The 62,590-nt window shown below is 38.5% G+C and overlaps 1 long non-coding RNA gene across 1 annotated transcript; it reads right to left on the reverse strand.

Annotated features, from left to right (window-relative positions):
* Positions 1-1,474: 1,474 nt before the first annotated feature.
* Positions 1,475-24,359, reverse strand: LOC103883826. The gene is made up of 3 exons (XR_646194.4): positions 20,288-24,359; positions 6,975-7,067; positions 1,475-3,286 (listed from the first exon to the last, which is right to left on the reverse strand). It is a non-coding gene; the product is annotated as an uncharacterized LOC103883826 (long non-coding RNA).
* Positions 24,360-62,590: the final 38,231 nt, after the last annotated feature.

The following is a 62,590-nucleotide window of genomic DNA, read 5'->3' on the forward strand; positions in this document are numbered from 1 at the left end:
ATTGACTAGACCTTGATCTTGGTCTTCCCAGGACCCAGAACTATGAGAAATAAATCTCTGTGGTTTTTACGGTATTTTGTTATTGCAGCCTCACCTAAGACGTTTCCAGATCCTTCAGAGGTTTCCAGAGAGACTATCAAAAAGAGATTTCCAGCCAAGGTGCTTTGGATTAAGCTTTTGAGTCAATGGCCAGAGAATAGCACTGGCAGACCTGTTTTCCCTCCCCTTACCAAGTAACATATATTATGTCATCCCAGCATCACTACTGTCACCCTACATCTTCTCCTGGCCACTTCCTCCCCACAATACCTAAGGCCATCATACATAGCTCATTGTGGTCTATCTTGTCAACAAATTATATTTAACAACAGGAACACTGAACTTCTTCTCCTTTGAAAAAATACTGAAATGCATGTTTGTGAAAAGGGTGTTACCTTGTGAAACTTCCCAGTTAAGACACGCTTTCTCTTAAAAATGGATTATAGTATAAGATTTAAAACAAAATGGTATTTCCTAATAGTCATAGATAAAAAGTATTATGTCCTAATCCTTTGTTTTGATGTGCTGTGACCTTTCAGTACCTGCCTTCCATGCATTACTCTTGCAAAGTATGTATTAACAGAGGGTTATTTGGCATATAAGGATAAATTAGGAGATAGAGCTCTGCAGTGGGAATTTATGGGAGATTGGATCTTGCAGCTTGTTTTTCCACCAAGTTTAGAGACTTGTTAACTGCTTCGGGTGCCTCCAGGGTGACATCAATTAATTGAACTCTGGCCTTGCAGAAGTTGATTGATATGCAGGTGATGGAAGCAGTGGCTGTGTCTCAATATTAATTACCCTGTTCCTCCAAAGAAACGTAGTGGTGAGAGAAATGGAGAGCCTGCTCTTCCATAGATCATGTGTTACCTACTCATCACTTGGGAGGTGGCATTTGTCAATAACAAAATGGAAAAAGGTGTTGGAAGAAAGACATTTTAATGCTTAAGCACTGTTAGAAGACATCATTAACCCCTTTTCCCACCAAGACATTGTTTTATTTAGGACAATATTTCTCTTGTGGTTAAGCTGGAGGCTGTATGTGTGGAGGTGTTGAGGTTTAAATACAATTTGGCTTGTAACTTCTTTATAATAAAGGATCATCATGCATTAAGCACCTTCTATGTTCAGGGTACATGCATATGCAGACTTGCTGTATGTTTTCTTTATTTTATAATTATTATTATTATTATATTTTTTGAGATTGGGTCTTGCTCTGTCACCAAAGCTGGAGTGCTGTGGCATGACTTTGGCTCACTGCAACCTCCACTCCCATGCCACCCTGGGCTAAAGAGATCCTATCACCTCAGCCTCCGGAGTAGCTGGGACCACAGGTGCACACCACCACACCTGGCTTTTTTTTTTTTTTTTTTTTTTTTTGTCCTTTTAGTAGAAAGGTTTTTGCCATGTTTCCCAGGCTGGTCTCAAACTCCTAAGCTCAAGCAATTCACCCTACTGGGCCTCCTAAAGTGTTGGGATTACAGGTATGAGACACCGCACTCGGCCTATTTTCTTAAATATTCCTCCCAACAGCCCCATTTAGCAGACAAGTAAATTGAAAGTTTCCTTTGGCCTCAGAGCTAGGAAGAGCAGAGCTGTGATTCAAACTTACATCTGCCTCAGTTCAAAATCAGTGGGAAATTCTTGAAAGTTTATGTTGTTATTCCACTACCTTTCCGTTGAAATATGTATGGAAAGGGGTAAATGGAAGGGTAGAAGATAAGATATGGGCTCTCATATATTGATTTTCATAACAAGATTGTCCCAGAGGTAAATTTTATAAAATATAGAGAAAGAAGCTCAAATATGGGTCTCTGAGTGTATATATACAGTTCTCACACTTTTAAAATGCAAAACCTCTAAATACAAGGAAAAAGTTAATCTGGGGAAAATGATCATTTATTGTTTTTGATCCACTCTGTGGGATATACACAGCTATATTATGATCCAAACATGGAGAGGAGGAGGTGCTGCTAAGAAGAAAAGAGAATATTGCATTTGCTTCTTTATTTATAGGAGAAATTTTAAATCTATGATTTCAAGATTGCAAAAGTGCTGTTTTTCATTTTTAAAAAATTACATTGTGTGAGATCTTAGCTCATACCTTTTTTTCCCATGCTAAATGGCTTGTTCCCTTTAGGGATGACACACACACATTTCTTTTGTTGGGAGTGACACACACATTTCTTTTTAGGGCTCTGGAGACAACGAGCAACAACCTTCACACCTGCTATTAGCCACTTTTAGGAGCAGAGAGATGGGCTGTCTATGTAAAAGCCATTCTTTGTCTGCCTTGAACTGAGACATTAGGTCCAGCCCTAGAAGAGGGATGGTTGGATTTAGGCTGGGAGCCCATGTGCAGGGTGAATGATCTTTTGGCAGAGGACAGTAGTAGAGCATTTCTTTTAAGGAAGTTGACTTTCCTCTAAGGAACATTAAGAAAGTGGTGTGTAGTGGGGAGGGTGAGGCTGCCAGCACTCAGTGACTTGTGTGGGAGTCAAAATAAGCCATTCAATCTCTCCATGCCAGACTCCTCTTATTAATAAAAGGGAGATAATAATTAAAGGATTATTGTGATAAGTAAATAAAATATTATCTGTAAAGCATTTAAACCAGTGCCTGGCCCTCAGTAAAGGTTGGCTATTATTAATATTGATAAAGAATTCAAGGCATACCTATTTTTCCTTTCAATTTTTTCCCTTTTATTTTCCCCAAAGTTGTTCTATCTTTCTAATCTTTAATTACCACCCACCACGTCCCCATTCACCCTCATTTCCTGGATAGATGCAGTTGGCTATTATGATATTTTTCTATTTAGTCTTGGTCTCAAATTAAGAACAAATATTAATAACCACCAAAACATATAATGTAGAGTGTCACAATCTTTTTTTTAAGTCAAAGCCAGTATATTTTTTGACAAGCACATTACATTCCGCTTCTAAAGTTGGATCTATGTTATGGGTTTGAGATATTAAACTAACATTGTTTAAAGTGCATTATCCATGGATATCTTTTACAACACCCTTGTTATCTGCTTGTCCCTTGGTGCTGCTCCATATTCCAGCATCTGGCAGGACTCTGAAGGAGATGATACTGTGAGGCACACAGCCTTACCCAGGTGATGGATGGGTAGGTGGTGGGTAACTCAAAGTGGGTTTACTTTTCCAAGTTTGTAGTGTTCAGAGTAGGCATGTGTTAAGTCATTTGTCAGAAATGTGGAACGCAGTGACAGAAATAGCCAGATGCCCTGTAACAAGAAGCCACAGGGAAAACTTAGAAAAATGAAATAACAATACATTTCTCTCCTTGTTTAATAAAATATTGCTTGTAACTTGAAGTTTAACCTCCATTTGTATATGATGTATTACTTTCCAAAAACACTTAAAGAATCCTGGGAAAAAATCCCGTAATATCCTTAATGTTCACAAAAGATCTTAGTACTATTCAAGTCATTTTTTAGGGCATTTATAAAGGAAAGAAAAAATGATTGGTTAGGTAAACCTAAGAATATATATTTGAAGAAGAATAGTGCCTAGTAGCCCTGGTAGCAGATAATGTTTCCTTGCCTATCGTATTATCTGTTGGATTTATGTTGAGAATTATTTTTTCAGTCCATAACTTTATATTAACAATTACTGTTGGGCAATGAGAAGAGTGACCTGAGGAATCCAATCTGATGAAATCATAACATACAAGGGAGAATATAAAACTGAACAATAATCAAAGTGAAAAAACAACTCTTCTCTCAAAAATGACAAACTTTGGAGAGGAGGGTGGGAGGAGAGTTAGGATTGAAAAAAACTACCTATTGGGTATTACACTGATTGCCTGGATGACAAAATAATCTGGACACCAAACCCCCAATGACATGCAATTTAGCTATATAACAAACCTGCCCATGTACTCCTGAAACTAAATAAAAGTTTGAAAAGAATCCACATTTCATTTCATCCTGTATTGGGAATAAAACTCCTCTCCCTAATCTTCCCACTGTAAACTTTCTGTGACTTCAGAGTCAGTCTTCTCACAGCCTTGAGTTTTTTTACTGGAATGCCCACCCCTTGTCTTTCTTTCCTTTACCTATTATTTGATTGCTTATTCATTCAGCAAACCATTCCTGTCCTCCCGTTTATCAGCACTTACCCCTGAAAGCAACATGAAACAGCAGTTCAAATTTTATCTCTACCCTGATGTTGGGATAGTAGTCAATAACTCTAAGGCTAAGGCTTCTGTTTCCTCAATAGTTAAATGAGGATAAAAATCGTTACTATAGGAATATTATGAGAATTAAATACAATCACGTACTTTATACAATGTCTGGCACAAAATATGTTTTTCAGTAAGTGTTAGCTACCAGTATTATTACTGTGTGCTATATTCTGTCCTTAAGTTGGTAAAGAGTTCGTGCCCAACTCTTTTATGAAGGCTTTCCCGTCACTGCAGCACTCTAGATCTTCTCTTCAAAATCCCAAGCATAGAAATTGCCCCCCAGCTTTAATCACATGATAGCAATAATGATGATGAAACTAAGATCTAATTACATATTGTCTTGTGTTTCAGAATTATCTCCTCAAATAGCAGATAAGGTTCTTCAGGTCAAAAGCTCATTTTCATTACTTATTCATCTTTAATTTAAAACATATTGGCCAGGCACGGTGGCTCACGCCTGTAATCCCAGCACTTTGGGAGGCCGAGGCGGGCGAATCACGAGATTAAGAGTTCGAGACTAGCCTGGCCAACATGGTGAAATCCCGTCTCTACTAAAAATACAAAAAATTAGCTGGATATAGTGGCGGATGCCTGTAATCCCAGCTACTCAGGAGGGTGAGGCAGGAGAATTGCTTGAACCCAGGAGGCGGAGGTTGCAGTGACACGAGATCACGCCATTGCACTCCAGCCCTGGTGACAGAGAGACTCCATCTCAAAAAAACAAACAAAACCATATTATCTGCACATTAATACACTCCTGGAACTATAGAGGGTGATATACAAAGGATACAAAGATGACTGAGCCAACATATCCACCTTGGAAGCACTTAGTTTAGTAATGATACAAGACAAGTACTCAAAGATTAACAGGATAAAGCAGTGTAGGGAGACACAGGGCAGGTTACATGATCCAAAGAGAAAGGAGTCAATTCTGGGATGCCTAAGGAAAGCTTGAAGGAGGAGGTTTCCTCTTTCTATTTAAACTGAGTGTGGTAGGACGGGAAAGAAGGCTGGAAGATCTGACAAGGAGTAGAGGGTAGAGAAAATCTCCAGGCAGCCTGGGCAACAGGACAACACAATGTGGGCTTGGGGAAGACAGGGCTCTCTCACTTGCCTGGAGCCATCCAGAGTGAAGCAGTGAGAGAGGGGATGGAAAGAAAGAATAGGTTTTGAGTGGGCCAAACACACCTGCAGGCCTCATTTAAAGCCCAAATGAGGCCCAAAAGAGACCTCTGGAAAAAGATCTGTAGAGGTATTTCTGTGTCTGACATTTTTATCCTAAGTAGCACAGCAAAACTGCATTCGAAAAAGTTACAAAGTGTTATATTTGTCCCAGTGTTTCCATATATCTTCTCTGTGTTTTTCGTCAGGACACTGTAATACAGTTCCACCCCTTCCCATTAAAAGCTACTTCCTCAAATTTGTCATTCGCATTGTAGTCTAAATTTACTCCACGAAGTCCAAGAATTCTCAATTTGAACCTGGTCTTTTATGTCATCATGAAGATATACTTGTCAAGGTAGAAGGAGAGAATATATTATGTAGTTGTTTATTAGTTTTATACATTTTAAATATTTAAGCATATGGTATATGGGCCTCCATTGGTAGTTTTACCAAAACCTTGGAAATATCAGGGGTAATTATCCTTAGCAAATTAATGCATGAACAGAAAATCAAATGCCACATGTTCTTACTTATAAGTGAGAGCTAAATGATAAGAACACATGGACACATAGAGGGAAACAATACACACTGGTGCTTATTGCAGAGTGGAGGGTGGGATGAGGGAACGAGTCAGGAAAAATAACTAATGGGGACTAGGCTTAATACCTGGATGATGAAATAATCTGTACAACAAACCCCCATAACACATATTTACCTACGTAACAAACCTGCACATGTACCTTTGAACTTAAAATAAATGTTAAAAAAAATGTCAGCGCAGGTTTACCATGCTAGAAAGGTTTGCAAGTACTGATTCTGGGACAAAAGATGCCTTCCCTTTGCCTCAGTCTAATGTTCCTGGCTTGCTTCTCACAGGCCTGCTGCTGTGTTTCAGTAGCCAGAAGATAGTACAGATTCACAGTCCCTTTGGGTTGGAGCAGAAATTAGTGCTCATTCTTAGCTCTATCAGCACAATATGCCCTGAGACCTCAACAACCTCAAACTGGGTTGTAATTTTCACAGTCAAGCTGTGATGTGAGCATCACAGCCATGGTGGGTTTCTAGCAAATGTTGACATTGCTAATGCCTGTAATGGGTGGAAAGAGAAGAAGTTTCTGTGAGCCTTTTATCTACATATTTGCTGTTCTCAATATGTCTTGCACATACCTTTACTTTTATAGGAAAAGAATTATGTTGAAGCCATGAGTTTTATTGTACCCAATAAATGAAGTTTCTGGGATATCTCCCGGACAGCTACAAGGTGAAGTATAAGAATGCCAGTTCTTGGAAAATACTCGAATGAGTTTGGCAGCTTACTGTCTGAAAGATGGCCTCAAAATAAAGAAATCACTGCCTCTCCCTCCTCACTATAAGACAGCCAAATTCATGAGGGAAATAAAAAATGAAAGCACAGCTCCACTATAGGGCAGGAAATGAAGAATAGCTTTATAACAGAAATGATGTGGGGAATTCTTTATGTTGGCAGCATGCAATTCCCAAAATAGATGTGGGCCTGAACCAGTTTAACTATTTGGAAATAAATATGTGGTTTTTTAACTCACTTAGTATGGTCAGTGAAGACTTTCCAAGGCTTCAGAAAACAAATTCAAAAGAGGTCCTCTTGAGATTGTGGGATCTGTTCATCTTGTTATTATCTAGAGACAATGGAATTGACATCAGTTTGCAAAAGTCTAGTTGAAAAATATCTTTTTTCAAATTATTGAAATAATAAAAAGCATGTCTTTACAGATAAGTGTTTTACTTGAACGAATTGATTATTTCAATTGTGTTGAATTATTTGGTTTAACATTCCAAATATCTGTATGAACTTGATACATTTAATCTATTCCTTTTTCATACTTTACGACAGTCCTTTTCCTAATATTTACACTATCAATGTTAACCTAGAAGCTTATACATGCAACAGAGGACCTGTGGTAGTGATCAATCTCTTTCTTTATATTTCAATCTTTAAGTGAACCAAGTTGATTTAAAAAGTAATGTGCTGTCACTTTCTCTCAAAACAAGGCATACATTGAGTAACACAGAAAATTCAATAATTTAATTTATAAAGTTTTATACACACACACACAGCTTTCTGAATTCTCTTGTGTCTTTGAGAGTGCATTCGTAAGACCAGAGATCATGTCCCAGCAGTTTATGGATAAGCTAATTGCCCGAGAGGCATCTAATATGTGACCCAACTTCGCAGACACCTTGCTAGAACCACAGGCTTCACTCACCGCTTACTATTGAAATCAGGAGGTTTATTCATTTATTACAAAGTGAGTGCTGGTGAAGTCTAGAAACTTTAGACCCAATGAATATTCCTAACGTGATTATCAAAGCTCGTTAACTTAGGAGAAAATGAGCTCAGTGATTCAAAGAACAGGAGGGCACTAAATATTAAAAGTTAGAACTATTTTGAACATTCACCCTGAACATCGTTTTGTAAGAAGAAACCTTTTAAAAGCAAGATAACATATCAAATTATAGAAGGTCAAAATGGTGGTGTAAGTTGCCCATTATTCTGTGTTTTGCCAAAGATATAACATTCTTATTATTTTTTAAAGAGGCTTAAATTCAGTTGTTTTATAATCTGTAAATACTATTGCTAGCAAATAAAAACAATACAAGGTTTCCACGCATATCTTTTTAATTGCAAGAAACAAAAGTACGAACCTTGAGCTTGACTTTTAAGGATAATCTTACTACTGATATGCCAGCATTTACCAGCTAATTTGGAAGCCTGGGAACAAATCACCGTTTGATTTTTGGTGAAATGTTCACTCCCCAACCTGTCAACAAACTTCTCATGAGATAGTGCACTTTTACTTTCAGCCCAGGTTTGTCACAGCATGGAACATCTTGCATGGCCCAGAGAGTTTCGAGGAATCCCAGAAACTGTGAGTGTCAGGTATGTTTACGTATGATGCTGAGCATAAGAGCTTTCGGTTTAGTCTCTTGTGCAGAGATAATCGTTTGCGTTAGATTGATGATATGCAGACTGAGAAGTGTATCTTGTGCAAGAACTCTGAGGCGTGCTGAAAGATAAAAATCCCATTTACTGCATTTTATATTGGTAGTCTCTGATGTGGACAACACAGACCTGCATAGTCCTTCTAAATCACAGATATAATGAGGGCCAGATAGCAGCTCACTTAACTGTTGAATGAAGTAAGTGTTTCTTTACTTGAGATTGAAGGATGGCATATTTGTTATCTAAAACCTTATGCTATCAGGTTGAAAGAAGTATTTCATTTATATCTCTGAATGTAGAATAGATAGCGGCATAGTTATATGAACATTCCTGGTGTTATATAGCAAGGTTTTAAGAGAAGTTTTATTTATTCACTTTTATTTAATTTTTACAGTGATCTCCCTGGAGGCCCTTTAGTACTAAAGATGAGCTGCTTTCCAATTTCTTCCTCTCTTTGTTTTGCCACCAGTCCTCTGGGCAAAGAACAAAGGCAACCCCTTGGTAGCTAATCAACATAATTCTTTAACTGGAAACTGGGTTCTCAGATGGAAAAGCAATATAATTCCAGGAAGCAAGAACAAATCCAGACCCAGTAATCCTGCCTGAGTGGAACATAAGCCTCACGAGTAAAAACACCTTCGCTTCTAACATTTCATTAATCCCAGTTTTATAGGCAGCAGTTTATTTTATGTCTAATAGAGCTATTTCCCAGTGTTTTATAATATGATGCATTTCAATATCTACAAGATGAATGGTAATTCTAGTTTTATAAGTGGAAGAACAGGAGCATGGAGGGATTATGAGGACCTTGGTGTTAGTGTCACCAGCAGAGTTGTTTCCTACTTGTGCCATAAACACACACACACACACACACACACACACACACACACATACGCACATGCAGTGATACACACAGATAGATATATAGGCACTCTTATGCCCCTGTACACACATAAATTCATGCACACACATGCACACTCTCACAGGCACACATCACACATACACATTCTCACACGTACACTTTCAAGTACAAATGCACATATCCACACTCACACACTTATACACACTTGCACACATACACACACTCACAAGCATGAAGACCTAAAAAGTAAAAAGCACTCTGAATTATACTAGTTGGAAGAAAAACAATCTGACTTATGATAACTTTATAACATAATATTGTTTAAATGTTTCCTTTTGAACATATTCAGTAACTCCAACAGGCCAAAAAGAATCACTTACTTAATATATTTTTTGCTTGGCAGAAATACATAAGGAGTTTGTTTTAATGAAGCCTGAAATATATTTTCAATAATCATTGTAAGCACTAAAAATTCAAGAAGCAGCTTCTCAGCCAAGAGCTTGGCATATAGTAGGCACTGAATAAATGTTCTGAATTTTAAAAGTGTTTATTGAAAAATGTTACAGACTTCAGGTTAAACATAATAGTCTGAACACATATGTTTATCTCTAGTCTCCCCTGAAAGCCAATTAAAATGAGGCTAGAGCAAGATAAGTAAATAAATAGTAATAAAGTATAACTCAGAAAGACAAAGAAAACATTAGAGAAGATGGAAGCAAATGAAGACATCCACAAAAATTGAAGAAGGAACTTAAAAGGAAGAGTGAACATTGACTTAACAGAGTGAGGAAACCTATGTGCCTGTAGTGGAGAAGACAGAAAGACACTAAGACATAAGCAATTCATGTCACTGAACTGGAGAAAGGCCCAGGAATTGGAGTTCCAAGGTCCTATAAAAGCAAAATATTACTAATAAACCCAGTAGCCCCAAAAGATGGGATGTTCCCAATTACGTATTGCAAGATTTATTCAATGGCCAGGGAATAGAGAAGTGGGAACACGGCTTGCAAATCTCAACTAGTGAAGGATGACAAGGTTAAAATACAGAGTCTCTTTAATGAAGAGTTTGTATAGTAAAAGCAAAAGGAGCAATATTCATGTCTTTTCCAGAATAGGGTAGTAAACTTCTCTGAACCAGTAGTGCTGTCTTCCTTTTTTCCTTTTATGACTTCTTCTAGTTGTTGTCATGGTGATTATCAACTGTCATGGCACTGGTGAGAGTGTCATCTAGATGGAAATGAGATTATAATGAAGTTTAAGGTGTTTTTAAGTCATTTGATAGGCTATCTTGGTTCTCAACTGGTCTGATTACAAAGGGAACTTCTTACAGTAGGCATCCTGTTCCTTAAAGACAAGCAAATTTAGAGAAGGGCAAAAATTTGGCTATGGAACGTAGGCATTACATCAGGTAACAAAAGGTCAGGGGCAGAAGTAAAAACAGCATGATTGGTTAAAAGTTTATGTGAGGAGCAGTTAGACCTTACAAGTTCTCTTTCTTGTCCAGGAAGGTGGAAGTTTACTCCTTGGGGGAGCCTCTAACATGGAAGACAGACATCTAAACAAACAAGTAAACAGGGAATTTGACGTAACAAAGCAATGAAAAGAACTGGGACAATTCTAAAACGCTAATATTAGCATATAAGATATACTAGTCATTAAACTATAATATGTTATTAAAAAATATTAAGGGCTACTTTTTAATGGGTTCTTTCTTTTTCTTGTAAATTTAAGTTCCTAAAGGACATGAACAGACACTTCTCAAAAGAAGACATACATGTGGCCAACAATCATATAAAAAAAAAAGCTCAAATCTCAACATCACTGATCAATCATTAGAGAAAGGCAAATTAAAACCACAATGAGATACCACCTCACAATGTCCATTATTAAAAAGTCAAAAAACAACAGATGCTGGCAAGGATGTGGAGAAAAACGAATGCTTACACACTGTTCATGGGAGTGTAAATCAGTTCAGCCATTATGGAAGACAATGTGGCAATTTCTCAAAGACCTAAAGACAAAAATATCATTTGACCCAGAAATCCCATTACTGGTTACTTACCCAAAGGAATATAAATCATTCTATTATAAAGACACATGCACATGTATGTTCATTGCTGCACTATTCACAATAGCAAAGACATAGAATCAACCTAAATGCCCATTAGCAATAGACTGGATAAAGAAAATGTGGTATATATACACCATGGAATACTATGCAGTCATAAAAAAGAATGAGCTCATATCCTTTGCAGGAGCATGGATGGAGCAGAAGGCCATTATCCTTAGCACAGTAATGCAGAAACAGAAAACCAAATACTGCATGTTCTCACGTATAAGTGAGAGCTAAACATGTGGACACACAGAGGGGAACAACACACACTGGGGCCTGTCAGTGGGTGGAGGATAAGAGAAGGGAGAAGATCAGGAAAAATAACTAATGGGTACTAGGCTTAATACCTGGGTGATGAAAAAGTCTGTACAATACATCCCCATGACATACATTTACCTATGCAACAAACCTGCACATGTACCTCTAAACTGAAAGTAAAGGTATAAAAAAAAAATAATAAGGACCAGTCAGGGAAGAATAAATTTAATGAAATATGAAACATACTAAAATAAAGGTTTCAATAGAAGAGCTGCAAAGTAAAGTTGAGGAAATATTTCAAAATTAAAATGAAAAGGTAAAAAGATGAAAAACAGAAGGCAAAAGATGAGAAATCAGAGGTTTTCTTCAGGAAAGTGGATATGTTACTAATGGGAGTTCCAGAAATACCATGCAGAAAAACTAGAAAGAAGTCAATAATAATAATAATAAAAAATACAAGAACTCTCCCAACTAAAGGATGTGATCTCCAGATTTAAAAGAGCTCACCAAGTTCCCTGCACCATCATTCAGAAAGACCCATATCCAGGCATATCTTTATGAAACAGTGAAATAACTAGGTGTCAAGAGGAGATATTAAAAATTTCCAGAGAGAGAAAACAAAACGAAACAGAAAAAAATAAATAAGCAAACACAAATGAAAATGGATTACATACATGAAGACAGGACATGGAATGGTAAAAGAACCCTATGTAGCCAGAAAACAATGGAAATGTTTTCAAATTCTGAGGTGAATAAAGCGATCTTCAACCCAGATTTATACACACAGCCAAATTATTAATAAAGTGAGAGTATAAAATAAAAAGACAAGATTTTTTTAAAAAGTACCTCCCTTATATCCTTTATTGGGAGACTATAATATAAACAACCTTATCAAAAAGTGGGCAAAGGATATGAACAGACACTTCTCAAAAGAAGACATTTATGCCGCCAACAGACACATGAAAATATGGTCATCATCACTGGCCATCAGAGAAATGCGAATCAAAACCACAATGAGATACCATCTCACACCAGTTAGAATGGCGATCATTAAAAAGTCAGGAAACAACAGGTGCTGGAGAGGACATGGAGAAATAGGAACACTTTTACACTGTTGGTGGGACTGTAAACTAGTTCAACCATTGTGGAAGACAGTGTGGCGATTCCTCGAGGATCTAGAACCAGAAATAACATTTGACCCAGCCATCCCATTGCTGGGTATATACCCAAAGGATTATAAGTCATACTACTATAAAGACACATGCACATGTACATTTATTGTGGCACTATTCACAATAGCAAAGACTTAGAACCAACTCAAATGTCCATCAATGACAGACTGGATTAAGAAAATGTGGCACATGTACACCATGGAATACTATGCAGTCATAAAAAAGGACGAGTTCGTGTCCTTTGTAGGGACATGGATGCAACTAGAAACCATCATTCTCAGCAAACTATCACAAGAACAGAAGACCAAACACCACATGTTCTCACTCATAGGTGGGAATTGAACAATGAGATCACTTGGACACAGGAATGGGAGCATCACACACCGGGGCCTATTATGGGATGGGGGGAAGGGGGAGGGATAGCATTAGGAGATATACTTAATGTAAATGATGAGTTAATGCGTGCAGCACACCAACATGGCACATGTATATATATGTAACAAACCTGCACATTGTGCACATATACCCTAGAACTTAAAGTATAATTTAAAAAAATACAAAACAAACAAAACACCTTACATAAAATTTACTGTTTCCAAGCCCTGTTCTAAGTATTTTGTATATAGTAATTCATCCTAACCTTATAGAATTGTTGTGGAGCAGCCGCTATTATGAAAAAGCTGAGGCACAGAGAAGTTACAGTTCTTGCCCATGGTCATGCCAGTTAGTAATGGAGAAAATGAGATACGAGCCATGGTTCAGGGTCAGCGCTCTTATTGCCTGCTACACTGCCCCTCAGAAATGCTGAGGCAGGAAGGAGAAGTTATACATCATGTGGCTCAGCTGAGAGTAACATTCACATGGGCATAATAATGGAAAACTTGAAAACAGGTTTGACAAAAGTTATATAACTACTTTGGAAGATGTAGAGAAGTAAGAGAGAGTGGGAGAGGTGTTAAGAGTAACTAGAGTCAAATTCTCACCTTTCTTACCATCAAATGAGTAGGCACTATCTTAAGTGGGAAAAATCAAACTCTGCCTAGCACATAGAATGGACTCAATAAATGTTTGTGAGTCAATAAGCAATGTGAGTGATATTCCAGGTCTGTATCTCACATCTTCATTTGTATATTTACATGGCATTGTAATAGAAAGACTGGAAAAATCACTTAAAGTATCTCTGATGTGCTATGTATATCATGGAGAAATGTTTATGACAAATTTAAGTAAAAAATAGCAAAGCACAATACTACAATTCCTTTTTTTTTTTTTTTTTTTTTTTTTTTTTTTGAGACAGGGTATTTCTCTGTTGTCCAGGCCGGAGTGTAGTGGTCCAATCACAGCTCACTGCAGCCTCAAACTCCTGGGGTCAAAGGATCCTCCTACCTCAGCATCCCAAGTAGCTGGGAATACAGACACGTGCCACAATGCCTGGTTAATTTTTTTTTTTTTTTTTTGTAGAGACAGGGTCTCGCTATGTTGCCCAGACTGATCTCAAACTCCTGCCCTCAAGTGATCCTCCTAACTTAGCCTTTCAAATTGTTGGGATTACAGGTATGAGCCACTGCATCTGGTTCTACAATTCCTTTTTTTTGGAAATAATAGAATGTACATATGTGTATGTATTATTTACAAATACATAGGATTATATCTGTAGAATAAAATTTCTGAAGGAATAAATCCTTAAAACATCATCAGTGAGGAGTGAGGTTGGGAAGAAGGGATTGTTTTATTTGATATGCTGTTGTCATTTCTACAATTTTACAATGTGCATTTATTTTCATAATTGAAAACTAAAGATTTAAAATTTATTTAAATTGTTACCAATCATATTTTAATTAAAAAATGTTTTAAAGGTCAACATTTTTATATTTCGTACTTGTAATACCTTGAGTTTATTTTATCATTGCTTCAGTCAACTACAGAAGTTCGTCAATTCTTGACAGAATAGATTAAGGAATGGCAATTTGTTGCCATCAGGAAAACCACTCGCTTACTCTGAATTGTGGGTTGAGATGGAACTGATGGGATTCTGGGCACAAAAATTGGGAAACTTGGAAGCTGCTTTGCTGGCAGCCACTGGCCCAATAAAGTCTTGACATACTTACATTTCCCTGGCTTCCAAGCCAATAGCAGTCAGGTGGGAGCACGCCAAGCAAGAAGGGCAATAAACCCTGAATAATCTCATTGTGTGTCATTCTCTGTGCCAGTGTCTGATGTGTAAGGCAACTGAAAGGTAGCAAACAGCCTTATTTGTTCCCATCCAGAAACTTTACCAAAGATTCCTAGACACACACTCCCATTGTATTGTCTAAAGTCCTGGGTGGGCTCCTTTACGAAAGCAGCAATTTATAGGGAGAGGAGAGACTTGCCGAGGCTCTAAAATTTTCACTTCCTATGTTTGTTTTTTAATATGTTTGTTCTAATTTGGAGGTAGGATTTCACTCAATCCTTCCCTATCACAAAAATTTAATGAAAGAGGGAAGGTAAAGTCAGGAAACTTGCCTCTCATACACACCTTATGTTGGTTAGGGTGAGGGGTTGTTTGGGGGTTTTGTTTAGGTGGTGTCTTAAATTAAGCATATGGTAGGTTATGTACACACAGAGCTGGGAAGTGAAAGCATCACTTGTCCTTTAGTGGGAAAAGCTTCAAGTAAACAGAGTTTTTAATCCTCATTATGCCAAGAGCTGAAATAATAAATTCAGATAACAGGCAGACTCATACTCCAAATAATTTGTTGAAACTTCATTCACAAATTCAGCCTGTTTCTATTTGTGCAGTTGTTAACCATAAGGACAGTCGTAACCCTCGCTTGGTCTTGGACAAATGCCTTGCCAATCACTCCTCACATCAACCCAGGCTTGGTGACTAAAATTAGTTGACACTGCCCAAGTGTTCAAACTATGATCGATTGTTTCAACTTTCAGGGCAGACCCTTGAGTTTGATTGGCAGATCAAAATGGCAACTATCTTGTTGGAAGGGCAAAGGGTGCACTGTGTCTGTATCTTATAGTATAAACAAGGCTGCAAAGAAAAGAACAAAGAAGGCAGAATAAAAATAAACTGGAAAAATACCACAACTAAAAAGCGCATTGCTTAAGTGTAAGAATGTAAGATATTTAATAGAATCATCTTTCTGAAACTTATGTACTAATAATTCTTCATGTATTGTTCTGAGAAAAATAATTAAAATGCATCAAAGTTATATTTTTGTCATAAGCTTTCTTGTCAGTTCTTTTAGAAAGAATCTAAGGTGTATGATCTAATAGGCTGGATCTACCAATATCCAAGTTTTTTAAAAGAAGTGAAATATTGAGTAAATCATGTTAGAAATAAATAATGACAAAACTCCTATATAGAGAATTGTGTTAATAGTGAGGTGTTTTGAAACTAGGTGGAATAAAGTTTATGAATGTATTTTATCCTTAAATATTTTTCAAAAAATCAAATAGTTTTTTTTTTTTCTTAGCAGAGTCCAGCTTCCTCATCTCCTATCTTTTCTTAACCCGTTATATTTGGAGATTTAAACCTAACCTACCACTAAAATTGCTTTTATCAAGGTCACACATGAGCTACATCTTGGGAAGCCAGGATCAGTCTATCTTCCCTTAGCCTCTAGACAGTATCAGATGTAGTTCATTACTCCATCCTACTACAAATTTTTTGTACTATAGGCTCCATGACACTGCAATTGCTGGGGTTTCCTCCTACCTCACTGACCCTCCTCTTCAGTCTGTTTTGGCTGGTTTTTCCTCCTTTCTCCTAACTCTTAATTTTGGAATTTCCCAAAGATCTGCTCTCCCCCTTCTCCGTGGGTGTTCTAATTTAGCCCATGCCTGTCAATAGTAGGTCTAAACTGGTGACTCTCAAAATCATATGTTAAGTTGGCCAATCTCCTTAATTCTGGTTTCATATCTCCAACAACTACTAGGCAATGCTAGTTATATAATTTTCACTACATACTTAACATGAACTAAACAAAGCTTTAACTGTCATTCTTTTCCCCCAATTCACTGTCTCCAAGTCTGCATCTTAACAGTGGCACCACTGTCCATTTAGTGCTCACTCCAGAAACCAAGAGTAGTCCTTGTTTCTTCCTTTTTCTCACAGCTCACCTCTAATTCATCAGCCAGTCTTGTTAGCCTTACTTCTAGCATAGAGCCCGATTCTGATGACATCTTACTGTCATCAGAATTCCCATCTCTCAGCACAACATCCTGGTACCCAGCCTTGCCATCTCTACCCTTGTCCCTACGCTGCATCCTTCACATAGAGGCCAGGAGAACTCCTGGAGTATAAACTAGGTCTTGATACTCTCCTATGTAAGGTCTTACAAAACCTTCTGCCTGCCATCAGAAGAAAACCCATTTCTGACTGGGCCCCTGCTGAACTGTCAACCCCACTGCCCTCATCTCCAGCCATACCAGTCTCTTTTTTGCCACTCAAACACACCAGACTTGGTCTTGCTGCAAAGGGTTGCACTTGCTATTTCTCCTGCTTGCCATGCTCTTCTCCCAGATCTGGATGACCACAGACTCCAGAGGGCTGTTAGGAGGTTCATATGAGTTAATATATGAAAAGTGGCTAGAATGATACTTGGCATATAACTGTTGATGGTTTATCTCTTCTTTAGTCTTTTCTTTCAAGACTTCAGTCAAATATCATCTCAGACTGCCTCAGTGAAAGCAGCCCCATCCCAATTATAGATCCTCTCTGCCATATTATCATATTTTATTTTTTCACACGTGAATGTGACTTTATAAAATGATTCTTTGTGTATGTGACCTGTCTCTCTCTACCAGAAGGTAAGCTCCATAAGGGCAGGGATTCTGCCTCCTCACTCATCACAGTCTCACTCTTGCCCAAAGTAGTGCTTGACATGTACAATCTCCATACCTGTTTGCTGAGGAAAAATATACCTTAGAACTGATAAAATCAATATGCCTTGTGTTGTTAATTAAAAGGTGAGATTTGGGCTTGGGGGCAGTGTTTTACTCCTGTAATTCTAGAATTTGGGGAGGAGAAGGTGGGTGGATAGTTTGAGTCCAGGAGTTCAAGACCAGCGTGGGCAACATCGTGAAACCTCATCTTTAAAAAAAATAGAAAAATAGCTAGGCATGGTGGAACTTGCCTGTAGTCCCTTGGGAGGCTGAGGGAGGAGGATGACTTGAGGCCTTCAGAAGTCATGACTGCAATGAGCTGTGATCACACCACTGTACTCCAGCCTGAGTGAAAGAGTGAGACCCTGCCTCAAAACTAAAATAAAAGGTAATATTTTGATACTATTCAACAAATTAAACCCATTTTCAAAATGCATAATTTAAATTTGAGAACTTTCCTCTGGCCCCATTCCTGGACAGCTGCTCCAAATGAACTTTTTTCAGCACCATAAGATTTGCCTTGGGCTCGCCTCACCCTTCCATGGCACAGGACCAACATTTGCCTTTTATGTTGCCTAGTTGAGAAAAAGTTTGAGAAACAAACGTGTATCATTTAGACACCAACTATTTTGGCTGAGCGCGGTGGCTCATGCCTGTAATCCCAGCACTTTGGGAGGACGAGGAGGGTAGATCACGAGGTCAAGAGATTGAGACAGTCCTCAACAATATGGTGAAACTCCGTCTCTACTAAAAACACAAATATTAACTGGACATGGTGGCACATGCCTGTAGTCCCAGCTACTGGGAAGGCTGAGGCAGGAGAATCACTTGACCCCAGGAGGTGGAGGTTAGGTGGAGGTTGCAGTGAGCCGAGATCCTACCACTGTACTCTTGCCTGGCAGCTGAGCGAGACTTCATCCCCCTTGGGACAATGTTGCAATTTCTATATTGTGACTTCAATTGCCCACAAATTATACCTTTTACAGGGGAGGGAAAAGGCGGAGGACTGTGGGTCTTATTTCTTTTATTTTTTTTTATTTATTTATTTTATTTATTTATTTATTTATTTATTTATTTATTTTTGAGACAGAGTCTCCTCCCTCTGTCGCCCAGGCTGGAGTGCAGTGGCGCGATCTCGGCTCACGGCAAGCTCCGCCCCCCGAGTTCTCGCCATTCTCCTGCCTCAGCCTCCCGTGAAGCTGGGACTACAGGTGCCTGCCACCACGCCCGGCTAATTTTTTTTTTTTTTTTTTTTTTTTGTATTTTTAGTAGAGACGGGGTTTCACTGTGTTAGCCAGGATGGTCTCGATCCCCTGACCTCGTGATCTGCCCGTCAGCCTCCCAAAGTGTGGGGATTACAGTCCTGAGCCACCATGCCTGGCCTATTTCTTAAGAAAGTATCTTTCTTCAGAGCCAACTAGCTCCCAAGTTGAGTTTCATCCAACTTTGTGGCTCTCAGCAGGATGAGATCTTGTACTTACATGCAGCCTCTCCTGAGCTAATAATAAATAATGTTACAGAAACCCCAAGACAACGCAGTGACAGGTGACAGAACTCTCAGATGAACACATGCTCCTAGGAGTATCTTAGCACAGCCGTGTTGTCTATGCAAAAGAAACTCTTCTCAATATCTTATGACATTTAAAATAGTCATGTTCTTCAGGTAATTTTCCATGTAGCATTGACCAAGCACATCAACTTTAAAGACAGTCTTCTCTTTTAAGCTATTATTGGGGAAAATCCTATTATTAAAATTTTAGGAAAATGATTCCTTCCTAACTCACCAAATGCACTAAGATATGATTATGTGTAGGCCCATTTGTGATTTTTATTTTTCAATCTTGTTTATAATGGAGAGGAGATGCCATGCCCTCTCTCCCTTTTTGATAGTAATGTTTCATACAAGCAGCAGTTCTTCCAAATGAGTCTCACACTACTCAGTGGTTCTGTTTTTTCTCTCTTATGCACTCAACTCGCTTGAACTGATTCAGAAATGGTACATGTTGAGGGGTTACCCAGATCCAGCCTTTTCCTATATTCCAGGGCCTTTATTTATATCTGACTCACCTCAGAGGACTGATATATGGGTTACTTAGAACAGGCTCACAAAGGATCCTGAAGTCCTTAGATAAGCATGCTACATAATTTGGGGCATTACTATTAAAAATACTTGACCTTGGAATATAATTATTCCATAGGCAGCCACAGACAAGCCTTTCTTGAATAAAAGTTTTTAATTTCTAGAAAAAGCATTCTACATGTCTTTCTACATTGAACTCTTAGAGCATAAAAAAAATCTAAAACAGAAAAAATCTCAGTAATGTCTTTTAGTAAGAAGATATTATAACTTCAATTTAAGAAGCTTCATTGGCTGATTATCATGTGTTAAGCATTGTGCTAGGATCTGTGGATAAAGAGAGATCACAATTCAACATGGGTAATAAACATGCACACTGTACCTCTAGCTATAATCTGGGTGATACGTACCAAGCTAACAGTAAGAAAAAACATTAAGAGACTAATTCTGACTAGCATAACATGCATCTGTCTTAGAGAAGACTATAGGCTGGTCATTAATTCAAAAATTATTGATTGAACATATACTATACCCTGAACTGAGTTTCAGAGGGAAATGATACTTGAGTTGAGCTAGATGAGCAGAACTTGAGAGAGATGTTCCCAATAGAGAGCGCAGAATGTGTGATACCCAAAGAAACTGACATGTTCTGAGAATGTTGAATGTTCTTGTGTGGTAGAACCAAGGCTGTAGCTGGGGAAACCACAGAGATAGAGTCCAGGAATTTGGGGTGGGTCCATAGAATTTTGGGACTGGAACACCTGGCCAAAGAGTCTGGAATTAATCTAAGTACCAGAGTCATCAAAGGTGCTTTTTTTGTTCTTTTTTTTTCTTTTTTTTTTTTAAACAGTGGAATAATCTGATGAACTTTGTATTTTAGAAATCCCAGTCAGGAGTCAGGATAAAGGAGGGCTTGGCAGGAACAAGACTAGAGTCAAGGAGAACAGTTAGGAAGACGCTGTAATATTTTAGACAAAGATGTTACAGACCTAAATTAGAACAACAGCTGTGAGAATGGAGAACAAGAATAGTATTAGAAAAGATGTCATAAACTGACAACACCACAAACCCAATTTTGTCTTAAATGACTTGTTTGAAGTATACAATATGAGTTGGTTTTTACTTGAATTCATTGACAACATCATAAAATCCAAAGACTACACAAAACCTAAATTTACACCTCCTCTTTAGAAACGTAGAGATTTGCAGTACTGAGCTACATGATCCTCATAACATTACCTTGCCTGGCAGTAAGAAGCATATGCTCTTTATAGACAACATACACTCCCCACCTGACCACATACCCTTCCACCAAACCCAGCCTGTTTTATTTTATCTGCCAGGCTCCTACAGATATTTGAGAGTGATTTCTGAGATTATCTGGGAAAAAAAAAAATCAACAGGTCTCTGTGGTTAATAAGTACAGGAGAGTGAGAGAAGAGGTGCAGGTTCAACCCCAGAGGTTGATGGGTAGAAAGGAAGGAGTGCGTATGGAGAGGCAGGTGCAGCTCCAGAAGTTGATGGGGTGATGAGTAGAAATGAAGGAGTGATGGAGGAGAGGCAGGTTCAGCTCCAGAGGTTGATGGTTAGAATGGAAGGAGTGAGGAAGCAGGGGCAGGTTCAGCCCCAGAGGTTGGCGGGTAGAAAGGAAGGAGAGAAGGAGCAGGAGCAGGTTCAGCCCCTGAGGTTGATGGGTAGAAAGGAAGACGTGAGGGAGGAGGGGCAGGTTCAACCCCAGAGGTTGATGGGTAGAAAGGAAGGAGCAAGGGAGCAAGGGCAGGTTCAGTTCCGGAAGTTGATGGGTAGAAAGGAAGAAGTGAGGGAGCAGGGGTAGGTTCAGTCCCAAAGGTTGATGGATAGAAAGGAAGGAGTAGGGGAGGAGGGACAGGTTCAGCCCTACAAAGTTGATGGGTATAAAGAAAAGAGTGAGGGAGCAGGGGCAGGTTCAGCCCCAGAGGTTGATGGGTAGAAAGGAAAGAGTGAGGGATCAAAGGCAGTTTCAGCCCCTGAGGTTGATAGGCATAAGAGAATGAGGGAGCAGAGGCAGGTGAGTTGCAGGAGGTGACAATTTGAGATGTAACTACCTGAGATAAGGAGCATGGGAAAAGGAAAAACTTTGGTGAGTGGGATTATTAGTTCCATTTTGGACATACTGAGTTAGTCTATTTTAAATGAATCTATCCACTGGTGCCATTAAAGGAAAAACCCATCTTTTCATATAAGCCTTTATAAACAGACAGACTCTCCATTAAACCAATCTATTAATTCTCTTTTTTTTTCTGCCAAAAATATCTTTGATCCAAAACATATAAATATTCTGTATGCATAAAGAGATGTCATTTTTATCAAATTTACATTTAAAGTGTCACAAGAAATTTTTATTCCTCCTATCATTATTTATATGAAGGAAAGTATTGCCAAAATTAAAGGCAAAGGAAATTAGCTTTTCTAGTTAATGTCATAAGACATTAAATATTTTTACTCTGATGGAGTAAAGAATTAGAAAATTTTCAAGAATCTTTACAGAGTTAATTTAATCTTACTAGAAAGGGGTATAAAAATACTAAGAAGGTGATTTTTCTCCTAATGAGGAAAAATAACAAGATAAATGAGTTTTAGCCCTGAAATTAATTCAAGACATGTTGTTTATGGAGAATTAATAGGTTATTCCACATTACAAAGTATCCTTTCTCCACCTTCCTCCTATTCACTGAGAGTACTTAAAGGTCCACTCCGGAGTTCCAATACATACCCATCTCTCTCTTCTCCAAACCCTTTACTTTTAGTTTCTGTAATAAGAGTTCAGCACTCATACCTTCCCATAATGGTTTTATTTGTGTTCTTTTCACTTCTCTTACAACACAGTAAGTTCATGAATAAAGAAAACAAAGTTATGTTTCTTCTATGATCCCCATAATACTGTGCATACATTAAGTACTTATAAATATTTTTGTCTGGTTGAGAGATAATACTAAGGGGTAATAAAGCACATGTTCTGGACCCAGCCTGATCCCAACTTCTTCACTTACGAGCTATGTAATATCGTTAAGTTATATAACCCTTTTCTGCCTCAATCTCATCATTTGTAAAATGATAGTATCTGTGTCATAGGGTTGTTGAGATGATTTTTAAAAAGTTAACGAATGAAACACTTAGTGCATATAGTAAGTTCTCAACAAGTATTAGCTATTGTTATCATAAGTCTAGGCTCTGATACAAGTTGTCCAACCGTGGGTAAATTATTGCATCTCCTTATGCCTCAATTGTGTCTTCCAGAAAATAGAGATACTGTTAGTACCTGCTGCTTAGCATTTTTCAGTAATTCAGTGGAATACGGTATGTAAAATATTCTTTGAATAATGACTGGAACATAACAGGTGCTCAAAACTTATTAGCTATTATTATTATCGGTATCGTTATTTTATTAGTGCCAAAGTAACCAGTCAATTGGTTGGTTGAGGAAAGAGGAGTAAGTGTGTTGGGACAGAAAAAAAAAAAAACTAGATTTCTAACAGGTAGAAATCTACAATGTTCTCATATGTTTTAACACCTTCTTTGCCAAGGAAATACCATCGCTTTTTACAATATATGAACAACTAGTCCCACGTGGACACTTCAAGTTACCAAAGTGGTAAAAGCTCAATGATACACTCTCATCAGTATCATCTGTACAAAGGCAAAGCTGAGAATTATCACTACAAATACATGGGGAAAGGTTTGCTAAGCAAATTAACAGTACAAACAATAGTTTTCAAATGTCTAATTACTTTTTAGAATAAATTGGTATTCAATACTTTATAAAGGCCCGTTTATATACAGGAAATTAATATGCTCCAATTTCAAACTATCAATTTCTCAAGGTCTACTATTTAGAAACATATTTACAACCTAGTTTTAGTGATCATCCATCTTTAGAGTAATAAAATGTAATTTCTTTTAATTTAACAAACACAAGTATTAGAGAAATTTTTAAGTATATTTTAATTCAACATAATGCTATTTTACACCAAATATGTGTCAAGTTCCGTTTGAATATTATTTCATTTAACCTAACAATATACTTGCCAGTATGTATTATTATCCTATAGCTACTAGAGGTAAGCCACTAGCCTTGGTCACCCAGCTTATGCAGCTGAGCTAGGATCTTAACCCAGGCCTGTGTATTCTAAAATCCATGTCTCTTTCTATATCATGTAGTATTCAGAAAACATTTATTTGAACAATGTGCAGACCTCCAAATATGTATGGGTTGAAAATACTAAATAAGCTGGTCACTCACATAATTTAGTATCAATCATGCATCGTTTAATGACAGGTATACATTTTGAGAAATGTGTTGTTAGGTGACTTCACCATTGTGCTAACATCACAGACACACTTAAACAAACCTGGATGATAAATATACTTTTATTTATAATTTTTATATGGAAAATCAAATGCCCCAGCACCATCACTAAATATTAACCATTTCCTCTACTCAATCTGCAATGCTAGCATCAAGTGTCATATATCAAATTTCTATATATGCTCCATCATAATCTTACAGGACCACCATCATATATGTGGTCCATCATGGACCAAAATGTTGTTATGTGGTGCATGACTGTATTTGACTTTTATTGATTTCTGGCTAAATACATTAAAAAATTAAATGTATTTTTTAAATTACATTTAATGTAATATAATAAAATGTAATGCAACAATTTTCCTCTATAGACTACATTCAAGGAATGTACTATACATGTTCATAGGATGTATAACAAAAATGTTATGTTGAGCAGATAGAAGCCAGGTGCAAGAGAATGGAATGGATTATCCCATTTATATGAAGTTCTAGAACAGGCTAATACAATCTTTAGTGATACAAATCAGATCAGTTTGGTAGAATTAGGGTGGGGTAGGGTGAGAAATGGATTGATTACAGAGGGGTATGAGATAACTTTAGGGGGGTGAAATAAAATTCTATATCTTAATTGGGATTGCAATTACACAGGTATATACATTTGTCAAAATTCATCAAATAGTACATTCGAATATAGAAAATTTTTAAAATGAAACAGAAAAGAGGGATTTATACACAAGATAACACAAATTTCTAATTTTCATTTATTAGACTACAGCAATCTAATAAATGTTAGTGGCCAATATTGGCCAGAAAAAAAATCGGAGTTAGTTATTTTAACATCAAAAGAGTAGAGTTAGCTGGGCACGGTGGGTGGTTCACACCTGTAATCCCAGCACTTTGGAAGGTTGAGGAGGGCAAATCAGCTGAGGTCAGGAGTTCAAGACCAGCCTGGCCAACATGGTGAAACCCCGTCTCTACTAAAAATACAAAAAAAAAAAAAAAAAATAGCTGGACATGGTGGCATATGCCCAGCTACTCAGGAGGCTGAGGCAGGAGAATCATTTGAACCCGGAGGGGGCGGGGCGAGATTGCAGTGAGCTGAGATTGCTGCGCCACTGGACTCTAGCTTGCATGACAGACTGAGACTCCATCTCAAAACAAAACAAAACAAAACAAAAGAGTAGAGTTTAAGATAATATACACGTAAGGTATAAAGTGTTATGTACTCAGGAAAGAAAAATAACTCAATAATACAAAAATATAAAAGATAGCATATCTATACATATGTGTGTGTATGTATGTGCTAGAATTATGGAAAAGAATTAATTAATTAACCCAGAGATTAGGAAGTTCAACACATCCCTCTCAGAATCTGACAGATCAAGTAAATAAAGAAAATAAAAGATCTCAGTCACATCATTACAAAGTTAAACAACTAATAAACAGAAAAACATATTCTTACTGAGAATAAAACATCCACAAAATTGTGCAGGAAAACATGTGAAGCCTAAATAAATTATGCAAGATTGAGGTCATAAAGTTCATACAGACTATATTCTTGGACACTAATGCAACGAAATTAAAAATCAAGAACAAAGTGAAACCATCCTTACAAGGTTAACAAGAATTACAGATTCTGGACAGACATATGATAAGTATTAAGCAGGTTGCACTTTGTCTCACTCCCTTATAGCTGTTGACTAACCAGAAGACACAGAGCACTACATACTGACCATGTGCATCTCCATTGTTCCTACATATAGATCTCACCTTAGAATCACAAAGCTTTTATTTAAGAATTGCTTATGATGCTTTTCAGATCCTGAATTCCAGCAGAATGGCTGACATCAACCAGTTTGAAGACCCTCACAGAAGAACCCAATCAGCATGAGAATGCAGTTCCTCCATCTCCCATCCCATAACTTCATTTTGCACTCTTCAACCAATCAACAGTCCCCATACCTTGACCCACTACTCTTTCAGACCCTTTAAAATCCCTAGTCCCAGACTCCTCATAGTGGCACATTTGGGGTTTCCTCCCTTCTCCTCATACAGCTGTTTACCATTAAACCTCTTTCTGTGTGCCTGTGTCTCGGTGTATTTACTTGCTGTACATCAGGCAACAAACCTGTTACGATAACAAAAGAATAACTAAAATACCCCCATATGTCCAGAAACTTAGAAAAAAATACAATATAAATCTTAGGTTAAAAAGGACATCACAAGGAAAATATGAAATATGAAGAACTAAAAGACAAGAAATTACTACGTATCAAAACTTGTGGGAAACAAAAAAATTTAAACATTCAAATGCTTTTATCATTGTTAGTAGCAGTGAATCATACAGGTCTGCAGCAATCTCAATTCTAGCCTCCTCAGAAGAAAGAACTTGATGAAGGGCATAAGGCAGAGGGAGGGACTGAGGCAAAATTTAGAGCAAGAGTGAAACTTTATTAAAAAGTTTTAGAGCAGGAACGAAAGTAAAGTACACTTGGAAAAGGGCCAAGTGGGTGACCTGAGAGATTCAAGTGTGTGGTTTGACGTTTGATACTTGACTTGGAGTTTTATACATTGGCATGCTTCCCGGGTTGCATTGCTACTCTCCTAATTCTTTCCTTGGGGTGGCCTGTCTGCATGCACAGCGGCCTGCCAGCACTTGGAAGGGGCCCATGTGCAGTGTGTTTACTGAAGTTGTGCATATGCTCACTTGAGGCGTTTTTCCCTCACCAGTCCAGCATTCCTAGAGAAGGTCAGATACCAGTTAAACTCTGACATTTGGCCTCTTAATGCACATGCTTGAGCCCACTTGCCCAACTCCTGAGATCTTATTGGGAAGCTGCTGATCACTAGTTTCAGGTGTTTCTTTCTTTTGGGAGACTGCCTTTCCCTGTTGCTGGCTGAGAGCAATTAATATTTTAGAGAGACAGTTTAACAACAGCCTGACCATCACCTGATGGTCACCTAACATCCCTGGTGGGTGGGAGGCTTCTCCTGCCCTCCTCATGTCTGAACTACCTACTGTAACATCATGAATAAGCTCAAACTTCAACATGGAAGCCACAAAAAGAGCAATAAGATAAACCATCCCCACAAAAGCCATCCTACAAAAAAAAATAAAAAATAAAAATAAAGAAGGGAGAATACAAAAAGAAAATAATAATAATTAATGAAATAAGCAACAACAATAAACTGAATCTGGTTCCTAAATAGGATATAGGGTAAACTTCTGATAAGACTGACTAATACCTCAAAGAGACCAAAAGGTGTGAATAAACAAATGTATAATAAAATAGGGAAGTAAACTATAGGGACTTTAAAATCATAAAAGAATGTTGTGAATAACTGCATGGCAATAAATAGGAAAGTCCAGGGAAAATGTGATACATTTCTGAAAAAACCGTACCACAACTGGCACAAGAAGAAATTTTAAACTTGAATAGACCAATAATGTCTATGAAAGTTAAAATAATAATAAAATTTTGTCTCCCCACCACTAATAGAGGTCCATTTAATTTAAAAGATGAGTTCTACCACACTTTTAAGAAATACAAAATCCTTATTTTATAGAAATTATTGTAAAATGTAAGGGAGAACAAGGAACTCTGCCTGATTTAGTTTGTGAAAGTAGTATGAAATTTATTTTAAGATGAAATTTTTATTCCAAAACAAAATAAAGGCAAATTCAGAGATGAAAATATAGGTCAATTTAACTTGCGAATTTAGGTATAAGAATTCTGTGATGTTTAATATTGCCAAATTGATTGGATTGAAGGAAGCAAAGTATTGTTCCTGGGTGTGTCTGTGAGGGTGTTCCCAAAGGAGATTAACATTTGAATCAATGGACTAGGAGAAACAGACCCACTCTCAACCTGTGTGGGCACCACTTAATCAGTTGTCTGCGTGGTTAGGATAAAAGCAGGCAGAAGAATGTGGAAGGACTAGACTGGCTGAGCCTTCTGAACTCCATCTTTCTCCCATGCTGGATGCTTCCTGCTCTTGAACACTAGACTCCAAGTTCTTAAACTTTTAGACTCTTGGACCTATACCAGTGGTTTCCCAGGGGCTCAGGGGCCCTTGGCCACAGACTGATGGCTGCACTGCCAGCTTTCCTACTTTGAAGTTTTGAGACTAAGACTGGCTTCCTTCTCAGCTTGCAGATGGCCTATTGTGGGACTTCACCTTGTGATCATGTGAGTTAACATTCCTTAATAAACTCCTCTTAGTATTTTCTTCTATCCAATTAGTCCTGTCCCTCTAGAGAACTCTAACACAAATCTAAAAAAAAATTTATGTAACTAACCCACCAGGATATTAGAAAGAATTCCAATAACTCAAAGTTTAACATGAGAAAATCAATCAAGATATTTGGTACATTATTGGAATAAAAGAGAAAATCATAAATTATTTTAATTTAATAGATAAAATATTCAATAAGTTTCACCATATATTTATAGTTTAAAAAAACTTTTAAAAATAGGAATAAATGGGCTAGGCGCAGTGGCTCACGCCTGTAATCCTAGCACTTTGGGAGGCCAAGACAAGGGGATCACGAGGGCAGGAGATTGAGACCATCCTGGCTAACGCGGTGAAACTCTGTCTCTACTAAAAATCCAAAAATTTAGCCGGGCGTCGGGGCGGGCGCCTGTAGTCCTAGCTACTCAGGAGGCTGAGGCAGGAGAATGGCATGAACCTGGGAGGTGGAGCTTGCAGTGAGCCGAGATTGCACCACTGCACTCCTGCCTGGGCGACAGAGCAAGACTCCGTCTCAAAAAAAAAGGAAAAAAAAAAAAATAGGAATAAATGGGAATGTCCTTAACATGACAAAGACAATCTATCCAAAGCAGTATATCAAACAACATGGGTACTAGGAATATTTTAGAAATATTGTCATTAAAGTCAAGAAGAATATAAGGATATCTGTTATTTATTGTAAAACACAGAAACAAAAGAAGTCCTAGTAAATACAATAAGAAAAGAAAACAATATTATTTGTTTTGTAACCCCCCCACCAAAATCACCTAACCCAGAGTTTTGTATGCAGTAGGCACTCCAACTATGCTCTGAATATTTTGAAACATAGAGAACAGCAATTGATTTTTACTACATGAACCCAATTTGGACTATAAATCTATCATATCCACTTGATAAATTATAAAACAAAGAGCCCATGAGCATGGACAGTACCCAGTCTGCTTCTAGAAGATGCAGCCTCTGGAAGTAGACTGCTTTGCCAAAACAACAAAGTATGTGCAGCACATGTACATAAGTAAGAATGAAATGTATGCATGTTTAGTTAACCAGTAAAGATTGATAGAATAGGTTACAGAGTCCTAAATGTTCAGAGAATGTGAGAAAGCCTGAATGCCGGTGTTGAAGAACCTAGGCTCAAACCCAGTGGTACCACTTCAAGTACTGTAGCCTGCGGCAGATCATAACACCTCTCTAAGGATCAGTTTCATCTTTTAAATAAGTATATAACACATATACTCACATTTCTTTTCACCATTAGATTCTTCTAAAAGTCATGCAAGTTAATATAATATCTAATATTTAATGTTACAGAGCTTGCAAAGCAATTTCATATAAATTATCTCACTTTAATCCTTAAAACTTAACTGTGAGGTTGGTATTATTCCCATTTTTCTGTTACTTAATTTCCACTAGATTCAAGTTCCGTGGGAGTCAGAACTTTGTCTTCCTGTTTATCACTGTATTCCCAGACTTTAATGTTAATGTAGCACCTGAGACATTGTAGGCACTTTAAACAAACATTTTAAACTAAGGTTCAGTGATATTGTGACTAACTGAAGCTGGGACCCATGGGAAAAGTTTTTTATACTTGGCTTATTATAGAACAAAATAATATTATGACTAACGCCTGATATAGAAACTAGAAAGTAAAACCATCTTATTTATTCAGTCCAAAACTGATTTGGATAATCTACAACAAAACAGCAAGTAGATAGTGCTAGAGGATCTATTAAAGCTCTTTCATTATATCACTTTAGGAATCATGCATTGAAAAAATAATGTTTAGTCAGAGATTTTTTCCCTTTAAATTATATTAAGAAGACATAGTTCCCAAGCTTAACAAAGGCTATCACTTTTAATATTATCTTGAAAGTCTAGAACATTATTAAAAACAAACACATTGTACTTCCTTTTGGAGGGAATGAATAGAGATGAGTAGAAAGTCTGAAAGCAGAGGCTGAGTGGAGAAATCAGCATCCATAGGAAACATCCTTAAATAAGTAATTGGGAAGCAACAGATCTTGTAACGCAACAGGGGAAAATTGCTGGAGGAGTTTTAATTTTAAAGCTAAAAGCGACCTGTGAATAATCTAAGAATAATCTGTTTGTAGAGAAATTAGAGCTAGGGCTTGTTTTGTTAAGTATCTTGAGAGGAAAATGAAGAAAGCAGAATAAAAGTTAGTGGTTATTGTACTACTTGAGTAAGAGTTAACATATTACGTTCAAACATTTTTAAAAATCTTAATACAGATCTTTTGTGTTTATTTCACCCCTTACCTACCAACATATCTAATTTGTAGGAATATATTAATGAGTAGCTAGATTCTTCCAAAAAATAATAACGTGTTACCATTACTTCCCTTCTTAGTTATGCTCCTCCAGGGTTAGCCAAACTACAGCAGCTCTTTTGTTCCCCTGGTGGAAATGCCTGGAATTGCAGGAATAGTTTTAAGAGGAGCAAATCTCCAATACACAGCTGAAGAAAACACAGATCTCCATTCATATATTCAACAAACACTTATTAGGCACTAAAAAACATGAGATGATGGAACATAAAGATGAATTTCAGTGACAGCAAAGTTTTAAAATACTTAGGAGTATACTGTACACTGATGTGACAAAGGGCTCAGATGAAACTGAAATATCTAGCACATAACATTTAATTATTGAATTTAAAGTATTACAATCTAATTAATATTTGTTCTGGTTGTACATTTATTAGCACCTTGATGATTATCAGCACCATATGTACTAATACATGTCAGCACCATATGTATTTATAACAGGATTCCAGCTCTTGAGAGAATAATTTACCCTAATATATATCTCATGGAGAACACTTGTTTACTCCTGACTGTGATAAAGCCCTGATAATTTATTGGGCCAGTTTGAGTACCTGCTACAACTGATAGTTGCCAAAAAAAATGTAAAAAGTAAAAGAAAAAATTATGTGTTCTGATGAGCAATTTAATACAGAATGAGCACTATTCACTTTTCTTGAATGCTGCTCAATTACACCACTCCTCAGGAGAAGAAAAACCTAAATTTCATTTTATTTTGCAACAACATAACCTAAAACACTAACTTGTGAACTGAAATGCCTCCTTTAAAACCTGTTGAAAACTATTACTTTGCTGACTAGTTCAAAACAGTTGCAAATACATAGTCTATAATTTAGGGCCTCAGCAAATTAAAACTATTTCCTGGCCTGCCTAAGGCCACAGAAGTTACTGTAATAGGCTCTGGAGGCAGGTTGTAAGGAAACTAGTGGATGCATGAAAGTCTTTTTAAAATACACATTAACTTTTGTTTGTTTCTGTATCACTTAGGGATACCAAATGAACCAAGATCCCATGCACCGAACTTCACCTCTTGATTAGAATATAAACACTTGATTTAGAGGTGCTTTTCTTTCTTTCGACTTACCTTTATTCTTGAAATAGAAAGCACTGATGTCCATCTCTATGTGTAACCCGCTTCCTGGCTTAGAAAATGAAATCCACTTTCCAAGCTATCTATTTATACAGCTCCAGGAAAAGCCATCCATTAGAACAGAGCTGGAGATATAAAAAAGATTCAGATCCATATCAATCCATTCAGGGTTTTTAATCTTTATTCAAACATTCATTGAGCATATTCCAGGTACCAGATACTTGCACAGTTCTTGAAATACAATGAAGATAAAAATTGAACTCAAAGAGCTTACGGTCTAGTGGCCTAAAGCATAAACTTTGTTCTTTCTGAGCTTATGAACACAGCCCTCAGATCTCTCCAGAGCTGCCCTGTGAGCCTCGCTTTCTAAGTGATACTTTGTCTGGCTTCCAGAGGCTATATAAAAATAAAGCCTTTCAATAAGTGGGAGAAGCTTGCTCTGGGGAAGGATTTTATGCATTCCGTCCTATTGTTACTCTCTCTCTAGAACAAGAAACAAAGGGGAGGTGTTAGAAAGGAAGCATGTGGACACTCAAACAGGAAACATTATAGAGAAAACTCAGCAAGGCAGATAGGGGAAGAAGGGCTTTGCTTAATTTTTCTCTCAAAGCAAGGGTATCCCACTTTCAGAGCCAGTTTTCTCTTTCAATATAACACTCAGGAGTATGTAATCTTAGATGAATTCATGTTCCTCCTTTCCTCTATCTTTTATTGGCATTAAATACTTAATAAATTTTGGGGTAACAAAAACTGTAATAGCAATTTTTAGGAATCTTCCTCCTATATTTGCACACTTGGCTCTCAACTTCTGGAACTGCCTTCTACATAACACACTACGTATTTGTTACTTAAATGTTCTCGTTTCTTCAAACAAAACATACAGGTAAAGAAGTTTGGTGACCAGAGCAAAGAACCTCTTTACAAAAGGGCCAAACACCACACTATCTTGAAATGAAAACACCCAAATCTTTTCCTAACTTTTCCTGAAGTTAACAGTCTTTTGAGCCCAACTTTCTGGGGAGTGATTGAGGACTGAAGGAATTGGGGTTGGCAAGAAAAATGTCTCTCCCTCTGAAGCTTCTGGCTGCATACTCTGAAAAGACAGGGCATTTGAAGAAAGAGCATAATCAGCCTGTCAGAAACATTTTGATTTCACTTAAATACCAGGCAATCTGACAACAACTTTTCCCACAACTAAGAAGAATCTCCTAACATGAGAGGCACTTGAAGACGTGTTAAAATTTTTACAGCTATTAACACATTCCTAAGAAAAATACTGCTGGAGGCACAAGAAAGCCAAGGATAACAATCTTCTCTTTTCCAATGAAAACGTTTAGTCTGTTTGATTAAAGGAAGATAAATGAAAGGGCAAGGGCAAACTCACCTCACATTCTGTGCTACAGTTTGGTTTCCCTTGAGACCAAATTGTCTCGCTTAGGAAAAATGTTGTCTGTCTTCAAGTCCCTGTATTCCTGGAGCAAGGAATCAGATGAGGAATCACTTAGCATTCAGCACATCTCAACTGGCTCTGAAGGGCCTGAATTCTCTGGCAACCTTGACCAGGGATAAGCAGAAAGGAGAAGGCAGGGCATAGCCATCAATTTTTGTTTCCTTCTTCTCCTTATCTCCCTATTCTAAGAGATTCAAAGAGAGGTGCAGATAGCCCTCCAATAAGAACAAAACCCTCTGGACCAGGGGACCTGGGCTCTCGTCCTAGCTCTGCAATAACTGTGACCTTGAAAAGCTCTTTGTTGTCGCTAAGCTTCATTTTTCTCTTCCATTACATTAGGGCGTTGGTCTAAAATAGTATTTTCACACTGTGAGTTGGGGCCATTCGTAGGACATAAAGTCAGTTTAGTCAGTTGCAACAGGCAATGTTTGGAAAGGAAAGAGGATAAGATAAGGGATAAGGTAGGGAATAGGTTGGGATGGGATGGGATGGGATGGGATGTAACGAAACATAGGACAAGATAGGTTAGGACAGGACAGGATAGAAAATACCACACTGTTTCATTTTTTTTTTTTAATTGGTGTTCACGGAAGCCAGCATTCATTGATGTTTTTACAAGTTCCCCAGGTCCACCAAGCTTCTTGATCTCACTTCTTCTAGAAGAAAATCCAGCCAAGGTGGCACAAGCTGTAGACAGTGCCACCCAGACACAGCTCCACAGTCCATTGTATAGGATGTTGGCAGTTGTCCTGCCCTTTAAGTGCACTGTGAGGTTATTGTCCACCTCAGTTCATCAGGAGAGACCTAGTGTGGGTGTAGGGGTGCCTGATGAGAAAGGGGTGCTGGTTCTTCCTTACATCATATCCCCTGCCTGTCCCAGCCGGGCTCTGACTCAGCCAGCAGACTGGAGTCCTCTTCTGCATGGTATATTCTTTCCTGGGACTTTTCTTTCAATTAGGGGTGTGTGTGTGTGTGTATGTGTGTCTTTCTGTTTTTGTGTGTGCATGTGTGTGTCTTAAAATATAGGTCTATGTATTGTGTCTAGAAAAATGTTTGATAAACACTGGATTAAATGATCTCTCAGATTTCCTCTAGCTCTTGTCATGTGGAATTTGGTAAACTATACAGACACCATTCTGATCAGCCTACACTCTGGGTGGGTCCATTCCACAACTCATACACTACACTAATGAATATGAATCTATTTTTATGTGACTTGAGGCCATTGAAATTTTGTGTATGTTTATGTTCATGTATTAATGTGCAAGTGTATTTGTGTTTTTATCTCACCTAATACAGGACCTAGCCACATTGCCAGCACTGAAGTACAATGTGACTGACTACAGCAAAACAAAAATGCAGTAGAGATCAATGGCCTTCAACCCTGAAGAAATTAGTTTCTAGAGAAGTTTGGGGCTATACTTCAGTGCCTAGGGCTATGTTTGCTTGATGTACAGAAGGAATAAGTGAAGGGACATACATGTATTGCTGTACTCTAGTATCCATAAAGAATGCTCCTTTGGGAATATGCCAGTGTGAAAGTAGTTGTTTATAGAACTGAGCTACATGGTCTTGTGACTTGAAAACACTTGAAACAAGAGTATAACTGCTACATAATCATTTCAAAATTCCTGTTTACTCATTGTTTTATTCCTTGGGCATAGCACTGTGCCCAGGACACAGTAGACATAATAAGATATCTGTTGGAGTCTTATGTGACTTTGCTAACCTGGGAGGAATCTTCTATTTCATTAGATTGGACCTTGGTTCTTTCTAATTAATTAAGGTCAGGAAGGACTATGATATCCACCCCATTAGCCAGAATCTAGTCACATAGCACCAACCTAACATAAGGAGGTTCATATCAATGAAATAAACATGGGTATTTAGTGAGTACCAATATTCTCTGTTAATATGATCACTCCCTCCCTTCTTGAAACACTTTATTAACTTAGCTTTCAGAAAACAGTACTCTCTTGGTTTTCCTTTGATCTCACTGGCATGTCCTTCTAGGTATCCTTTCTGAGTCCTTTCCTTTCACTTCTGTTCCTTTGCTCAATATGAAGCTCAGTGACTTCATGTTGGTAGCTTGAAATCATTCACAGTGGGAGTATTTACACCATGGAAATTGGCAAATGCCACAAATTAGGGCTTTGTCTTCAGAGAGCCAATTGTTATACATTTACCGGCTCACTACTGGCTCTATTTCTATTTTTAATGGTTCTGTTTGAAATTGTATTATGCATATTTAACTTAACAAAGTCTAAAAATTAAAAATGTCTTGAACCCCTTGTGAATGATACAGACCTTTAAAGTAACTGGTTTTCCTCCACTGAAATTATAAACTTGTCCAATATTTTAGCTCTGTGTATTTTATAGCACCATAAAATATATGGTGTTATTTTACTTTACACAATATTTACGTTTCTGTTTATCATTTACATTCTCACTATTTTTGTGTCTACACCATCCTTCTGAGATCAGTCTCTTTTTTCTTAAAATGTAGTCTTCATGAGTTCCTGTAGAGTGGATTCTTTGGTAGTAAATTCCCTTGAGTTTTTGTAAGTTCTCTTGCATCTGTAAAAGACTGTATTTTGCCCTCATTCTTCAAAGATGTTTTTGTGTTTTGTTTTTTGTGGGAGGAGGAGAAGAGGAGTACAGGTTGACAGTTATCTATCAGCATTTTAAAAACATTATTCCACAGTCTTCTGGCTTCCATTTTTCACTGTGGAGAACACTGCTGTCATTATAATTGTTGTTCCTGGGCAGGTGATCTACCCTTTCCCTCGGGTTACTTTCTGTATTTTCTCCTTGTCTTAATATTCTGAAAATGTATTAAGATGCTTTTAAGATGGATTTCTTTTTCTTTATCCTGCTGGAGCTGTGTTGTGCTCTTTGAAACTGTGTTGTCATAATTTTTATTAGTTTTGGAAAATTAATACTTGCTACTTTGTTATATATTGCCTCTCCTCCATTCTCTCAAATCTCTTTTTTCAAATTCTTATTGAACATATGTAAGACTTTCTATTTTTACCTTCTATATCTTTCAACGTTGATACCACATTTCATTTCATCATCTCTGCAACATTCTAGATAGATTTTTCAGATTATTTTTTCAGCTCATTTACTTTCCTTAATTTTGTTTAATCTGTTATTTTTACCCATCCATTAAGTTTTTTTGAATTACAACACTTACAATTGTTTATTTCTAGAAGTCCAGCTTTTTACAATTACCATATTTGCTTGTCTTTTGTTGTTTGTTCATCTTTCAGTTGCATCCTTTATTTTGTTAAATGTTTCAAACTTAGCAGTTCATAGAGGTTCAAATCTATTGTTTATTCTTTCCATTGACTGTCCTTCACATGGCCTACTTTCTAGTGTATTTAGTAATTTCTGTATATGAACTCATGTTTTGATATTTTTCTGTGAAAGTCCTACAGCCTTAACTTGGGGAAGCATTCCTCCAGCGAAAGTTTTCTTCTGTCCCTGCTGGTGATCAGTGGGCACTTATAACCCAGATCTACTTCAGTCTTCCAGAAGAGTTTAACCAAAGACCCGGTTCAACTTCCTCTCACTAATATTTCCAGTGCTTAGTATCTCCATAACAGTGTCGCTGTAGTAACACAGCCTCAAAGTTATCAGAATTCATCCCTCCAGCCTACCTGCAGGATCTGGTACACCCCCTACTGCTCTGACACCCAGCTACTCCAGCTCTCCTATTGTTCTGGCCCCATTCTCTCACCTCTGCAGCCTTGATCGCAGCCACCCATGCTCAGCCCAACTCCACTTGAGGCTATTGGCTGCCCTGAACCAAACATAGGGGTGCTCAGGCCACGTGCTTCAGGGCAGGCAAACAAAGTACAACACAAGGAAAAATGCATTGAATTGGACAAAGAGCAACTCCTTCTGCCTAAAATATTCTCCATCCCCACTCCTCTACCTGGAAAGCACTCAGCTGTCCTTTAAAATTTAACTTAAACATCATTTCTAGGAGGCCTCTGATAACCATGTCCTACTTATGCCCCTACTTATCCCAATTGGATTTAAGACTGACTCCCTCCTTGCTCCTAAGTAACTTCTTTTTATTTAATTATTTCTAATTCTTGGAAATAGTAAAAAAATGCCTAAATACTAATAACAAATTTTTGATACTGCTCTCATGTGCAACCAAACTACCAACATTATATTAAAAAGCAATAATCGAGAATGTTTATTTCTGATCAATTTGTTATTTCACTGAATATCCACTCAATTTTTTTTATGTTAACAAGACTTTTTTCAGGTTTATTGAGATATAATTGACAAATAGAAATTGTATATATTTAAGTTGCATAACTTGATGTTGTTATACATATATATATATATATGCATTGTGAAATGGTAAATGATGACAAGAATCAAACTAGTTTGTTTTATTTTCAACAAAATTGTTTTTAAACCAATTATCACTTATTCCTTTGTGAGACCACAAGATCCTACATGTGTTTTCATATAGCCCTGCCAAACTTTTATTTCTGTACTTGCATCCTAGACTACTAAACTGTCGATTTCTTGGAGGTAGTAACCACTTACCTTTATCCCTAGCAGACAGTAGATTGCCTCATATTTATTATTCACTTAATATGATTAAAGTAATGGATGAAGAGAAACCAGAATAATATTGATACCTTTCAGTCTAAGTAAAGTATGCTAGCTTCTGCCTTTGTAAGCAAGTAGGCATATGTTTTGTACATAACTGTTTATGTTTTTTTAAAATTGGGTGCATCTGTTAATACTGGATAATTGTTTGTGTAAAAAGCTCTTTGGTCTGTTGCAAAAATCATGATCATGAAATCTAGAACCATGATTGCATAGCTCACAGTTTTTATAAAAGAGAACACTCAAGGAAAAAAATGTTGGTTTCTACTTCATTCTGTTTGCCCTCTCTGGAATCACTTTCCACCTAATTATTTATTACATAAATATGTAGAATTGTCCACACACTGGGACTTGGTGAGATGAATCTAAGGATGACTTGTCAAACTCCTAAAAGAGATCAAAACGAATTCCGAAACTGAAGATTTATCAGATATCACTTGTTTTGCCAGATCTTCCTTAATTCTTTTATCACTCAGTGTTCTTAAACAGATGCTTTTTTTGAGGGAAGAGAGAGCAGAGGCTGTAATTTTCCCACAATTTACTTCAATAAATATTTACTGAATTGAATATCAGTCTTTATTCATGCTGATTCTGTTGATCTACTTCATGAAACAACTTACATGTTCTATTAAAAGCAATTAAAAGTTGAACATAACAAATAGGGCCCTACAAATATTGGCTGTCACATCCAAAAGTGATAGATTTAGATTGCTGATTCTACAAAGATCCTATATTTGATGTCAACATCTTAGCAAGCATGGCCAATGACGACGTTTAGTGTATTTCTTTAAAAGGTCTGTAATCCTTTCTAGATTGAAATGCCCAAATCATTGAGCAAAAGAGACTAAATTTCATTATCATTGATCCTATTAGAAAAATAAGTAAGTTGGTCCAATAAATTTTGAAATCAAGACTAGAGCAACCTTAGATCGTGTGCTAATGTTAGCAAAAATAACAGAATGTGCAGATTCAAATCCATGTGGGATGCAGTAGCCAAAGGTTTTTGAATTCATTAGTTTTCCATTTTGATGGTACATAGTAGGAAGCAGACTAGTAGGTAAAGTAGTGAGACAGATCTGCTGAGATCTCATGGGCATGTCTTCTTTCCTGGGGATTCCCAAATAGAGTCAGCAAGAAAGGATGAGGGGTGGTAAAGGAGCTACCTGTCAGATTGTTCTGTGCATTTTTATTCTATAATATTCCTGCTGGACCCCAAGAAAATACGACCATGGGACGTGCAAGAAAGATTGCTAACAATGTGTCTTATCTTCACTTTCCTTGTTTAATAATTATCTTTAGGATATAAACAATAAAATACTAGACAGTATTTTAAGTGCACTCCATATTTTAAAGGCCCAAATAAAAATTGAGTGCAAATGAATAACCCTTTTATAATGAAGACACAATGATTTTAAATGCAATAGTTTCCATACTATTTACTGTACACTTGATATAATGGCAACTTTGCCTCCTAACTCTGCCAAATAGCCTAGAGAACTTCATTGTCAATTTTTATGTCTAATGCCACCCAAACTTTTTAATAGAAATCCCACTGGTCAGTGTGTATACTTCAAGTGGTGATTCTGTGCTATGTAAGCTATGTAAGTGCTGATTATGTGCCAGGCACCATTATAAGTGATTTACATTTATGAGATGATTTAACCTTACAAAATCTCTATGAAGTAGGTACTATTATTATCCTCTTTTTACAGATAAGGAAACTGAGGCTTAGAGAAGTTATGAAACTGCCCAAGGTTTCACAGCTGAAATGTATAAGGTCCTGGACTTGCAAATTTGGCACAAAATTCTTCTAATAAGGAGGCCATAAAATAACCAAATGATTTTTTATGTGCCTATAGAACCAAAAGAACTATCTCAGAATGTCAGCTGAAATGCATGATATTTCAGATAGGTAAGAAAGTCAAAGCTCAGGAGAATCAAAGTTCTGTGGACTATCAACTTTCCTCAGTTTTCCTTCTCTTCTAGGGACTTCTTTACTCCTAGAATAGAAAAGCTTGGAGAATCCGTAGGAAGTTAAAGACAAAGTCAATATCTCCTGTTAAAAGTCAGGGTGAAATCACATATCTTACTGTTAATTCTTCCCACAGAGGTATTTTAGAATAAGTCCTGTCTGATTGCATGGTGAATAGCACCTTGTTTACCCCAATGGGAAATGAGTTGGAGCATCCAACCCTCACACCCTCAGTTTAGATTATTTCTCTTCATAAAGTCATGAGACATGTGCTATGGTTTGAGTCTGCCCAGCAGCTGTTTATATGTTGGGCTTGTCCGTTTGTTGCTAACCTCCTCTTGTTAACTTTTTTTTTTTTTTGGCATAAGTAGTAATTTTGTTGTTCATAGTGCAATAGCAGTTGACATAATTGCAGATATGCTTCAAGATTTTCAAGATGAATTGTTCTATTTCCATTCAATTGGACAATAGCTTCCGCATTCTGGATAAAGATCTGCCTCACAATAGTTTTGTGTGAAAGGAAAGAGAAAAGAGTCAGAATAGAGATAGGAAGATTTTCAGTGTATTCAAATACCATTGAGGTATGGTGTGTATGTAAATACATATGTGTGTGTGTATATATATGTATGTATACATACATGTACTAAATTTGCATTTAACTAAATACAATCACTGTAATTTCTATCATTATATTGTCTCGTCCCCTTCTTTCTTCAACTAGTATAAAATACTTGATATCCATGAGGTTGACTGGAAAGGGAAGGCTATGGTTGACAACACATATTCATTCACCTTCATAAGTTGGGGACTTACTCTATTGAATAATCAATTTTGGAAAATAATAGTACAAAAATCAGCACATAGGCAACAAGTGTGAAAAATGCCTAGTAATAGCCTGTGCTGCAGAATTTCTGTCTTGGCCAAAATTTATAATCAAAATGAAGAAGCCATAAAATAAGAAATATTTTTGGATCTCAAACATAGATCATGAGGGAGAAAGGAAGAGCAAGCAGTCTTTAGACAAGACAAAAAGTAATGAAAAAGTATCTCTAGTTCAACAGTATTTGGGGGAGTTAAGCTTGGGAAACATTTCTGATGGACTAGCATTTGGGACGCCAAGCAATCAGCAAGGCGTAATCTGGGAAGGCCGTTTCACCCTTCATTCCATTGGAGGCAAAATCGTGTTGATGTATAAATGTACCTTCTGGTTTCCAATTGTTCTCACTCAGCAATGAGGCATGAAGCCTGAGAAACCACAGATATTTGGATCTAAGAAGGTATTTTATTTCCCCTCTCCAGAGTGGAAAATACACAAGGGCACTTTATCTCAATCCTGTGAGTTCTCATAAACCTATAACCCTCTTCCCCTGAGCTTCGTGCTCTTTAACTTGATCTGTACATAATTCTATTACCTAAAGTGCCCCTGGTATACACATCCTAGACCAGGTGGAAGATGGGGTCTCTTTCTTCCTCACACATTTCACACCTTGCCCTTCTAGCCTTTCGGTGCCAGAAACAGATTATCTTAAAGTGAAGCAGTAGCATAGTTGGACTTCAGCCTCCATATGCTTTAATTTTCTTATTGAAAAGGAGAAAAATGGTTCTTCCCTTGCCCCCCCCCCACACACACACACACTCCACACACCCTTTTTTCCCCCAAATCTCCACATCATCTGAATTCCTTAATTCCCAAGACTGAATCAATCCCAATATCTTCTATCAGGGAAAAAAGCGAGACAGAGCAATGAATTCAGGGCTTCCCGGAGTGGTTTTTACTTTCCCAAATCCTTAGAGACTTCGCTCTACAATTTTTTTCTCAGCTGTACTTGGAAGCTATAACAGATCCAGAGGCCATTTTAGAACCTCATTTATATTGTCCTGACACTTAGGAATCCAGTTTCTGTTATAGGGATGTCATCAAAGTTGGTGGGCTCAAAATATGACCTACTTTTTAAAACCCATCTGTTAGGAGCCTATAGATTTTCTTGGTTTGTTTCTGACTGTCTACAGAAAGGGCAACAGCAACATTCTCACTTTCCAAGCCTACCTCCCAAATAGCAATAAACTAAACACCATGAAGGAGCTGAATGCCTTTCAAATATGCAGCAGGCACAAAGCAAACAAATAAACAACAGTGATATTCCTTAATCTGGAGAAAAAATGATGAGAGCAGGAAGTACTGTTCAGGTTAATTTATGCACATCTAGGCTATTTTAATTTAAAAACTTACTCTGGACCAAACAGAACCAGTTAGCTTGCCACACCTTTGCCACTGTGGGGTCACGATGTTACAATTCTCTATAACAATGAGTCTCCTAATACCACACATCTAACAAAGAGGGATTTGGGAATTCCAAGTTGAAGCTGATGAATTATTTAACATAAATCACTATTACCCATGGATTGGTGAGTTGATCTTCAATGTACCCTTTCCATTGATTTTATCCTAGCTAGATGGCTAAACATACATACACACGCACGCACGCACTCAATGAAATCTCTAAATTTCCCCCAAAGTCTATCATTCCTGGATTAGAATAAAGCCACAAATAGAGATGGTGGAAAAAGAGAGAGAAAGAAGGGAGGGAGGAAGAAGGAGGGAGGGGAATGGTCAGGAACAGGGAAAGTGGAAAAGAAGAATAGGACATTCATATATACTGGCTATTCAGCTAAATTGTTTATCTACCTAAAATACATATTGCACATTTTTTATCATTTCATTTTACATCATGGTGACCCCGATCAAATTTTGGTTACTAAGTTACTGACTCAGAAGTACATCGTAATATGATTGAGGATCCTATTTTAGAGTCTTTTAATTAAAGCCCAGCCTCCTCATGTCCATGCCTCCCATCTCCAGTTCTGTAAAGAATCTTCTTTCTCTATTACTGACCCTGCACTTCACTCTACTCTTGCCAGTTTTATGCTCAAAACCTGTCAGTGGCTCTGCCTGGTCCACTGGAAAAGTTCTGAGTTCATAGCCTCATATACAAGGCCTTCTGCCTTCTGACTCAAAGCTTCAATTTTAAACTTATATTTACTATGCCTTGATTTGAATGCTCACAAAAATACTCTCCCACTTCTAGAATTATATCTATAATTTAAGTGAGAAGAATAAAACAAGAGAGGAATAAGAAGTAAAATGTAGACTCTGTAGTAGGAAAGCAAACATTTTTCAACAAATCCCTAAAACACACGAATTTATATCTTATTGGCCTGAAGTGTTCATATAGTTACAAATAGCTACAAGGAAGTCTGGGAACAAATAATTCCCCAGAGAAAACTGAGGTTCTGATAGTAAGGAAGAAAGGAAGAATGGTTATTGGGTAAACAATCTGCAATGTGTATCCAAAAGCCCAAAGCCAGTAGTGGAAGGAGGTTACAAGATATTTTGGTAACAGAAATTATACAAATACATATGCTGTGCAGGGCTAAGCTCTACATAGTAGCCTATGAATTTAGACAGGTTTTTGTTATAACAAATCAACTCTAGGCAGATGGGATATAAAATATCCCAAATTATTACATCCATATATAAATATTTTTATAATTCCTTTGCTCTCATTTCTGAGTTCTGAGACCAAGTCATGAGTTGCTAACAAACAGAATGTGGTACAAAACATCAGTTATTATAACACTGACAACTCAACTATTCTTTTGAATTAAAAGATCTTAGTCCTGGGATAATAATAAATATGAAAATTATCCAATATTTTAGCAACCAGCTTGAGCACAGGCACATTAAGGTGGCTATTTTTGTGCTGAATCGAGCAAAAATTACATAAATATTTACACAACCTTATAGCCGGAAAGGAATGGATCATGATTAAAATAAATCAGTCTCTTGGCCAGATGTGGTGGCTCACGCCTGTAATCTCAACATTTTGGGAGGCCGAGGAGATCAGATCACCTGAGGTCAGGAGTTCGAGACCAGCCTGGCCAATATGGTGAAGCCCCATCTCTACTAAAAAAAAATAATAATAATATAAAATTTACCTGGGCATGATGGTGGGTTCATGTAATCCCAGCTACTAGGGAGGCTGAGGCAGGAGAATTGCTTGAACCTGGAAGGTGGAGGTTGCAGTGACCCGATATTGTGTCACCACACTCCAGCCTAGGTGATAGTGTGAGACTCTGTTTCAAAAAAAAAAAAAAAAAAAAAATTTTCTCTACATGAGAATTTGCACTAAAATTGAAAATAAATGAAAGTATGAAAGTATGATGTGTATACTTTCACTGTATAGACATGCAAGTATGTCAGTTACTTTAAGATAGGTGAAGTCTAGAAGTGAGGATGGGCAGGAGTAATTATCTTTGTGATCTAGCCTGTAAGCCTGTAGTGAGTCACATTCTTTATGTCTAAGAACTGTGACTGGTACATAATGCTGAACTGTTGGCTGGAAAATAAAATGAAGTTTTATCATAACCACATTGAACTATGGTGGAAGTATTCCTTAAAGGAACCAAGGAGAAGTCACTTCCAGGCTTTGCACCAATAGAGAAACTTGCTATCCTTCTTCCACTATGTTACCACTGTCTGCTGGTTTCAGCTGGTCTTCTCTCTTTTTGATACTCTTATTTTTGGCTTCCATACTATCTTTGCTTTTAAAATGTAAGCTCCCAGAGGTCTGTGTTCTTTGCTTTAATTTTAACAAGCTTCTAAGTCAGCAACAAAGTGTTCTATGCCCAAATCTGAAAAAGCCCAGGCACAGTCCAAGAACTCAGCCTTCCAAGGTATACTTTGCAACTGACTTGCTGTGTTGGCACCAGGCAATTCATCTCCCTCCTTCCATTCATTCATTGCTGAATAGTAATAATAGTCATCCTTACTTACAGCAGTGTTTCCTTTGTCATTAAATATTTACTAAGCATCCACTGCATGACACAAACTTGGAGCTACACAGGCTAAACCAGCCAGATGCTGTCCTTGGCTTCAGAGAGCTTTTATGATACAAAAGACAGGCGGAGGCTGGGCACATAAGTACAGGTTAAGAGTATGCAAACTTGTGTGTATATGCATGTGTGTGTGCGCCAAAGAACAAAGGATTGAATCACAGCCATTTGCTATTTTTTTTAACTACATGTGTTAGCCTTAATTTTAGGTTATCTTTGGCCATGTGTAAACGGAAATATATTTGAACTTCAAAAGCATTGAACTTCACACTAGAGAGTAACCAGATTCTGCCTCTTTTTCTGTTTTCACAAAGGGCATTCACTAGCATGTACCTAAAGGTACTGACATAGCAGGTACACAGTATGACCCCACAGAAGAATAATGAGCAATCAAACATTCACAGCAACAATGAGACTGTGGCTAATGAGATCACACCATGCAATGAGATAGGTTGGTGTTACCTAAGTGCATAATACCACTACAACATTATTCTTTATGGTAGAGATCAACATAGACTGAATTGAAATGGTTATTTCTGCTACGAAAATACTATCTCTGGACAGAAGACGGCATTTAGAGAAATGGGAACCAAGAGGGTATAGAATGGAAATTATGCTGTGTTAATATGTCTCCAGCTATGAAGCCCCAGCCATTCCCATTAACCTTGTGTCAATTTGTATTATTAAGAGAAGTCAATTATGTAAGGTACATTAGAATTGTTTTTAAGCCAGCAATAGTTGGAGGTTGTCATCTGGGACCTAGCTGTGTTTCCCTTGTTTGCTTTTTCTGAAAGATGAAAATCTGCCATTTTAGCCTCAATGCCTCATAATATGTATGTTAAACTCACCACTGCCTCATTATTTATTAATGTCAATTTATTATACTTCAGTAGAGGATGGAGGCCGAAGCCACAACAGTGACAGATGTTCCAGAAGATCAGCTTATATAATGAGAAGTTGGGCCAAATCTGTTGAAAGCAGTGTTTTTTGAAAAAACACACTGACTTCAAAGAAATGAGTTGTGGCATCTGTAACATCTACAGGAGCAGCGCCAATGGAGGCTAGCGGGTCTGCAGAGGAGCAGCTCAAGTCATGCGATTATTGGAACTTGCAGCAAAATGACTGGAACAACATCTGGGCTGCAGCAAGCTGGCCAGGACATTTTAAAAGAGCTCCTGTGGTGCCTCCAACTTTGATTTTACAGAGCTGCGGGGAAAGAAACAGGCCGTGTTCAAGAGCTCATGTGTTTTGCCTCACATGTTTTGTCCTCGGTCACTGTGAAGGGCCTCACTCAGCTGGGGACCCTGAGGCACACTCTTGGGCAGTCATTCTCTGTCTACTCTGCTAGCTCTGTAGGTTTGCGCTAGGGTCTGGACAGGCAATCCCTGCAAAGGGTATAAAATAAGAAATACCTTGCACGAATTCTTGAAATTTACGCTTATTCTTTCTCAGCAAGAAATTCTCAAAGGATGCATTTGTGCAAGATCAGTTAGTTGGGTTTGGATAATATGCCAGTTGGAAACTAAATAGGATGTGTATGTGTGTGTACATCTGTGTGTGTGCGTGTGTGTGTGTATGTGTGGTGAGGGGGTGAGGAAATTATATTCTACAACTGAGAATGAAGAATATCCATTCCCAGTACCCCAGTATGATTCTCAGTATCATAGTATCACAGTGTTTAAAAACACCTTTTCCCTGTCCTCTCTAGAATATTCAAATATTTAACAAATATTATTGTGAAACTACCGTGTGTATGACATATAGTAGAGAGGATCCTGGACAGAGAGCACCTGGGACTGAATCCCAGCCTTGTAGCTCACCAGTTTCATGAACTTCTACTACTGAGATGCTTTGCAAAACATTTATAAGGTGCTTTGGAAACTCTGAAGTTCCATAACATAGCGCAGGAGGTGGGACAGCAGAGTGATGAAAAGCATGGTCCCTGGAGTCAGAATCCTTGGGTGCAAATCTTGACTTTGACACTTACAGGCTGAGTGACTTTGGTCACATTATTTAATCTCTCTTTATTACTCAGTGTCCACATCTATAAGATGGGGTGATAATAATAGCATATATTACAGAGGCTTGTTTTTAGGAGCAAATGTGTTAATATATAAGATATTTTAAAAATTTTACTTGGCACATACAAACCATTATTAAGTATTTGATCCTTTAAAACTCTCTCTCTCTCTCTCCTGCCCCCATCCCTTCCCCCAAAGCCCATAGTGGTACATGTGTCAGAGCCCTTAGTGGAGGCCTTAGTCAACTCAAACCTCAGATCAGATGTAGGAAGGGATATGGGAAAAGAAATGATCGAAACCAATAAGGAGAATGAGAAAACTCTCAGTTCTTTCTCTTTTCTCATTTCTAGTCACAGACGCTCAATGGCATTTGCAAATGCCTACCCAAATATGCCAACAGCAAAACGAATTTAAAAATAACTTAAATATGATTATAATCTTCATAAGATACTGCATTTAATGCAATCTCCAAAAGTGACACTCATCCTGGTAGGACATTTTAGGTTCAAGTGCTTCAAGAGCTAACAGAATCATCCCAATGTGGAGGCCCCATAAATGATCACTTTGGGAAAAGCATTTTTTTCCCTTTTATAAACTCAGTAACAGCAGAAACAGATCATAGTGTCGAGAAGCCACAGTGATAATCTTTCGTATCCAACCATTTTCACTTCAGGATGAAAGACGGTGTTGGGGCCTAGCAGATTTTTCTTGAAGTTTATGATGAGTCAACTACACAGACAAGAAGTCCAGCCTCCTCTTTGATATCTCCCTTTTTCCCTTATCTAAGCCAACTCAGTGTTACTTTTTATTGGATTTCCATTACCTCAATGTTCTTCATGGAGCCTCAGTTCCTGTAACTGTTACAGCTGATGGTAGTTTAGTACTTTGAACATAATTAATTAAATCACTGCATCACGCAGGCCAGACATATTTCCATCAAAAGTTGCTATCTTGTCTTCCAGCTTAGAAACCTTGGCATAGTGCCTTCTTGGAAAGCCTGGATTACATCTAAAACCATGTGGCAGAGGGAGAAACCAGAGACAGGCCATCCTGAGAAGACTCAGGCTGGGATGAAAGCTCTGCTCTCCAGGGACAAAGTGGCAGGGGACCAGTCATGCTCAGAGATACTCCACTGGCCTGTGAACATTTTTCTGAGCAATTTCACTTGCTTCCACACCACCTGCCCCCAAACACTTCTATTATAGTGGCAAATAAATCTGATACCCAACTTCAACCGCACTTTCTTTCCAAAATATATGTAACACTAATACGCCTGGTGTATTTACTGCTTATTATTAACCAATAATCATTTCCATGGAGTATGAAATAAATTTCTCTTTTCTCCAATAATCCCCTAAAGGTTGTCTTTATATGAGAACATTTCCTAAGTCACAACCATTAACCATCTATAAAGAAAGACTCGTTTTTTCCTTTGACTGATGAAATACTATATATATGACTGCTACAATGGATAGAAGGAAAGAAGTAAAGGATAGTAGCACTTACTAAACACCTATTATATATCAGTGCTATTCTATGACTTCAAAGATCTTACATTCATATTGTTAATCTAAGGCTAACAAGCTCATAGTAGTGGCTACCACTTTTAAAGCACTTTCCAATGATCCTGCATTCCATCTCTATGTACTTCTCTTTTCAGTCCTTACTTTTTAAAGAAAAGATACCCTTTCACTTCCAAGTTCCACACAGGTACCAGATATCCCAATGCTCCTACTTCTCATTTTTCCAATAATTCCTAAGTAAGACTGCATTTGCTAAAGTATTCAACAGAATAGCATTACATTCCCCAGTCATAGAGCTATTTCTCTGACTGATGCTTCAGAACTATGCTGTCCAGCATGGTAGCCACCAGACACATGGCTACTGAGCACTTGAAGTGTAGCTAATGTAGCTGCAGAACTAGAGTTTTTTAATTTCACTCAATCTTAATTAACATAAGTTTAAATTTTAAACCAAAAGCAATGTAAATTCACTCAATCTTAATTAACATAAGTTTAAATTTTAAACCAAAAGCAATGTAAAAAGTGAAAATTCACTTACTGTTAGTGTAAAATAGAAACTGGAGCTCAAAAACTAAGTACAAAAACAGTAAAATCTTACAGAAGTAAGTTTAATGTGGCCAGTAGAAAATTTTAAATGACATATGTGGCTCATCTTCTATTTCTATTGGGCAATAATGTTCCAGAAAGAGAATTATAAAGAGAATAAAAAGAGTGTTCTCCACACCTGGAATGCAGAGGGTGAAGAATAGAGGGGGAAATAATGAAAAAAATACTAATTTAACCCAGCTAACTACATGAAAGAAAAATAATTTTATGTGAGACTAAATCATGGACTCATTATTTCCCATAGGGTTGATTTTCCATTCCATGTTCCTCATTAAATTTGACCTTGAGAAATCCTTCGCTGGCCACTTCTGGGTGGTAAGCTTGCCTTGTGTGATGCTGACTACTCAATGTCTGGACACAACTCAGCCCTCTATCCTTTAGTAATCCAGTAGAAGATTATAGAAGTTATAATTTTATTCATTCATTCATTCATTCGTTCGTTCATTCATTTACATCTACATGATCTGAGATCCATGTTTTTGGATAGCACAATTTGGCGTGCAACCATAATAAATAAATTGAGTTTCAAACATTTTTAAAAGTACTTACATGGTATACTAAACACACAGCTTACAGCAATGGCATTAAATGTCCCCTATGTGATATTTTTGGGGGGGGCTTAATGAAATGAAAGGATTACAGAAAATGTTTTTGTCAAAATGATTCTGTAAAGTGAGACTGTAGATCAAAGTTCACCACTGTCAAATATACAACTTGAGAACAAACTAAAGTGCTGCTATTAATCATGGTTTCTGGGGATTTGATGACACAGATTAAACTGCTGTAAAGAATACTGCTGTGCATCATGTTCTTGCAACTGTCATCAGCACTTCTGCCAAGTGTCCACAGATCATGAAGAAAAGCTGCTTAGCCTCTACTGGAGGTATCTCTCTCACTGAGCTTAGTCAAGAATATGAATAGCAGGTTTAAGTTCATGACAATACCTCAAAGATACTGTATCTGCAAAGCCACTGTTTTCTTAGGGAAGAAAAGGCTTGATGAGTTTGAGAGGCAAAGTAGAGGTGGAACATGAAGCAAGTAAACTGAGATCAGATACTACATGACTTTCGTTTCCATTTAACTTTCAAGCAGATAGACTTTCCATAAATACTCTGTAAAATATTTTAAATAATTTATAATGTGCTATATTTCAAAGGTCTGAGGCTATGGTTTTTTTTTTGAGACAGAGTTTTGCTCTGTTGCCCAGGCTGGAGTGCAGTGGTGCTGTTACCGGGTGGGTCTTTGTTCTTAGAGCTCCCAAGATGGTGGTGGGCCACTCTCAAGATGGGGTAGCAAGCCTTTTGTTCTCTGACCTGGGGTTCTCGGCCTCATGGATTCCAAGGAATGGAACCTTGGGCCATGTGGTGAGTGTTACAGCTCTATTAGAAGCCATGGATCATGGAAGAGAACCGAGGAACCCAGCGACTAGTGTTCAGCCCAATTAGGATGAACCCAGGCACTTAGCCACGCAGGAACAATGGCGAGCCTCTAGCCCCAATGGGAGCGTCAATGGGCGCCTCACTGGATCAGAAATGCAGCAGACACCCTGCCGGATCCGGAGGGGTGGAAGTCAAGGGGGAGTCTGGAAGAACCATTTGTAGTTTTACAGCTTTGATTCTGGAAGACAAACTTAACAAGGAGGTTAAAGATGCAGGGATTGAAATGTATGGCCTGAAGTGCAGGGGCATATGGGTGTGGGTGGTGAAAGTGGGGATTCCTTTAGAAAACCTCCTATACGATGGGGCATCAATATTTCCGGAAAGACACATTCTCCATAGAAGCTCTTGGTAAGGGGAGCTACTGGTAGTACACAGCATGGAGGGGATGCAGTGAGTGTGAAAAAGGATAAGAGAACAGTAAAAAGAAAAATATGACAAGGGTGGGCCATGGGCATCTACAATTCTAGTTACTTTCCTCACAGTTGTCACTTGAAGAGCAGGCACAGATCCTCTAGAGGTTCACAGGAATAGCTAGCATTTTCTCCTAGATTTTCGGGTTCCTTTGGCAGTATCCAGGGTTTGACTTGAGTGTGACGTAGGCAAAACTCCACTCCAGCAACTTTAACTGTGGTTGGGGTAGATAAAATGACTGGGTGGGGTCCTTCCCAGTATGTATCTATGGATGGAGAATTAAAGGGAAGGGATTTGACTAATACCATGTCACTAGGTGTCCTCCTCTCGGGGACAGGTTCCCTGTGATGTTTTAAGAACTTGTTGATATTTGGCTAAGGAGGTGATGTCTGCAACTAAGCTGGCTGTCTCTTGGTCAAGCATACGGTCATTGGTTAGGAAGGGCCATCCATACAGCATCTTATATGGGCACTTTTTGGGGAGAGTTATGGATTCTAAGTAAGTCTATAGGCTACAGAGCAGGTCATGTAAGGTGGGTTTCTTGGATTAGCTGTTTTAGATGTCGTTTGAGTGTTTCATTCATTTTCTCGACTTTTCCTGAGGATTGTGGCTTCCAGGCACAGTGTAAGTGACATTGTATGCCTAATGCCTGGGATACTCCCTGGATTACTGCAGCCTTGAAAGCAGGGCCATTGTCACTCTGTAAGCCTGGGGGAAGTCCAAATCTGGGAATTATTTCATGAATTAGTGCCTTTATTACCTCTTGGGCCTTTTCTGTCCTATAAGGAAAAGCCTCCACCTAACCAGTGAAAGTATCTACCCAGACTAGTAGATACCGAAATCCCTGAGGTTTGGGCATGTGGGTAAAATCTAGTTGCCAGTCTTCTCCTGGGTAATGGCCTGTTCTTTGTTCTCCTGAAAGAGCTTGGCGATAAGGCAGGGGATTATTTCTTTGGCATGCTTCACAAGCCCTATCTGCTTAATAGTTTTGAAAAGGCCCGGTCCAGTAAATAATTATTTGGCCATCTGATGGGTGCTATCAATGCCTAAGTGAAAGGTCTGGTGAAGGGTTTTAAGTAATTTCCACTGGTTAGCTGCAGACAAAAATATTTTTCCTTCTTCGGTGGTTAGCCATCCTGAGGGGAGGAAACTATGTCCTCCTGAGGTTTCCCATTCTATTTCTTCTGCTGAGTACTGGGGCTTGGTTTTCTGGAGGAGATTATCCCATACTAGGGGTCCTTCTATAAGCATTTCGAATGGAGGGTCCCGACTTGTGGTTCTTTTGGCTTCAATATCCGCTTGGCGGTTCCCTTCTATTTTCCTTTCCTTTCCTTTCTGATGACCCTGGCATTGTAAGACTGCCACCTCTTTAGGTTTCTGTACAGCCAATAATAATCTCCTAATGGCTTCCTGATGTTTGACAGGTATTCCCTCGGAAGTCAGGAATTCCCTTTCTCTCCATATTGCTGCATGGGCATGGAGGACTAGGTAAGCATACTTAGAGTTTGTATATATATTTACCCTTTTTTCTTCTCCTAATTCTAGCACCCGAATGAGGGCTATTAGTTCTGCCAGCTGAGCGCTAGTTCCTGGAGTGAGGGGATTACTTTCAAGTATTCCATTATCACTGACCACTGTATACCCCGCTTTTCAGAAGTCCTTTTTCTACAAAGGAACTTCCATCAGTACACAAGCTGAGGTTGGGGTCAGTCAAGGGAACCTCTAGAAGGTCCCCTTGAGCAGCGTAGGTTTGAGCAACTACTTGTTGACAGTTATGTTCTATCTTTTCTTCATTGTCTGGAAGAAATGTGGCTGGGTTAAGAGTTGCGCAAGTGCGCAGTTGCAGCACTGGCCCTTCAAGTAATAGCGACTGATATTTAAGCAAACGGTTGTCTGACAGCCACGAGTCTCCATTAGCAGTGAGTATGCCATTCACATCATGAGATGTCCACACGATAAGATCTCTTCCCTGTATCATTTTAACTGCTTCAGATACTAAGACTGCTACTGCTACCACTACCCATAAACAATGAGGCCAACCCTTTGCCACTACATCAATTTCCTTACTCAGATAGGCCACGGGTTGCAAGCTGGTTCCTTGGACCTGTGTAAGGACTCCTAGAGCTATTCCTGTTTTTTCTGTGAAATACAAAGAAAAGTCTTGCCCAGTTGGCAAGCTTAACACTGGGGCTTGGGTTTGGGCCTTCTTTAGGGCCTGAAAAGCTGCTTCTGCTTCAGGTGTCCATTCTGCTAAATGGGTATTGGCTTTCTGAGTTTCCTTAATTAGTGTATAAAATGGCCTGGCTATTTCGCTGTACCTGGGAATCCATATTCGGCAGAAGTCTGTTATGCCAAGGAACGCTCTTAATTGCTTCAGGGTTTTGGGATGAGGATAAGCCAGAATAGGCTGGATACATTCCTCACTGAGGGCCCTGGTGCCTTTGGATAGTTTTAGCTGTAAGTATTTATGTAAGCAGGGCTGAGCCTTTGGTTTGGAAAACTTGTAGCCACAAGTGGCAAGGAAGTTTAAAAGCACTTGGGTGGCTTGATGGCACAAGGTTTCTGAACGGGTGGCTAGAATTAAATCATCCACATACCGAAGGACACAAGTATCCAAGTATGAGAACTGGCTCAAGTCTTGGGCTAATGCCTGGCCAAATAGATGGGGGCTATCCCTGAACCCTTGGGGTAAAGTAGTCCAGGTGAGTTGAGACGTTGGGTTCGAAGGATCTTCAAAGGGAAACAAGAATTGAGAGTCAGGATGTACAGGGATGCAGAAAAAGGCATCCTTAATGTCCAGGACTGTAAACCACTCTGCTTCCTCTGGTATTTGGGAAAGCAGAGCATAAGAGTTAGGTGCAGCTGGGTACAGAGGGAAAACAGCCTCATTGATAATCCTGAGATCTTGCACTACCTCCACTGTCCATTCGGTTTCTGTACTCCTAAAATTGGAGTATTGCAGGGGCTATTGCACGGTTTTACTAGGCGTTGGGCTTTTAGGTCCTTAACAATCTTTTGGACTCCTTGTTGGGCGTCGGGTCTAAGGGGGTACTGCATTTGGTAGGGAAAGGAGGCAGAATACTTTAGTTTAATTTGAACAGGACAGGCATTCTTTGCTCATCCATATTGTCCTTCTGTTGCCCAGACTTCAAGACTAATTCCTTCCTCAAGTAGGGGACAACAAACAGATGTTCCTTCTCCTATGTTCAGGTATATAATGGCCCCTGCTTTTGCTAGACTGTCTCTCCCTAAAAAAGGAGAGTGGCTTTCAGGCATAATTAGAAAAGCATGTGAAAAGAGTAAAGTTCCCCAGTCACAATTCAGTGGCTGGGAGAAATATCTAGTGACTGCCTGTCCTAGGACCCCTCGGATAGTGACAGATCTGGAGGGCACTTGTCCGGGACAGAAGAGTTAGACTGAGAAGGCTGCACCAGTGTCCAGGAGACAGTTAACCTCCTGGACCTCAATTGTCGAGCGTACCTGGGGCTCTGTGAGGGTAATGGCATCAGCTGGCACTTGCCATGGGCACCCTCAGTCCTGCTGCTGGATCATCTGGTCAGTGGCTTCTGACTCAGAGGACCTTTGTCCCCTGGGGCAGTGGGCCTTCCAGTGATTCCCTTGACATAAGGGGCATGGACAAGGGGGGGCTTATTTCTATTTGGACAATCTTTTTTAAAGTGTCCTTGTAGACCACACTGGAAGCAAGCCCTATTAGATATTCGATTTGCCCAGCCTTTCCCTGTTCCAGAGGCTCCAAATTCCGCTTGCCTGAGGGCCATGACTAAAGCGGTGGCCTTTTTCTTATCCCGTTTGTCCCATTCTGTCTGCTCCTCCTGATCTCTATTATAAAAAACCAAGGTTCCCAAGTTCAATGGAGTTTCTAAGTTTTGCTCTGGGCCTAAGGTGGACTTTTGAAGTTTTTTCTAATGTCTGCAACTGACTGAATGATAAACTTATCCTTTAATATTAGTTGGCCTTCCACAGAGTCAGGTGACAGAGATATGCTTCCTCAATGCCTCCCTTAGTCTCTCCAGAAAGGCAGTAGGATTTTCTTATTTTCCCTGTGTTATAGTGGACATCACTGAATAATTTATAGGCTTCTTCCTAGTTTTCCTTAGTCCTTCTAGCATGCAAGTTAGCAAATGTCTGCGGCACCAATCTCCGTGTTCTGATTCTGCAATCCAGTGAGGGTCTACACTGGGAACTGCCTGCTGGCCTATGGGTAATTGTTCTCTTTCCTCTGTTGTCATCCTATCATTGACCTGACTGAGATACCAGAGATCGCCAAACCCTCGAGCTGCAGTTATGGCAGCACTTCACTCATTTGGAGTTAGTGTCTGATCTAGCAGTAACATATCTGTCCATGTCAGATCAAAGGATTGTCCTAACCCTTGTAAAACATCAATATAGCCATCAGGGTTATCTGAGAATTTACCTAGATCTATTTCAATTTGCTTCAAGTCTGAGAGGGAAAAATGTACATGCACTCTGACTGGGCCGAATTCACCTCCCACCACCTGGAGGGAGCATAATCGGAGAATATTGGCACTCTTGAGTCCATTGTTTACCCCTTTGTCTATCTCTTTTTGGACTGTTTGGGTTGAAGGGGGTCCTTATTAGTTGGAGAAGGAGCCGGGGGAACACTGGGGCAGGGGGGTAGACTCTGAGGGCTTCCTGTAGGGCATAAATTACACTTTTTACATAATTGCAAATTGTCTCTTAATGAAAAAAAAGTTCGCACATATGGCACTTCACTTCATTTGCCCTCATTTCTACAAAAGAGGTCTAGCTGTAAGACGGTGTTATAATTTATACTTTCCTCAGGGGGCCAGGTTTCTCCTCCTTGAAGAGGATATTGTGGCCAGGCAGTACTGCAGAAGAATATAAGTCATTTCTTTCTTAGCGTCTGAGGGTCAAATTGTTCCCAATCCTCCAGAATACATCTTAGGGGCATTTTTGCCTTGGGGGGAACGTTTCCCATCTGAAAAAATGAACATAGGGATGCCAGCACCCCTAGTCATTTTCCGATGAGCATTAGTCCTAGAGCATCCTTTATGGTCCTAATGCTTATACTTTTCCAGGGTGTGTAACCACCCCATGGACCTCTGCTTATCAGATTAGTTACGCTTACCGATGTAGCAGTCCTGCACCCGTTTTCCCGCCTCTCTTGACCACAAAGAAAGAGGTCCAGGCTACTGGGTTCTAGTGGTCCTTTACCAGCATGCCCAATATTGCCTTTGTGCTCAGGGGTGAGTTCTAGATCTGGGCTGGGTTCCTGAGTATTTCGTAACAACCCAGTTGCCCCATCAAGATGCATTCCCATAAACACCAGTTCTTATGAAAATTCATTTCAGAGACGGTGTAGGTAACCTTTTGAGTCAGGATTGAGATAGAGTTTTTTTGAAGATGATAACCATTTTTTCAAAGTGAACTTCCTTTATGTCTGTGGACTAAACTGTCTAAGGCCACAAGATTAGAAGTTAGGATAATACAGGTTACACTGTTAACTTTTAGCGAAATTTATTTTTATTGAAAAGCTTGTAAGTCTGGAATTCCAATTTTCCTTTGCTATTAATAAGACCTTGTCTAGTCTAAATTAACTTAGAATTGGTATAGATGGTTCCTTTCTGGTTCTGTGCTTTAAGGCTTGACTGAGTGCAAACAGCTCGCACATTGAGCAGACCAATTATTAGGCAATTTTCCCAACTCTGCTTCTACAAGAATTTCCCTATCAATTACTGAACACCCATTGTGGTTTTTCCCTTAGTCATCTGGGAGGAAGTATGTATCATCCTGTCCTGAAGGGGGTTTCTCCTAGGTCTGGTCGGACCTTTGTATGGTACTTAAGATTAAAATCCCCTGTTAGGAAATCTGCTGGGTTAAGGGAATTATCGGTGGTTAGTGTTAAATCACCTTTTTCTAACAGAATAGCCCCATACTTTAAGATTTTTGAATTAGTAAACTACATTTTTGCCTTTTTCTTGACTTAGGATAGCCTGAACTGGTGAGGTGTGCTCACAATGAGGTTTCCCCTAAAAGTTATTTTTCTACTTTCTTCTGGTAGCAAAACAGTTGCTGCTACAGATTAAATGCACTTGGACCATCCATGGTTTACTGGGTTTAGGATTTTTGATAGGAATACTACTGGTTGTCAGTGGTCTCAGTGCTTTCAGGCTATGCCCTTGTTTGGTATTGGAGTGTTATAGGGTCCCAGAGAAGACCTTCAATTATCAATAATAGGTTTTAAATTTACCCTGGCTTTTAAAGGAATAGGGCACACTGTTCTTTTCTTTACTACTTCTCTCTCTCTCTTTCTCTCTCTGCCTTTCTCTTTCCCCTCTCTCTCTCTTTCCTTTCTCTCTCGTTCCTCTCTCTCTCTCTCTCTTTCCCCCCTCCCTCTCTTTCCTCTCTCTGTCTTTCTCTCTTTCTGTAGATGGATTTTGGGAACACAGTGGAAGGACATTTGCTCGCTGCCCCCATTTGCCACTACAGTAATATGCGCCTCCCTTTAATTTACTCAATTCGTTTTCATCTCGACCTCTTATGTTGTTGTAGATCCAGTTCCACTTGTTAAAATACTGGGTCATCAGTTCTAAGGCCCTGGCCAAGGAGCCAAGGTTTGGAGATTGTATTGCCAGGGTTGGGGAGGGGTTGTTAAGCTGGGTAGAAATGGGGGAGGAGAGCATCTTACACAATGGGAGAGCAATCCTCATAGCCATTTACAAACTTGGGGCCCTGACAAGGGTGGTGGGGAATGAGTCCCACAAAACTGCCCATGTCAAGAGCTGTATACCTAAATTGGGAGGGACACCAGGTGCAAGGCTCCCTGGGTTCATAGCCTAAACGCCCAAGGACATAGTGTAGAGCTTCCTTATATCCCTTTGGAGATACAACTTGCTCTAATACTTGGGAGAGGAAGTGAAAGTTTGAAGCATTAGTACCTAGGAGGCAGGGATTGGAGGAAGTAGATTCAGAGGTGAGAAGACTTTTGGGGCTACACTTTCAAGAAAGTTGTGGTCGGGACCCAGGAGTTATGGGTCAGAAGGAGAGGCAGGGGCACACGCATGGGTGACTGTTGGGTAGAGACTTCTGGCTGCACCATGATCTTTGCCAGTGCCGGGAGTTCAGGACGACAGTTTTCTGCCTCTGGTCAGCCCTCAGCTTCCCCAGGAAAACTGTGAAAGTGGAAGCTGGTTCCAGGCAGATCAATGCTCCCAACCCAGAAGGGTTGGGAGTTGTTAGAAAGCCTTTTCCCAGGAAGCCTCACACCTGAGTCTTAAGTCCAGCAGCCACACCAATCGTTTTTAACTGACCAACAGGGGCCTGGTATTTCCTCCAATTCTAAGGAAGGATAGGACAGAATAGCAAGTGAAAGTGGTCTGATATTACTCACCACTTTGGAGAATCCCCATACGAGGCCACCAAATATTACTGGGTGGATCTTTGTTCTTAGAGCTCCCAAGATGGGGTGGCAAGCTTTTTGTTCTCTGACCTGGGGTTCTTGGCCTCATAGATTCCAAGGAATGAAATCTTGAGCCATGCAGTGAGCGTTACAGCTCTATTAGAAGCCATGGGTCATGGAAGAGAACCACAGAACCCAGCAACTAGAGTTCAGCTCGATTAGGATGAACCCAGGCACTTAGCCATGCAGGAACAATGGTGAGCCTCTAGCCTAAATGGGAGTGGCAATGGGTGCCTCACTGGATCAGAAATGCTGCAGACACCCTGCCATATCCAGAGGGGTGGAAGTCAACGGCAGGTCTGCAATGGCAGCGAACAGCAGTGGTGGACGGTGAGTGAAAGCTCAGCTCAAGTCGGAACAAACATGGGCCAGAAGAGTTTGCAGTTGCAAGATTTAATAGAGTGAAAACAGAGCTCCCATACAATGGGAGGGGACCCAAAGGGGGTTGCCGCTCCCTGCTCGAATGCCTGGGTTTATGTCCTGATCATTGTCCCTCCTCCTGTGCTCTCAGGCGATATATGATTTGACTATTTCTTTACCTCCTGCTTTTAGCCTAATTTGTATTTTAGTGAGCCCTCTTTACTACCTGATTGGTTGGGTGTGAGCTGAGTCACAAGCCCCATATTTAAAGGTGGGTGTGGTCACCTTCCCCAGCTAGGCTTAGGAATTCTTAGTTGGCCTAGGAAATCCAACTAGTCCTGTCACTGCGATCTTGGCTCACTGCACCCTCTGCCTTCCAGATTCAACCAGTTCTCCTGCCTCAGCCTCCTAAGTAGCTAGGACTACAGGTACATCAGCCATGCCCAGATAATTTTTTGCATTTTAGTAAAGACAGGGTTTCACTATGTTGCCCAGACTGGTCTCGAACTCCTGAGCTCAGGCAATCTGCCTGCCTTGGCCTCCCAAAGTGCTAGGATTAGAGGCATGAGCCACCGCGCCCAGCCTCATGCTATGTAATTTTTAAAATAATTTCAAAAATCTTCCAAATAGGAATGCTTTTCAGAGTTGATGGCATCTTACAATCACTGTAGGGCAGGCAGCATGGTTGTTCAATTTTAATCATTTTCATTGAGTTCTTTGCACTGCTGGTACAACAAGGATTGAGTTTACCAAATAAAATGTCTTCAACAAGGTTACATTAGGAAACAGCATTGAAACAAAAGACTACTGTGCACATAAGGCTTAGAAAGAAAAAGATGGGGCATAAACTTGACATTAATGAAGGTCACAGAAGGAATGGTGTCAATTCCACATTTTCTTACAGCAACAACAAAGCACTTTATGGAACCAAACTAGTAGAAATCAACTTAGAGTTTGTTTGAGACATATGCAAAACGATAGACTGTTGCATTCCAAACAATGCAATGGAAAGCAGAAGACTTCAAAGTAATGAGGGACTGATGTGACTGATTACATGTTGCACAGGACTATGAATAAGGCATTATATCAAGTTTAACTGGCATCATGTTTTCTTCCTCGTTCAATAACTAATGACACATCTTAGATTTCAAAAAGTTAAATATATAAGTAAACAGGTAAATGGAGACTTGTGAAAGAGCTTGTGCCCTCAGTTTTTTGGGGGGCTACAGTGATCCATTTATAAGGGACTTAATTTTCTTTTGGTAAATAGTAAGTTGTCTCCTGCTCTCCTTTCTAACACAGGGAGTGTTTAGATAAAGTTCACATATCTCCTTATATACTTTTTCAAATGATTGTTTTAAGATATGTACACCCTGTATCTAAAATAAGAGCTGAAAATGAAAATATATATGTATATATAAATCATTTGGTCTCTCATAGGTGAGCAACATTTAAGTACAGAAATGATTGAATTTTCCTGTGTCTTGTTACCTACAAATAAAATCAAATGATTACCCCTTTTTACTTACTTATGATCTAACAGAAATGATTATAGAGATTTACTAAAGAATGTTGATAGCCTGTTTTGATTGCCAGGAGAATTAAATGCTAGTTAGGTGAGGATCAAATACATACTACTTGCATTTGTGTATCAGGCTTCTGTTTTTAACGCCATACGTTGGCAGTCACACAAGAAACATTTCCCATGCTTTCTTAGTAAAGCAATATCACAAATACACTTGGCTTGCAAAAATGAGGGACTCAAAAAAACACTGCTATTCATATTATATTAGAGGCAGCAATACAGTGTGTCCAGGATGCAAGTGTACATTTTTATGTCTTCTGTTAAGAATCAAGACCTAGAAAGTGTTTTTTCCATCAATCATGTTCTCCCTAGCATTTGTTCTCATAGCACCATCAATGCCCTTTTCTTGGAGAACACTTACACAGTGGTAAGTTTACATTTATTTGAGTTATTATTTGATTACTGTTTCTTCCACCAGATTTTATACTGTATGTGTGCAGAGAAGTTCTATGTCTTGTTCACTACAATATTCGTGATGTCTAGAATGATATCTGATTCACAGTTTCTGTTCAATAAATATTTGTTAAAGATTGAAAACATTAATAGACAGATAATTGTGCAATCTACTTTCAGAAAGCCATAAGGATTACTTTAAATCACTCTTATTAAAATTAGCACAGTGCTTTGATTGTATCAGCATTTTAACCATTTTAAGTGTACTGTGCTATTGAATTAAATGCTTTCATATTAATGTGCAGCTATCACCACCATCCATCTCCAGAACTTTCTCATCTTCCCAAACTCAAACTCTGTACTCGTTATACACTAACTCCCATTTCCCCTCTCCTTGCAACTCCTGACAACCACCATTCTACTTTGTGTCTCTGTGAATTTGACTACTGTATGTATTTGTAAGTGGAATTATATAATACTTGTCATTTTGTGTCTGATTTATTTCATTCAGCATAATGTTTTCAAAGTTCATTTATGTTGTAATGTGTCAAAATTTCATTCCTTTTAAAGTTGATGTATAGCCATCACTCGGTATCCCTGGCAGATTGGTTCCAGGACCCTCCTTGAATACCAAACTCCACAGGTACTCAAGTCCCTTATAAAAAGTGGCATGGTATGTGCACAGAACCTATACACATTCTCCCATATACTTTAAATCATCTGTAGTTTACATATAATAATCAATGTATGTAAATGCTATGTAAATAATTGTTACACTGTATTGTTTAGGGTATAATAAGGGAAAAGGTCTACATGTTCAGTATTGTTGCAAGCATTCATTTTTTTTCAAATATTTTTGACCCATTGTTAGTTGAATCCATGGATGAGGAATTCATAGATATGAATACTGCATTTTGTTTACTCACACATGCATTGATGGACACTTCAGTCTCTTCAAATTTTGGCTATTGAGAATAATGTTACTATACATGTGAGTATATAAACATTGATTCAAGTCCCTGCTTTGAATGCTTTTGGGTGTATACCTGGAAATAAAATTGCTGGATCATATGGCAATTTTATTTTCCATTTTTTAAAATACCATCATACCATTTTCCATAGTGGCTGCATCATTTAACATTCCCAACAGCAATGAACAATGGTTCTAATTTCTCCACATCCTCACCAAAAGTTCTTATTTTTTAGGTTTCTTGTTTGCTTTTATGTTAATCATCCCAGTGGATATAAAGTGGTATCTCATTGTGATTTTGATCTGCATTTCCCCAGTGATTAGTGATGGTGAGCATCTTTTTATGTGCTTACCAGCCATTTGTATATCTTCTTTGGAGAAATGTCTGTATAAGTCCTTTCCCTATTTTTAAATAGAGTTGTTCATTTTTTGATGTTGTTGAGTTGTAGTTCTTTATATATTCTAGATACTAATTTCATATCATATATATAATTTGCAAGTACTTTCTCCCATTCTGTGGGTTACCTTTTCACTTTGTTAATAGTGTCATTTGGTACATTGAAGATTTTAAATTTGAAGTCCAATTTATCTATTTTTTTCTTTTGTTATCTAGCATTATGTTTTGCAACACAGTGAAAACAAGTCTGGGATCAGATGGGCTTGAGTTCAAATCCTGATTTTGCTCCTTTCCAGTTGGGTAGCCCTGGTAGGTCAGCCCCTTATTTTTGTTTTAATCACGTATTTATAAAATCATACTAAATAGTATCTTCCTTATTTAGGTTTTGGGGACTAAAATATATTAAGTAGCTTTGGGGTCACAATTCGTGTTATATGAATATCAGTTAATGTCAACAATCATGAGATTTACCTCTCATAAATAAGTTTATATTATTACTATCTTTATCTTTAATATCTTAACATATTTTTAAAATATGTTTAAATGGCATCTCTACCAAAACTACAAAAATTAGTCAGGCATAGTGGCTTGCACTGGTACTCCCAGCTATTTGGGAGGGTAAGGTAGGAGGACTGCTTGAGTCCAGTAAGTGGAGGCTGCAGTGAGCCAGGATTGTACCACTATACT

Source organism: Papio anubis, chromosome 6, assembly GCF_008728515.1.
Source record: "Papio anubis isolate 15944 chromosome 6, Panubis1.0, whole genome shotgun sequence".
NCBI lineage: Eukaryota > Metazoa > Chordata > Mammalia > Primates > Cercopithecidae > Papio > Papio anubis.